The sequence below is a fragment of the Cornus florida genome, unplaced genomic scaffold (genome assembly GCF_030987335.1).
Source record: "Cornus florida cultivar Cherokee Brave unplaced genomic scaffold, ASM3098733v1 CherokeeBrave_3.0.0_Hap2_Chr07, whole genome shotgun sequence".
NCBI classification, from domain to species: domain Eukaryota; kingdom Viridiplantae; phylum Streptophyta; class Magnoliopsida; order Cornales; family Cornaceae; genus Cornus; species Cornus florida.
In genome coordinates this window covers 20,992,206-21,064,294 of record NW_026775577.1, presented here as the reverse complement: position 1 = coordinate 21,064,294, position 72,089 = coordinate 20,992,206, and the positions used below count along the sequence as shown (strand labels likewise).

General features: G+C 33.9%; 4 protein-coding genes and 1 long non-coding RNA gene across 6 annotated transcripts; 1 reads left to right on the top strand and 4 right to left on the bottom strand.

Annotated features, from left to right (window-relative positions):
• Positions 1 to 1,008: 1,008 nt before the first annotated feature.
• Positions 1,009 to 3,001, top strand: LOC132316390 (UPF0496 protein 1-like). Its single transcript, XM_059814871.1, has one exon. It carries the CDS (start codon positions 1,009 to 1,011, stop codon positions 2,107 to 2,109), a length of 1,101 nt encoding a protein of 366 aa, XP_059670854.1. The 3' UTR covers positions 2,110 to 3,001.
• Positions 3,002 to 32,332: 29,331 nt separating this feature from the next.
• LOC132266757 (uncharacterized) lies at positions 32,333 to 52,886 on the bottom strand. 2 transcript variants are annotated; one of them, XR_009468709.1, is made up of 2 exons: positions 52,577 to 52,886; positions 32,333 to 32,554 (listed from the first exon to the last, which is right to left on the bottom strand). XR_009468709.1 is itself a non-coding variant. In XM_059767743.1 (2 exons), the coding sequence occupies exons 1-2, from the start codon at positions 52,619 to 52,621 to the stop codon at positions 51,914 to 51,916; spliced, it is 384 nt and encodes a 127-aa protein (XP_059623726.1). In that variant the 5' UTR covers positions 52,622 to 52,886; the 3' UTR covers positions 51,497 to 51,913. The 2 variants fall into 2 exon arrangements, 1 of the variants encoding a protein (XP_059623726.1); XM_059767743.1 differs by lacking the exon at positions 32,333 to 32,554 and adding an exon at positions 51,497 to 52,252.
• Positions 45,576 to 46,831, bottom strand: LOC132267551 (uncharacterized). Its single transcript, XM_059768701.1, has 4 exons — positions 46,646 to 46,831; positions 46,416 to 46,534; positions 46,055 to 46,328; positions 45,576 to 45,967 (listed from the first exon to the last, which is right to left on the bottom strand). The coding sequence occupies exons 1-4, from the start codon at positions 46,761 to 46,763 to the stop codon at positions 45,855 to 45,857; spliced, it is 624 nt and encodes a 207-aa protein (XP_059624684.1). The 5' UTR covers positions 46,764 to 46,831; the 3' UTR covers positions 45,576 to 45,854.
• Positions 47,045 to 48,481, bottom strand: LOC132316389 (uncharacterized). The gene has a single exon (XM_059814870.1). It carries the CDS (start codon positions 48,470 to 48,472, stop codon positions 47,045 to 47,047), a length of 1,428 nt encoding a protein of 475 aa, XP_059670853.1. The 5' UTR covers positions 48,473 to 48,481.
• Positions 52,887 to 59,677: 6,791 nt separating the features above from the next.
• Positions 59,678 to 67,514, bottom strand: LOC132266756 (uncharacterized). Its single transcript, XR_009468708.1, has 4 exons — positions 67,417 to 67,514; positions 66,588 to 66,747; positions 62,877 to 62,944; positions 59,678 to 59,938 (listed from the first exon to the last, which is right to left on the bottom strand). It is a non-coding gene; the product is annotated as an uncharacterized LOC132266756 (long non-coding RNA).
• Positions 67,515 to 72,089: the final 4,575 nt, after the last annotated feature.

The following is a 72,089-nucleotide window of genomic DNA, read 5'->3' as shown; positions in this document are numbered from 1 at the left end:
TCAGCAGACACCTAAAGATCAGAATTTTAGTGAAAAACATAATAATAATAATTATTTTTTGTATGGCAATAGTTACTAGTTAGTTGGGAAGGAGGGAATTCAACCTAAGATCAATAAGATAAAGAAAATTTTAGGCTGATATTTTTACCACTCGAGCAACATTGCCACATAAAAAAATAAAATTAATTGAGAGGTGCTTATTGCTCTTGCATACTATTTTACCGCACAAAGTCAAAATTCATGACGTCAACAGAAAAATAGTTATGAACAAAAAAACCAACTTGTTATGAGCAACTTCTATATGATCCAGAATATCAATTTCACTACTTTTCTAGGTTCCTTAATGTTTCGCTTGTGTTGAACAACTTTTCTGTTAATGTCAAAAATCAAACTTGTTTATGTGTACTAATCACTATGATCAAGGAGGTATAGGCAACCCTATATTTTCAGCTGTTTCAAATTTTTTATACAGAGAAATTATCCAGAGGAGATTGAATGTTCAAGTTCAGTAATGAAAATACCATCACTTGATGTTACTAAAAATTCATTAACAGCACTAGTTATATGTTACTCTACCTTCCGGACATAGTCCTCTCAATGGCATTTCCGTGTGGGTCAGGTTGTGAGTTAGGTTCTTCTAAATTTAGTTAGAAGAGTACGAGTTTTCTTGTTTATGATCGAAGGTTGGATAACGACCCCAAAAATGGGCTCAATGAAGCTGCGCTTAGAGAAAAGCTTTTACTTTTCTAGTGTTCAACCGAAGACTCGCGTGGAAGTCTTTGGCTGTTGGTTTTGTATTAGAAGATGCGTGTAATGAGACGCACCCTACATTGCGTACGTGGATGTAAAAACTTTCGTGTACCATTTTTTTTAATATTTAAATCTGTGTTCACATAGATGATCCTCATACCATTATCTTATCTTCATATTTAACAAATCTCCAAGCTTTGAGATTTTGTTTTAGTGTTTTGCTAATTTCTATTTCATCTAATCCAAATTGCCACCACAATGGGCGGTAATTCTAGCAAAATAGAGAAACAGGAATATCTAGACGTCCAGTCAGTCGTAAGCTCCTATGAGGAGGATTGTGGACGCGACCCATTTCTTCAGCAATTCAATTCGAGGCTCCAACAAGACACCAATGAATTCATCAATACAGTCAAGGGTCGGTCACTCTGTATGGACTCGATAGGAAAGTTCTCAGACTACCTCTACAAAACCGATCAAGAAGCGGCCAATTTTATTCTCAAAACCAATAGCGACATATTGAAGAATGCAGAGCTGTACGATTATGTGAAGGACTACTTCGATAACAGTCAAAGGACTTTGAAACTATGTAATGCTCTCGAGGCTTGCCTCCGTCGTACCAGAGACAGCCAATTGAAGATTGTAGTCGCTATAGAGAAATTTGAGGAAGAAGAGAAGAAATTATCAGGGTTGGATGGGAAGGAGGAAAACGCTTCCAAGACGGCCGACTTATTGAAGGCTTTCAAAACTGCTGGTGACCCATATACAGAAGAGTTCTTCACGTTGTTTGACTCTGTTCAGAAAGAGCAAAAGACAGCGTTAATGAAATTGGAAACTAAGAAGAGTCAGCTTGATAAAAAGTTGATGAAAGCCAGTGATGGGAGGACTCTAACGAATGTAATTTTTGGTGTGACCTATGCTTCTTTTCTGGTATGTTGTGTTCTGGTGATGAGAATTGTTGCACCGCCTTTAGCGAAGAAGTTAGCTCCTAAAGCTGAGGAAAAGTGGGAGACCGTTCATAACTGGATCAAGTATGATGAGCTGAAAGCACAGATGGATTTAATAAGTTCATTGACGGGTTACACTCAGACAGGAATCTGGCAGCTGGACACCATTCGAGTACAAGTGGACAGTTTGAAAACTGAGATTCAGTCACTGTTGACTAATACTGATACAGCTCTTGGTGATGGTGAGAAGGTTGTGAAGCTGGCTATGGTTAAGATCAAGGAGGACCTGATCAATTTTTTGAAAAAAATTGACGAATTGAATAAGAGTACTGAGAAGCTCAAGAGTGTTACAATGAAGAAGAGGAATCAGATCACAGAGAAGATTGATGCATTGCCAGGGCAAGTGAAGAAATAACACCGGTACCTTGGTATGTATGCCTTACTGTACTTATGAGCATTGTGATATGGTCCAATTTACTTAATATTTACCGTTTATCAAGATTAATTTATAGGTTTACCATTCCCTTAAAATCCAAAAAAAAAAAAAATAAATAAATAAATAAAATAATTTATAGGATGAGTTTTATTGGTGTAATTTATAGGATGAGTTTTATTGTGAGCCAGGAGGCCTAGTGGCCGGATGTAGATTCTTGCCTTACAATTTTACATTAACATAACATTGAAATGCTAATATGAAAAAGCTAATATGGCGAGGGATGTTCATTCAAGCATGGGCTAGGGGGGCACATAATGCTAGCCCATTACTATTTTCTACTTTTTATACACATGGTTTTATTAAATTATAAAAAAAAAATGCACTCCTAAATTTTTTTATTTTTTTTTTTCCTAGTTGGTACTCATACACATTTGTCTCTTCTGAGACTTGAACCCCTAACTTCCCTTTGGAAAGTAAAAGATTGATACCACTAGGCCACTGGCCCATTGGTTAAATTTTTTTATTTCAAGGCTACCCCTGTGAGTCATGCTAGCATATTAATTTAATTTTATTTATTTTATTATTATTATTATTATTATTATTATTATTATTTTACATTTTATGCCTGTAGTTTATTAATGCTAATTTACGGTGAACCATGGGTCATGTCTCCCCACCTCATTTATCATGCTGATTTACTAATTTACCCTATATATTAGTATTAGAAACCTTAAGGCTTCATTTGGATTGAGTGATTTGAAAAGAAAAAGAAAAGAAAGGGTAGTGGAAATGGTGTTTGGATATCTTTAAGTGGAGACAAAAGAAATGATTGAAAGGGATTTGGAGAGAGAGAGCTATATATCCCTTTGAATCCCTTATGTGCTATCCTCCAAAAAAACATAAGAAGATAATTGGAGGGAAATGATAGTGAGTAAATAGTATTTTTATAATCCCGATATGACACAAACACAGCTGGAAGTAATGCCCCACATTGAATTGCAAATAATCATGGGAAATTAAAACCATATATGTAATAGTCAGTATCAGCCCCAAAGAAACCTCAATGTACGAGTACAAATATGAAAGGTAATGACCCAATAAAGATCATCTGGTTCCCATTGCCATAAGCCAATTATTCTTCCTTGATCTTATTTTATGTTCTTATTTTCATATATCTCATCTATGTGTTCTTGATTGAGTGTTCGAGCGTGGAAACCCTTCGGGTCAAATTGTTGCATTCGGGCTGAAATTTTACGCACCTACAATAATATTTTATAAAAAGGTTATGATAGTAATTTAATTCTTATCCTTTCTTTTCTTTTCTCTTCTCTATCTTTTCCAAACAATAATTCTTTCATTTCTTTTCTTTTCTCTCATAATTTACCCAAACATGAATAAAAGTTATTGCTATCATTTCTTTTCTTCTCCTCTCTTATAACTAATGCTATCATTTCTTTTCTTTTCTATCATGTTTATCCAAACGAATCCTAAAGGTGTAAATCCAAATTTTAATTCACATTTACTTTAAGATGCTAAAGATCCAAGACACTCCCACCCTCAGATTCCACCCCTCATGGCGTGCCTCTAACCATTGTCGCCTACTTTCGTCTACCTCACCAACCATTGTTGCGGTCCATTGGTGATATGACGTATCTATTTAATTTGGTCTAACTTTTATATCATTTTTCTTTCAGGTCTACGACTCATGGAATAATCATGGAAAACCTTTGAAACGACTAGCTTGAGATATTTGTTTTTATGAAATTATATGTCAAACTATTTATTTCCCTTATGATTTTGACATGCATTTGTACTTTGGTTTGGAGGAATGTAATTTGGTATCTTGGAAGAATGTATTTTGGTTTGCTTAGTTTGGTATATTGAATAATGTACTTTGGATAATTTATTTTGACATGGGATGTTGAAACTTTTTGAAATTATTAATTCTGTTAATTTGGTTTAAAGAATGTTTATTGATGTATACAAAAATCTTTCTACTAACTCTATTAGTTTGAAGATTGATATTGAATTAATAGGCATGAGTAATTCTATTAGTTTGAAGAATTGCATTTGAATTAACATTATATAAAATTGATTAATTTGGTCTGAGTGGAAAGTAGGGGAAAAAATTGAGCGGGTGATTAAAGTGTAGAGTTTGTGCGCAACATAATGGTTATGGAATATAATATGGATAATTTACCTAGAAGGATGGTGAATATATTTTAACTTGCTCCTTTATTCAATTTTTACTTATTTTAATTTTATGAAAATAAAACTAAAATCAAACCACAAAGCAAAAATAAAGTACAAAGAAAGTAAATAAGGTTTGAGAGATGACAGTAGGATTTTTAGCGAGGAAACCCCAATTGGTAGAATAGACCAATTGTTGCGGGAAAAACCTCATTGGACTATAGAGTCCAGAGAAAAATGATCCACCATATTTGAAGCAAAGTACACCGAACTTTGACTCAGGCTCACACCCTATTGTTCTACCAAAAACCAATTGTTGACAATATATCCCTGACTTTGCGACTCCTTGTCGAATAGCTCTCGACCTTAGGCTTCTTTTTTATCTCTATAAAAGAGTTGCAGGTAGATAAAACAACATTCTACGAATGCTTTGACCCCTTCAAAGTGTGATCGCTTCACCCATTTTCTTCAAGATCTGGATTTGATGAAGAATGAATGAATTCTGCTTTTCGGAATCTCTAAATCTTCAATTATGCTACAATTCCGATGAGATAGAGAATAACACTACTAAATTACTCTTCTGTTTATGTGTGTGCTCTCAAAAATAAAATCAGAAAAATCATATTGATTTTCTGAATAAAAATCTCTCAAAGATAGCTCTCTAATAGATCTGAATTTTGTATGTAAAAGCCGTGAATAAACCTAGATGATTATCTGGGTTTATATAGAGTTTAGAATGTCCTAATCCCTTTGAAAATATAGAAAAATCTGTGTATAGGACTTGGTACAATTCTACACCAAATAGGAAAGAAATTTGAAACAGGAAACTAAAATTGGAATGTTGTCAGGGCTTCTTGAATTGGTTTAGGGGTGCTTAACCGGTTTAAGATTGGCGGATTAATTTCGAGCCAACCTTGAAGGGTCTTAAACCGGTTTAAGGATGCTAAACAGGTTCAAATCTAGCAGACTTGAATTTCTGAGGCTCTGAAGGCTGAAAACACAATTTTGGTAAGTTTGAAAAATATACCAAGCGTTGAATGTGTCCTAACCTTTTTAGATTCCTTCCTAAAGTGTTGTTTTTACCTTTCTCGAATGATTTCAGTCATGGTATGTAATACTCCTATATTTTAAAATAATTATTTATAGGGATTAATTATTTTTATTTCATTTAAAAAAATGATTTGTTTAATTTAATTAGATTTAATTGATTTTATTTAATTTTTATATGATTTATTTTTATTTAATTGAGTGCTTAGATTAATTGTCTTATTTTAATTGAATTATATTTTGTGATTGATATGATGATTATTGTGTGTGTGCTTGATTATTGATTGAATTATTAGTGTGTTGATTTTATTGGTACGGTGTGATTTGGTTGTAATTTCTTGTTTTAATTATTTAATTTATTTAAATTAATTGGATTTGGGCTCAAGGGAAGTTGGACCAAAGGATGTGGTCTTGGGCTTGTATGAAGCCTTATTGGGTTAATTAATAAATGCCCATGGTTATGTGATTATTTAAATTATTATTTTTGTATAATTATAAATATATATTTAATTATATTTAAATATAATTATTTAATAAATGTTATGGAAGGATATATATATTTATTGAAATACATAGGTATATACGATTTAATTAACTAATGATTAATTATGGAATAGGATTAAGGTATATACTTATTATTATTTTTATTTGGTATTCATAATAGGAATAGGATTAAGGTAATTAATGTGTATAAATATACACATAGGGTTTTATTGTTGAAAGTTTTCACGTTAGAAAATAAGAGAGATATAAAGAGAGGAAGAGAAGGTTGACAAGAAGGATGCCGGACCTAAGAAAGAGGATTCTGGAATTGGAAAAGACTATCAAAGCTTGAAGATTTAATTTATTAGGTTAAATCACGGTTAGAACGAATTAATCAAAATCATTAAGCTAATTTATTTGATTAAATCATGGTTAAATCGAAGGAATTAAAAGCATGTTTTATTATATTTTATTTTATTTAAAATTTTGTATTTTAAATTGATAGATGTATGTGCTGTATTTATTTTTAAATCAACTATTATACTTGATCTATGACCCAAGAGGGTTATTTAGGATTTATAGAAATTCTGGAAATTTTTTGAAATTTTCTAGAATTTTCTAGTATTTTTCTATATATTTTTTAGGAATTTATTTGATTTATTTTCCTATTTTTGGAGTATATATATATGAGGCTGTTGTGTGAATCGGCGCATCCACCATGGGCGAAGATTCAGTGCAATGCAGTGTACAAAGCTTTCGGTGTGCTCAGGTTAGGACCATGGAATAATGGTCCTGATGAACAATGGAAGATCAGGTGGGGGCGTGTGCATGATCTGACCCATAAGTGGAGTTGATGGATAGTGGATTGATCAGGTGTGGTGCAGTGTATGGGCATCTAAACCTTTGACTTGTTCTGGTCAACATTGAAATGATTCGGTGTGGCACATCCTAACAGATCATGGAGTATCAGCCAGTCAGGAGATGCCACGTCAGCCAGAGGAATCATCAGTCGCCTGGGCAGCGCGTGAGAGTGCGTGAAGACACTTGGCTTCTTGTGGTGGTGCATGAAGAGTCTTTGGGCGCGTTTGGCGGCGAGTGGGGGCACATGCATGGGTGTTTGAGGTCCCAAGAAGTTGCTGTGGAGCCCGTTGATGTCCTAGAATTGATTTCAAGCTTGTTAATGTTGAAATCAATTAGTAAAGGAGACATTTTAGGTGTTTGAGGGCTGTAGGATGCTACTACGTTATTTATTTGCATTAATTTGCGTAAATATAATAAATTACTAATTTATTATGGAAGGATATATATATATATATATATATATAATTATTTATATATGTGTATATATAGTTTAGTATGGAGGGATGTGAATATTTATATATATATGTTGATATATATGTATATATATGATTTAAATAATCAAGGATTATTATGAAATGTATTATACATGTATATAATATATATATGTGTCTAGTTATATATCATTTAAGATTATTAAATATTATAAATTTTATTTTTTATAGCTTGACTTGACAAGCCATGGTTGAATTGCCATTGAATAAATAAATATATTTATAATGGCATGGCTGATTGGCCAAAGTATAATTAGTTGGTACATAGTTGAATTGTAGGTATGGATGAGTTGCCAAAGGTTTAAATAAATTACCTAATTATTTGTATGAATAAATTATATACATGGGAAGCATAGACGAGTTGCTAATTTAAAAATATAAATATATATACTTAAGGAGGCATGGTTGAGTTGCCAATATATAACTAAAAATATTTAAAATGGCATGATTGATTTGCCAAAGTATAATTGAATTTCTATGTGTTAGATGATTAAAATTTCATCTATGATTATTGTATGTGTAAGTTGGATTAGGATTAGATATTCTTATATAGAATAATCTAGTACTTGCAGGTTAATTATTATTTTATAATATTAATAAAATAATATTGGTGGAGATATGGACGATTTGTCAAAGCTTATATATTGGTTGTGTGATTTAAATAATTAAATCATTATTGGGTTTTAAATTAAATGTAACATTCTTTTAATTATATTATATTGTTTAAATAATTAAATAATTGTCTAGGATGGGATTAAGGTTAAAGGAGTTTTATTTTAAAAGAAAAGATATTGTGGATTGGTCTAGGAATGATTATTCATTTAATCATTGTTTAATGGTTGTGAATTTTAAATGAACCTATGAATGAATGTGATTAGTGTACGTATAATAAATAATTATTTATTTATATGTGTATCATTGTATATTAAAGATAAAAACTTTATAGGTTTGGTTTTGATCAGAGATGATCTCTTTATTGGTTTTCAGAGGCTTGGTAGAGAGAGCTTGCTCGTGGGTTTGACCCACTTATTTTTATCTTTCAGGTTATTAGAGATTCAAGTCTCAAGGTTGAGGATCTGCAGTTAAAAGACTTATCCATTGTTTCTTCCTATTTCAAAGTAGGATATTTATTCGTTATTAGATGATAGATTTATTTTATTGTTGACTAGATTATTGAATCATGTTATTAGGGATCCTTGAATTATAAGATTCCTGAGTTATAGTTTTGGAGAAGTATTAATGAAATTTTTATTTAATAATTTTCTTCAGCTTTTTATTTATTCTTCATTATTCATCTTTGTATTATGTGCTTATTTAAATACTTTAATTGTTTTGATATCCCCTGGTTTTGTGCGCGGATTTGATCAACCCATGTTCTAAAATTAGGGGGTATCATATGGTAACTTTGAACACCTTCTAATTCCGCAGTCGTTGTCAATCCCGATATAGTAACTTAAAATTACAACTCGACTAGGTCTTGTTTGACAACGAAATTAGCCAATATAGCTTAATCAAGAAAGATAAACAATCAACATATATCAATATGTGAATATCAATATATATATATATATATATCTCCCCCTCAATTCTAGAAACTCTCCCCCTAAAATATGCACACTTCTCCCCCTTTTTGTTACAAATTGACAAATAAAGATCAATAAAGAAGGAAAAGAAATAAGAAGAAAGAATTAATATGAAGAGAGATATAAAAAATATCATCCTTGTATAAGATGTAGCAAGAAATACAAAAACATAATAATATACAGTAGCAATGGAACCAATAACAAGTATCCAAGAAAACATATATTCCATCCACAAGATAAAATGAACCAATCATGTTCAAAATCACACACATGATATCTCCATCCAATTAACAATGAAAATTCCTAATCAAAACTAAAAGGAAAATCTTTTTGGATTTTTTTTTCATTTTTTCAATTTTTTTTTTTTTTAAATTTTCTGATATTTGAACAAAAATAATGAGATAACAATTTCTATGAATTTCAAGCATACATAAGATCCAAAAATTTCTGAAGAATTTAAGAGAATTTAAAAACACGAAATTTTTAGACACCACAAATTATTTAATCAAATCAATTCTCAAGTATGCAATCACAACATGAAATTCAACTTGCAATTTTTATGAAGATTTAAAAATTTGTCTAATAAGTTCATATATGTGTGTGTGCAATCCAACCTCATCAATTTTCAATATCACATTGACCAACTGTCTAAATCATATTGATCGAAAAGCATCAAGATAAAATTATTTTGAGTAAATTTTACTAAGCAAGATGGCTTTCACTCTAAAGAGTAGACAACAATTCTCTATTTCGACTTGTCTCCTCCTTTCTTTTTACTCAAATAGCTCCTCTTTAAAGTCTAGTAGGAGCTTTCGAATTAGTCTCAATAGGTATCATTTTTCTTAGCAAAGATTTTTAGCATTCTTTTGATTTTTCTTTTTCTTTTCATGCTGAAATTTCCATCAATTTTTTTTTTTTTTCAAACACATGGTTTTTTTTTTTTTTTTTTTTTTTTTTTTTTTTTTTTTTATAATATTAAAAAAACAATAACCTTTATAACTTTTATGAGCAATATGATCTAGTCAACTTCACAATGATTTTCAATTAAATTTTCTTAGAGTTGGACTAGTGCACATGAAAAATATAAACTCAAGAGACTCATCTCTAAAAAGAAATAAATAAAGAAAATTGTCTTTCAACATATAGATTACACATCAAGAATCTTTTCATCAAATAATCATATGTCCCCAATTTGCATTAAAAAATAATTAATTCAAGAGAAATAATTATCACTTATGTATTGACAAGAAAATCATAATCATCGATCACTCTCTCATGAAAACAAACAACAAAACAAATTAAACCCAAATCATAAACTACAAAATATGGTCCAATGATAGACATTAAAGCATAGTCCATGACCATAAAACCTTTTAAGGATTTACTATGGAGGTTTTGCAACCAATGGCCTATTGGAAACAAATTACATAGCATCAATAGTGTCACACCCCAAAACCATAGGGCGTGATAATAAAGGTTAAAAAATAATAATAATAATAATAATAATAATAATAATAATAATGGAACAGCGGTTCTCAACTTAAGAAAATTCTGCATAGCGATTACTTAAAAATTCGAGAAAATTCAATTATTGTCGAAATGAAGCACACTAAAATTATTTAGAAACTAGACTCATATTACAATGTGACCGAGCCACTCCCGGATGCTAGAAAAACACAAAGGAAAATAGTTTTTGGAAGGAAGAAGGCTCTCACAGCTTGTGCTGACTTGGAACCAAGTGCAAAACTTTGGCCTGCTTAGTCTTTTAGAAAGCCAATAAAAATTTTGGGGCCTTAACCTTTAGAAACTAGACATTTGAAATAATAAAACTAGAAATTTTCATAATTTATTGATGTCGGGAAGGCCGTCAAATTCTTTTCTCAATTCAGTTTCCAAACCGTGACCAGAAACCAAATAGCAGATGATATAAGATTTTTTAAAAAAATATCCACCAATCAAAAAATTATAAAACTTTTGTGAGAGACTTTATACACAAAGGGGAACATATGGTAAAAATTTCACAGCATTGAAGCACTACAATCTCTTATTAAAATTAATATCCAGGCAAAAGAACTAGAGGAAATTTTAAAACAGATATTTTTTTTTGGTTTAAATAAACAAAAACCCTCTAACAGAAATTCAGAGCTTACTCCATGAACAACTTATATAATACATAGGTGTAACAAAGTTCTAAAGATGCTAAGAATATAGACATTGCAAAAAGTCATCCATAGAAAGATAATTTCAGTCCAAATTTGTACGCCCAAAATAAAGTGTCACAGCTCTCATGCCCAGTCACTAAGTACATATGCTACCATTAGCAGGCTATACACAAAACATCTAGATATAGTACCCAGTCCTAAAGAACACATAGCAGATAGCTTGTTCTCATCTGCACTCTAGGACAACAACCACGACCTGAACATGGTTTCATAAGGCATCAAATATAAACAAAATAGTACTTAAGGCTAATATTTTACACAAAAACACCAAGCACAAGATGCTCCACAAAAGGATCCCATCTGTGGGAACTCAAGCTCGGGTCTAGCATAGCCGTCCTGAACACCAAGACTCGAAAAATAAAAAGAGTAAGACAACGCCCAGTAGGAAATTAAGCCTTTAACATATGTCTCCATAAGGTTTTAGGTACATGATCTGATTTACATGAGAATCTTTGGCCAAGTTTCTACCAAGACCAATTATAACATGATGGAATTAAAAAAAGTAGTTAAAAGAAAATCCCAGTTCCCAAACCATTTAAGAGTTAAAGTGAGTTAGTAAAGAGCTAGTCTTCATTTGGGTCTTTTGTCAAACAACTTTACTTCAATTAGAGTGATCCCAACTATCTCTCCCCCTTCGACTAGTAGGGATTCAACTCTAAATACCCATCTAAGATCTACCGCTGTGGGTTTATGGTCTTTCACCAACGGGTAGCTCATACCTAGGGGTGGCAATTTTTACCGTCCCACAGGGGCTCCGCCCCGTCCTGCCCCTTCAATAACGGATATGAGAACAATTTTTATACCGTTGGGGCGGGTAGGGATATATTTTTTGTACCCGTCGAGGGTCATGGGGCAAGAACGAGTTCTGATTCATATCCGCCCCGCCCCGCTAAACATATAACTATATATATATATATATTATATAATATTAATAACGGATATGATTTGGTTGTATTAAACCCTTATTTTTGTTGATTATGTTCTTTGAATTATGCTACGAGCATGCTATTTATTTCTTTATTTTTATTGGGATTCATATATGTTATGCCATTTCTAGGCTTTTTATATTAAAACATAATGGTGGCAATTTTTATCGCCCCGCCGGGGCTCCGCCCCATCCCGCCCCTTCAACAATGGATATGAGAACAATTTTTATACCGTTGGGGCGGGGATAGATATAAAAATTTAACCCATTGCGGGGCACAGGGCAGGCATGGAGTTGCCATTAATTAAACAGGGCGGGGATGGATTTAGGCAAACCCGCTCCAAACCCGCCCCGTTGCCATCCCTACTCATACCCAATTGCTCACCCCTTTCGCCCGGGACATCACCCTCCTAGTCCCAAAGTTAAGTAATAGAATAATTCAACCCAAACAATTGAAGACAACTCAATTACAACATTCCAGAATCTAATCAGAATTATTTTGGCGTAGAATTGATAATATACATCAGTCTATTAACATGCTAAGTTCTGATTGGAAAACATTTACTTGTGTAGAGTTCTGAAATAAAATCATAAGCAATATTTGTATGTAACCAAAACTCAGATCATGACCAAGCATATGTATAATATCTTAGCTAAAATCAAGCATTTGACTATAAGAAAATCATGTATTTGCAGCAAGAAAAACTATAATTTCATGGATAATTAAATTGGGAAACAGAACTTTAAAAATAACTTTCAAGGCTGCAAGAGTTAAAAGAATCCCTACGTGAGATTAGATGGTGTGAGGGTAAAATGCCTACATTTTTAGCCTTAGTCCGAACCCTTCTTCTTCTTCTTCTTCTTCACTTTCTGTTCTTCTTTCTCTCTGTCAGACAACCCACGGCCGGGAGTTTTCTTTTTGGTTTGGCATGCAACAACTATGAAGGAACTAGTTATAAGTGTAGTGCTAAATAATTAAACGTGTCTCCAAGTTTTTGCATATGAATAACACCTAGTTCTGGATCTCGTATATGCTGCCACTTGCAAACCCACTAAACCACCTTTTATTAATATCTCAATACTCCCTTATTTTCAAAAGTAATCACTCAATGGCCCTACCTATTTTATTTATTTCTTTATTATTATTAATTTTTGTTAACAACTAAATTCATCCCATGAGTAAAATAGAAAAATTAAATGAAACTCGTGACTATAAATTAAATACTAGATCAAAAAAAAAATTATATACTAGACAATTAAGGAATTATAAATTGCCAACGAACCGTGTAATATAGGTAAAAATCAAGTTAATGACTTCTGATGCATTTAAATAAATTCCAAAGATGTACTAATATTGAAAATGCAACACATGAAATAGGTAGAAAGAAATTAAATAAAAAATCATGTAATTCTGGTCCTAAACATAGGGAAGACTTAATAAAAATTTAAGGTTGTCACATTCTCCTCCCCTTAAGGAAATTTCGTCCGAAATTTAAAATTCAAACCTAAATCTTTGAAGAGATGCGGAAATCTTGTTCGTATATCAGGTTCTACCTCCCATGTTGCCTCCTCTACATCATGGTGTCCCCACAAAACTTTCACCAATGAAATGGTCTTGTTGTGTAAGACCTTCTCCTTCTGATCCAACACTTGAATGGGTTATTCAATGTAGGAGGCGTCCTTTAAAGGCAAGTTGTGCCATTCCACAACATGGGAGGGGTTCGGGTGATACTTTCGTAGCATAGAGACGTGGAAGACGTCATGCACATGAGAAAACTAAAGTGGCAAAGCCAAATGGTATGCTTCTTCACCTACCCTTTGAATGATTTCAAAGGGACCAATGTACCTTGGAGCCAATTTCCCTTTTTTTCCAAATCTGAAAATCCTTTTATGTGGCATAACTTTGAGAAAAACATAATCTCCCATTTCAAATTCAAGGGGTCTCCTTTTCCTATCAGCGTAGCTTTTGTATCAACTTTGAGCCGTGAGTAAACGATCTCTTATAAGCTTGATCTTTTCTGTGGTTTGCTGCACCAAATCTGGTCTAACTAGAATGGATTCTTCCTTCTCAACCCAACAAATTGGTGATCAACATGGCCTTCCATAAAGAGCCTCGTATGGAGCCATTCCAATGCTTGCTTGGTAACTATTATTGTAGGCGAATTCAGCTAGAGGTAGATGATCACTCCAGCTGCCTTTAAGGTCTAAGGCACACACCCTCAACATGTCTTCTAAAATGTAGATTACTCTTTCTGATTGTCCATCCATTTGTAGGGGAAATGCCGTGCTAAGATCCAGCTTTGTCCCTAATGCATATTGCAGTCCCTTCCAAAATCTTGAAGTGAAATGTGGGTCTCTATCAGATACAATTGACCATGGTATGCCGTGAAGACAAATAATTTTCTAAATATAAAGCTCACTCAAGATTTTATATGATTCGGCGGCACGAACTGGAAAAAAATGAGCTGATTTCGTAAGCCTATCCACAATAACCCAAATCGAATCATAACCATTTCGTGTTCTAGGCAATCCGGCCACAAAATCCATCGTGATGCAATCCCACTTCCACTTGGGAATGGGAAGGGGATGAAGTAGTCCACTTGGTCGTTGGTGTTCTGCCTTGACTTTTGAACAAGTAAGGCACTTAGCTACATGGTCCGCTACATCTCTCTTCATGCCCTTCCACCAAAAATGGAGCGTAAATCTTGATACATCTTTGTGCTCCGTGGATGGATAGTGAACTTGGAGCGATGAGCTTCATTCAAGACTTCTCCCTTGATTATAACATCATTAGGCACCATAAGTCTTTCCTGGAAACGTAAACTTCCATCCGCATACAAAGACCATTCTAGTATATCATTCCCATTAGAAATCTGCCCTTTTATATTCTCTAACTCAGTGTCATAATGTTGTGCTTCAATAGCTTGTTGAAGAAGTGAGGGTTGGGCTGCTATAGTGAAAGCATAAACTGCTCCGTTTCTTTCTTCCAGGTGCAGGTTGTAATCTTTAAGAACTTCCCATGCTTTCCATGCCTTAATTGAACAATTATAGCTTGTAGCTTAACGTTTATGACTTAAGGCATCAGCTACAACATTTTCCTTTCCCGGATGATAGTGTAGTGTGAAGTCATAATCTTCCATATATTCCATCCATCCACATTGACGTTGATTCAGCTCCTTTTGAGTGAACAAGTACTTTAAACTTTTGTGGTCGAAGTAGACTTCAAATTTTGTACCATACAAGTAGCATCTCCAATTTTTAAGTGCAAAAATGATGGCTACCAGTTCTAAGTCATGAGTCGGATAACGTGTCTTATGTGGCTTGAGTTGGTATGAGCCATATGCTATGACCCTTCCTTGTTGCATAAGAAAGCATCCAAGGCCATTAGAGGAAGCGTCACTATAGACAACATAACAATCTTCATTGTTTGGAATAATAAGTACAGGTGCCGACGTCAATTTTTGTTGCAAACTCCAGAATATAGCTTCACATTCATCGGTCTATTCAAACTTAACACCCTTCTTAGTCAAACATGTTAAAGGAGCAGCAATTCGACAAAAATTCTCCACAAAGCAGCAATAATATCCTGCCAATCCGAAAAAACTTTGTATTTCCAGGACATACCTGGGTCTCCCAGTTTAGAATAGATTCTACTTTAGATGGGTCAACAGAAATACCCTCTTTAGACACCATATGGCCTAAGAATTTCACCTCAGTCATCCAAAACGCACATTTCTCTCGCTTGGCATACAATTTATGTTCTTGAAGAAGTTGCAAGGCTGTCTAGTGTTGCTTGTGATGCTCTCGAGTTTTCAAGTAAATGAGAATGTCATCAACAAAAACAATTATGAGCTGATCAAGATATGGCTGAAAAATGCAGTTCATTAAACCCATGAACGCAGCTGGGGCATTGGTCAATCCAAATGGCATGACAAGAAACTCGTAGTGGCCATAACGAGTTCGAAATGTCGTCTTTGGTATGTTTTCTTCCTTTACTCGTAGTTGGTGGTAACCCGATCGGAGATCAATTTTGGAGAAGAATGTTGAGCCTTCAAGCTGATCAAATAATTCATTTATTCGTGGCAAAGGGTACTTGTTCCTTACTGTGACTTGGTTGAGTTTCTGATAATTAATGCACAAACGTAAAGAGCCGTCATGCTTTTTGGCGAAGAGCACTGGAGCAACCCATAGTAACACACTATGCTGGATAAATCCTTTGTCTAACAACTCTTGAAGTTGTTTCTTAAGTTCACGTAGCTCAGCCGGTGCCATACGATAAGGAGAGGTAGAGATTGGTATGGTGCCAGGATACAACTCAATAGAAAAATCAACTTCCCTTTTTGGCGGTAATCTCGGCAGCTCGGCTGGAAAAACATCTTCATAGTCACTCACTAACGGAGTAGGGACAACGTGTGAAAAAGAACTTGGTTTCCCATATATGGAAGTAAGAAAACCCACAAAATTACAGCTTTTCCCTTTTAATGTGAACAACTTGGAAGGGGAAATAGGAAACATGTAATGCATATCTCCTTGAAAGCAAAAAACACTCCCATCATCCACTTGAAATGTCACACTCTTGCGATAACAATCTACAATGGCTTGATGCAAAGACAACCAATCCATTCCAAGGATATTATCAAACTCCGACATGTCAAGTAAAACCAATCAATTTCCATGGAACAACTCGTATCGAAAGGATATAAGATTTACAAGCTTTAGTGATCATGGTAGACTCTCCCACGGGAAAAACTAAAGGAAGAGAAAAGTCTAAAGGAATAGATTATAGCCCCAATGATGCAGTAAATGATGTAGAGATAAAAGAATAAGATGATCCCGTATCAAAAAGAATGCGAGCCCATGTATGAAAAACCATAATCATACCTTCAACCACAGCATTGCTGACTTGTCCTTCAGTTTTAGTAGGCGTGATGCAAAACATACGGCCTTGAGGCCTTGGGCTCTAATCGAATTCCTTCCTCTTGTAAGGCAGGCGAGGCTGATTTATGGTTGCCACAGGTTTAGGATTGTGTTGTCCCGAACCTTGTTGTTGCCCTTGAGACTCATAAGATTGATTAGAAGTTCAGAACTAATTTTGATCACCTCTTGAACCTGATTGCAAGGATGGACAATTATGTTTGAAATGTCCCCACTTACCACAATGGAAGCAATCATTAGTACCTCGGTTGTAGTTGTTTTGTGTGCCATTTCCACTTGCAATTGGTTCACTCCTGCTCCTATTATTAGAAGGTCGACGATGCTGAGTTTGTTGGCCCTGATACTTCGCTTGCCTCTTCTGATTTTCATTATCTTCATATTCCACCCGTAGTGCGCTATCAACAATCTTGGTATACTCCCGTAAACCCAGGGCTACTACCTTCGCTCGTATGGAACACCTCAATCCCCTCTCAAACTTGCTAGCTTTCATCTCCTTAGTTGCTATCAAACATTGCCCGAAACGGTTCAATTCTGAGAATTTGATTTCGTATTGTGAAACTGTCATATCTCGCTGGGAGAGGTTGATGAACTCTTGTAGCTTGGACTCACGAACAACCTGCCAAAAGTATTGGGCATAAAAATGCTCCTCGAAAACTTGCCATGTCATAGTTCCCACGTCGTGCCTTGCTTTGATAGTGTCCCACCGATGATCAGCCTCATCAAAAAGTAGCGAAGATGCCATACACACCTTGAATTCTTTTGGTATACCAACCGTTTCAAATAACTTCTTGACTTTTTTTATCTATCTTTCAGCATCACACACGTCATGGCTAGTGTTCCCATGAAAATTTAGAGGATCTAGCTTTCGAAACTTTGAGAGGAATTCCATCTTTCTTTCTGCAACAGTTGGCTCCCTAGGTTGTTTGGGGACTGTAATTATTTGGGTTAGCCGTTCCATAACAGCTAGGAGTCTTCGAAGTGCTAGCAACACCCCGTCAAGTCCTCCTTTATTCATGAGCGAAGAGCTAGAGGCCTAGTGATTGGCTTTAGTGTCCTTAGCTATCAAACACAACTTAAGTAACTAGTTAGTTAAGCAAAATGGTGTACACATATTTATAGAACAAACATATGTGCAAGCATCAAAATATTCAATTAATCAAGTTGCAATTTCATTTAGCAAGCAAGCACATATATGGCAAAGTAAGGTTCATGTGTCATCTAACAAATTCAAATGCAATTTAATTTACATTTCACAGCATGTTGTCACAAAATGTCAATTACCCCTTAGGAACTACAGCCTAAGCTTTGATACCAAAAATTGTCACACCCCAAAACCATAGGGCGTGATAATAAGGTTAAAACAAAAAAAAAAAAAAAAAAAAAATGGAACAGCAGTTCTCAACTAAAGAAAATTATGTGCAACGATTACTTAAAAATTCGTAGAAAATTCAATTATTGTCAAAATGAAGCAAACTAAAATTATTTAGAAACTACTCAGATTACAATGTCACCGAGCCACTCCCGGATGCTAGAAAAACACCAAGGAAAACAGTTTTTGGAAGGAAGAAGGCTCTCACAGCTTGTGCTGACTTGGAACCAAGTGCAAAACTTTGGCCTGCTTAGTCTTTTAGAAAGCCAATAAAAATTTTGGGGCCTTAACCTTTAGAAACTATACATTTGAAATAATAAAACTAGAAATTTTCATAATTTATTGATGTCGGGAAGGCCGTCAAATTCTTTTCTCAAATTCAGTTTCCAAACCGTGACCAGAAACAAAACAGCAGATGATATAAGATTTTTAAAAAAAATATCCACCAATCAAAAAATTATAAAACTTTTATGAGAGACTTTACACACAAAGGGGAACATATGGTAAAAATTTCACAGCATTTAAGCACTACAATCTCTTATTAAAATTCATATCCAGGCAAAACAACTAGAGGAAATTTTAAAACAGATTTTTTTTTTTTTTTTTTTTTTTTTTTTTTTTTTTTTACATAAACAAAAACCCTCTAATAGAAATTCAAAGCTTACCCCATGAACAACTTATATAATATATAGGTGCAACAAAGTTCTAAAGATGCTAAGAATATGTACATTGCATAAAGTCATCCATAGAAAAATAATTTCAGTCCAAATTTGTACACCCAAAATAAGTGTCACAGCTGTGATGCCCAGTCACTAAGTACATATGCTACCATTAGCAGGTTATACACAAAACATCTAGATATAGTACCCAGTCCTAACGAACACATAGCAGAGAGCATGTTGTCATCTTTACTCTAGCACAGCAACCACGACCTTAACATGGTTTCATAAGGCATCAAACATGAACAAAATAATACTTAAGGCTAATATTTTACACAAAAACACCAAGCACAAGATGCTCCACAAAAGGATCCCATCTATTGGAACTCAAGCTCGGGTCTAGCATCGCCGTCCTGAGCACCAAGACCTGAAAAACAAAAAGGGTGAGACAATGCCCAGTAGGAAAGCCTTTAACAAATGCCTCTATGAGGTTTTAGGTACATGATCTGATTTACACGAGAATCGTTGGCCAAGTTTCTACCAAGACCAATTATAACAAGATGGAATTAAAAAAAGTAGCAAAAAGAAAATCCCAGATCCAAAACCATTTAAGAGTTAAAGTGAGTTAGTAAAGAGCCAGTCTTCATTTGGGCCTTTTGTCAAACAACTTTACTTCAATTAAAGTGATCCCAACTATCTCTCCCCCTTCGACTAGTAGGGATTCAACTCTGAATACCCATCTAGGGTCTACCGCAGCGGGTTTATGGTCTTTCACCAACGGGTAGCTCATACCCAATTGTTCACCCCTTTCGCCCGGGACATCACCCTCCTAGTTCCAAAGTTAAGTAATAGAATAATTCAACCCAAACAATTGAAGACAACTCAATTACAACATTCCAGAATCTAAGCAGAATTATTTTGGCGTAGAATTGATAATATACATCAGTCTATTAACATGCTAAGTTCTGATTGGAAAACATTTACTCGTGTAGAGTTCTGAAATAAAATCATAAGCAATACTTGTATGTAACCAAAACTCAGATCATAACCAAGCATATGTATAATATCTTAGCTAAAATCAAGCATTTGACTACAAGAAAATCATGTACTTGCAGCAAGAAAAACTATAATTTCATGGAACATTAAATTGGGAAACAGAACTTTAAAAATAACTGTCAAGGCTGCAAGAGTTAAAAGAATCCCTACCCAATTGAAGGTAACAACTGGAGGTGGTGAGATTAGATGGTGTAAGGGTAAAATGCCTACATTTTTAGCCTTAGTCCGAACCCTTCTTCTTCTTCTTCTTCTTCACTTTCTGTTCTTCTTTCTCTCTGTCAGACAACCCACGGCTGGGAGTTTTCTTTTTGGTTTGGCATGCGATAACTATGAGGGAACTAGTTACAAGTGTAGTGCTAAATAATTAAACGTGTCTCAGGGTTTTGGAAATAAATAACACCTAATTCTGGATCCCTTATATACTACCACATGCAAACCCACTAAACTACCTTCTATTAATATCTCAATATTCCCTCATTTTCAAAAGTATTCACTCACTGGCCCTACCCATTTTATTTATTTCTTTATTATTATTATTTTTTGTTAACAACTAAATTCATCCCATGAGTAAAATAGAAAAATTAAATGAAACTCATGACTATAAATTAAATACTAGATCAAAAAAAAAATTATATACTAGACAATTAAGGAATTATAAATTGCCAACGAACCGTGTAAAATAGGTAGGAATCAAGTTAATGACTTCTGATGCATTTAAATAAATTCCAAGCAATTAGGGATGTACTAATATTGAAAATGCAACACATGAAATAGGTAGAAAGAAATTAAATAAAAAATCATGTAATTCTGGTTCTAAACATAGGGAAGACTTAATTAAAATTTAAGGTTGTCACAAATAGGCACATATAACCTCAAATCCTCTTTCTTCACCCAAATAGCTTTCACCTTTAAATTTTGAAGATATTTTTTAGGAACATCAACAACATTCTTTTTCTTATGTGAATTCCTTTTAGCATGAGAATTTTTAGGTTTATTCCAATTATTTTGCTTTCTAGCATGAATCCTATTCTGCGCCTAAGAACCATAAACATGAAATTCAGAAAAAAGATTCTCTTGTTTTCCTATACCAAAATAGTAGACAATTGGACACCTTCTTAGCATTCATAGGCTCAACAAAAAGTTTAGGCTTAACAATAGGCACATTCAAGTTCATGGTTCCCCTCCCCCTTTTACTAGATGAAGCCTCATTAAAACCTAATACAGTTTTATCATCTACATGCTTACCAACACTAATTATCTTATCAAGCTTAATCTGTCTAGAAGTAAAAGCAATCAATTTTTTTGTGACTTTTTCAATTCAAGCTCAAGAAAATTAAATCTTGCAATAAAAGATTCTTTAGCAGAATTAGCTTGACTTACCTCGCTCTCGAGAATTTTTACTTAACTTGAAGATTCTGAATTTCAACTTTACTCTCCTCAAGCAATTTTTATTTTTGTTAGTTCTCTTTCTTCAAGGTATCATTTTCCTTTTTCATCAGCTCTAGTTCCTCAGACTGCTTCTGACTAGCCTTTAACATTGCCTCAAAAAATTTCAAAGTATCGTGTTCATTTGGTTCTCCATCAATTTTCTGATCATTCGAGTCATAAGAACCAACATTGCTCAATGTCCCAAATTTGGTTGAATATCCTACACAAAAAGAAGAATGATTAGCAGTATCATTATCAACATGAGCAAGAAAAGCACTAGAAGCATCTTTCTTATTTTTCTAATCTTTGAATTTAGAAAAATCTCCTTTACTAGAATTTTTATTCTTTTTATTTTTAAGGAGTCTTCCATATCTTTTAAATACACGAGAAAGTTCCTCATCAGAACTTCAATCATCAAAAACAAGATCCAATTCACCATTATTCATAAGATTTTCCATCATGAAAATTTGAAAACAAAAATAATTTTATGTTTCAAAAAAAACTTCCACAAGGATCAACTCAATGTGTAGAGGTTGGCTCTGATACCACTTGTTGAGTTTGTGCGCAGTGGAATGGTTGTGGAATATAATATGAATAATTTACCTAGAAGGATGGTGAATAGATTTTAACTTGCTCCTTTATCTAATTTTACTTATTTTAATTTTACCGAAATAAAACTAAAATCAAACCACAAAGCAAAAATAAAGTGCAAGGAAAGTAAATAAGGTTTGAGAGATGACAGCAGGATTTTTAGCAAGGAAACCCCAATTGGTATAATAGACCAATTGTTGCGGGAAAAACCTCGTTGGACTGTGCAGTTCAGAGAAAAATGATCCACTATGTTTGAAGCAAAGTACACTGAACTTTCATTCAGGCTCACACCTTGACTTTGCGACTCTCCCGTCCAACAACTCTCGACCTCAGGCTTACTTTTGATCTCTGTAGAAGAGTTGTAGGTAGATCAAACAACACTCCATGAATGCTTTGACCCCTTCAAAGTGTGATCACTTCACCCCTTTTCTTTAAGATCTGAATTTGATGAAAAACGAATGAATTCTGCTTTTCGGAATCTCTGAATCTTCAATTATGCTTCAATTCCGATGAGATAGAAAACAACATTACTAAATCACTCTTCTGTTTATGTGCGTGCTCTCAACAGAAAAATCAGATTGATTTTTTGAATAAAAATCTCTCAAAGATGGCGCTCTAATAGATCTGAATTTTGTACGCAAAAGCCGTGAATAAACCTAGATGATTATCAGGGTTTATATAGAGTTTAAAATGTCCTAATCCCTCTAAAAATGTAGAAAAATTCGTACATAGGACTTGGTACAATTCTAAACCAAATAGGAAAGAAATCTGAAAAAGGAAACTAAAATTGGAATGCTGTCAGGACTTCTTGAACTAGTTCAATGGTGCTGAATTAGTTCAATGGCTCTAAACCAGTTCAAGATTGGCAAATTGATTTTGAGCCAACCTTGAAGGGTCTTGAACTAGTTCAAGTCTAGCAGACTTGAATTTCTGAGGCTTTGAAGGCTGAAAACATAGTTTTGGTAAGTCTGAAAAATATACCAAGCGTAGAATGTATCTTAACCTTTTTAGATTCCTTCCTAAAGTGTTGTTTTTACCTTTCTCAAATGATCTCAGTCATGGTAACTTTAAACACCTTCCAATTCCGCAGTCGCTTTTAATCCCGATATAGTAACTTGAAATTACAACTCGACTAGGATTTTTTTTGACAACGAAATTAGCCAATATACAAAATATATATTTTTTACAATCTCCCCAAAATATATATATATCTCAAAAGCAAACGATGTTGCTTAAAGTTGGTTTATATACATGGTCTGATATATTAATTACTAATTGACACGCAACCAAAAATATTGAGAAATTAAAGTTGAAATATTTATTTGAAAGTTAACTTAATAATTGGCCAGAGACCAATGTTGGAGGACCATATAATAATTTTCAGATATGATGGAGGGTAAGATGTTGCTTATGGGACTAACTGGAACTTATGGGAAACATGATTTGCTCAACAATGGTGTGCGGGTCTTTTTTGTGGAGGTTACTTTCTCTGTGCCAAAATACTTGCAAGCACCTAGTATGTAGGGATGACAAATTCCCCATCCCCGCCGGGTCCTCGCCTGCCCCGCCCCGTTTATAGTGGGGATGGGGGCAAATTTTGAAAACCCGCCGGGGGCGGGGGAGGAGGCGGGGATGGGGTAAACCCGGCCTGCCCCGCCCCATTTATGTGTTAAATTACTAATATACCGTTACATTTAATAATTTAATTCTAAATTAAATTTAGTATATATATGAAAATTAGAAAAATTATGTTTTTTTAAAAAAATAATATATGTTAATCGGGGTTGGGGTTGGGACGGGGATAAGGGGGCGAGGGCGGGGGCGGGGGTGGGGGTGGTGGTGAAATTTTAAGAGGGGATGGGGGCGGGGATGGGGAATGAAAAAATCAGCGGGGATGGGGATGGGGAATGAAAAAATCAGCGGGGATGGGGATGGGGAATGAGATCCCCGCCCCGCCCCATTGCCATCCCTACTGGTATGTAAAAGTCAACTCCGAATAGTACCTGTTTCCCTCTTTTTATTTCTTATTTTTGCAAATGTCATTTTCATTTTTCTATTATATTTGTATGAGAATACATCATCCTGTTAACATGGATCTATCATCTAATTTAAAAATAAGTACGGTATCATCATAACGCCATTTCATACTTATATAAATTTAATTGACTCTGTTCAATTATCAATTATCAAAATATGTATCACAATTATGTATTATATATATGATTATCCTGTATTATTGATTTATTAATTTGTTGCGAGCATGGTAGGTTATCTTGACATAGGGCCATGATCCATGATAGTTCATCATTCAACTCTCATCACTTGACGTTTTCAAGCTTCATTGAAGCTTCTACGACTGAGTCTCACAACTACTCCCATAAAGAATTCACTATACAATTAATAATGCACATAGAGATATATGTTCCCAATTATGCTAGGTGCCAAATCCTACATATGTAATTGTCGCAAAATTTGTGGCGTGCAGGTGGTTGAGATCCAATGGTTAGAGTTTCTCATTCACATACAAATATATATTCATGTCTATATTGAATTTGCTAAGATATATGTGTTGTTTAATTTAAATCAATTGATTAGTATTTGAGTAGCTTTGCTAATATGTTGGAAAAATAGTTACTAAGTATGAACACAACCTTTTACCGAAAAAAAAAGTATGAACACAACCTACTTTACCCCAAAAAAAAAAAACAAAACAAAACAAAAAAGACAAAACAAAACAGTATGAACACAGCCAACTAGTTATGAGCAAATCCAGTGACACCCAAATATAGTCCTAAGAAGACATGATCCGAAGCCGATACTTAACATGTCCCCTTCTTCTAGGTCCATCACAAGGAAAACGAAAAACCAAGATTTGCTTTATCCGGTATCAAACGGGAGCTACGAGCAAATAGAACACCAATACCGTCTCACAAATCGTAAATGAATGTGATGTACCAAAAAAATCTGCAGTTCCTAATAGAATAGGTAACAGAGCCCACTTTGCCACCCACTGCCAGGTGACCGACCAACATGTATGAACTAGAAAGACTAAATTTGTATTAAAGTTCTTCCACATGTTAATTAGAAAGACTTTGTAATTACATTTTTGTATTAAAGTTATTCTATATTATTTATTAGAATCTGTAAATGTACTAATTTATATAGTTGTATTAAAGTTCTAGTGGAGTGGATTTTAGATATAATTTAGTTAGAAAAACAGTGTAACTCCATAATTACCATTTCACAACTTTGCTTAATGCTTCGCTTGTGTCAAACAATTTTTTTAATCAAATAGGCATTTGCAAGCATACATTGTCGGTTATTTCACAATTTTTTTTTTAATGTACGGTCATTATCAAAAGGAGGTTGAATGTTTGAGTCCAATTAAAAGTAATGTTGTAGGGGTTTGGTCGAACTTTTTTATAAATGCATATATCATTTACGTCCTTTCAGTTTTTGTGATATTAACATCCCTTAATGTTATTAAAAAATTTATTCACTGGTGAGAATGAACATTACCATGCTCCTTATTCCGTGACGGATTGACGTTTTCACCTTCAGAATGTTTGGTTATACAAGGGTCCAGTTGAAATTGAGTTCGATGATCCACAGGGAGTTGGAATTGAAATTTGGCTCAAAGGGACATGACAAAACAAGAAAAAGAAGGTTGAGGTATGGGTAAGACTATCTATGACTATGAGATAACACATTTCAATTGGTCCACCCATCTAAGATCTCACAAACTCACTGCACAAATGACCTTGTCCATACACTCCCATAAACCAATAACCACCATCACTAACCAGTAACAAACTCCTCTCTCCATCCTTCTCTATGGCCATGCAACCCAAGCAACCCTCTTCACCACAACTCTGTCTCTAGGTGGAAAAATTCATCAACTTAAAGAATAAACACAACACACTCAATGAAAATAATGAAAGCAAAACAAAGCAAAGATTGAGGTTTCAATGTATCTCTTTATTGGAGGTCTGTACTATTTATACAATTTTTAGTGGTAGAATTAGGGTATAACAAGCATTGCTTGCCACCCACGAATCGTCCACAATAAGTGGTTTCCTTATGCAATTCTTCCATACAAGACTCCTTCCATACAAGAGTCCTATATCTGCAATTGGGTAATTGATAACTTCAAATCAGCGGACCTTCTTCATGGCGAGCTGTGGGTTGGGCCAAAGACACAGGTTTGGACCATCTTGTGAGCTGGACTGAAAGAGTAAAGACAAATCCTTGGGCCTGCCGAGTTGGGCTTTCAGAGCTAGATGGCCCAAGAGAAATATTGTAGAATTGCACAGGGTGACGTGGTTGATTGTTATTGGTCCGGGAGATTTTTCCCCCCACATTTTACCATTCAAAAAATATATATATATATCCTGAGAAGAATCTTTTTTATAATTTTTCATATAATTTACACTCCCTCCGTCCCATAATTTTCATATGGGACGGAGGGAGTAGTCACATGGTTTGGATAGAAATTTTTATAGAATACTTCAACCAAAGTCTTCTATATCATTACAAAGGCAGTTTGAACTATTGATTTTTAATACTGCTGAAGTCTTTGCCTAAGCAGCATTTTTCATATTTAAATTGGGATGAACTTCATTCATATACACAACAATTTCCCTATTTTTTTCAACTGCCTAGACTCTTATCTAACTCTCTCATTACAGCTGAAAAATTGAGCACATGGCAATCATCGTCGTAACTACTCGATCCCTATCTTAATATCTAACCCAACCCAAAGCTTTCAAATTTCTCTTTCGTTAAATCCAAGATTGCCACCACAATCATATCTTATATATATATATCCCCAAACTTTCAAATTTTGTTTGAGGGTTTTCTAGTTTCTCTCTCATTGAATCCAAGTTTTTTTTTTTTTTTTTTTTAGTTGGTACTCACAGACACATGTCTTTTTTGAGACTTGAACCCTGACTTCTTTTTGGGAAGTAAGAGACTGATACCGCTCCAAGTTTACCACCACAATGGGTGTTCAATCTAGCAAAACAAAGGAACAACAATATCTAAACCTCGCGTCCAAAGTGAGCTCCTATGAGGCCGCATGTCAACAAGACTCACTTGTACGATTCCATGCAAACTCCAACAAAGCAGCAGCCAATTCATCGACACCTTCATAAAGGGCGCGAAGAATGGGTCGGCCCGGGATGGGCCACTCTCTCTGAATTCAATGAAAGAGCTTACTGGCTACTTCGTCAATACAACTCAAGGAGTGGTCGAACTCATTCTCCAATTCAAACTTGACATATTGAGGAATAATGACATGTACGATCTCGTGAATGACTACTTCGATAACAGTTTTCAGATTGTGTAAGTTTGTAATGCTCTCCAGAAGTGCCTCAAACATGCCTGATTAAGCCATTCGAAGATTCAAGTCGCTATAGAGCACTTTGAGGAAGAACAGAAAGAAAGGGTTGATGGGAATATGATAACTTACTCGAAGACACTAAAATTATTAAAGACTTTCAAGACGACAGGTAGCCTATTTACGGAAGACTTCTCTTCCATGCATGTTAACATCTACCTATGAAATCCAGAAGTCGATGTTAAAGAAATTGCGAGAAAAGAAGAAAAAGCTTGATAAGAAGTTGAAGTCAATGAATGCTTGGAGGATTGTATCGAATGTCATTTTTGGTGCAACTTGTGCTTCTGTTCTGATATGTTCTTTTGTGGCAGCCGCGATTGCTGCACCACCGTTTGTGGTTGTTATTAAAAAAAAAAGGATTGAATAGGAGTTTATGAGAACAAAGAGAAAAATAAATGACAAGAATATAAAATAGTGCACACACAAACGAGACAAGGATTTACGTGGTTTGGCTATGCTACGTCCACGGGAAGAAGACAGAACAATATTCCACTATGGAAATAAAAAGATACAAGGCAAAGTGGCTCACGCCCAAAACCCAATTACACCCAAGCTCTATCACTCTCCAACTGATATTATTACAAACTCACTCACTCAACTGATGAATGATTTTTGGATAATGAAATAGCATATAGGCATAGGCTATTTATAGCCAAACAAAAGTAACTTATGCTGATCAAGCACATGGGTTGACACCACAGCTTGGTGATCAAAAAATTGCACAAGTTCTTGATCAATCTACTTGGATGCTAAGTTGATGAACTCATGGATTGTGATACCCCTTGTGAACTCATGGATTGTGATACCCCTTGTTTCTAAAGCCACGGGTGATCAAGTCCGAGCATAGATCCAAGGGATACTAAACAATTAAGTATATAAATTAACAAGCATAGAATACAAGAAGAATTTAAAGAATAAAGATTAAATAAGCTGAAAGAAATCTAAATAATAACTCCTCGAAATATTAATAAAATAATCCAATATTTCCAAAACCTCCAATATTAATACAACTCGGGAATTCATCTAGTGGACCCCTAATAATATCCCGACTAAAAATAAATAACGAAAACAAAATTCAAAGCTAAAACATAAAGGGAAAGTCCAACGTAGTCGGAAGAGTGAATGATTGTCTTTGCTCGGCACGAACAAGCTCTGAGACTGGAACTGTCGAACACCTGAAAAATAATAGTGAGTCAGGCCCACGAGCAAGTTCTACTTTACTATAATTCAAACAGAGACCCGATATACATGTATATTCTCGACAAATCAACAATAACTATATAGTACATATATATATATACACACACACACACTAAGGGACTCTCACTGGACTACAAGGCGGTCTCAACTTGACTAGTAGGCAATATGCAAAACGCACCTGGAGTGGGCATGAGTACCTAGACCTAACAAGGTACACCACTAACCATCATAGCCAGTTATGTATCCCACTGCATATACGCTCCCTAACCATAGATCCAGAGACTCAAGCTTATATCGTGGTACCATAATTATATATATAAAAATCCATCCACAACCAAGGTAATGCCATTCAACTGTTTGTTGACCTGACACGAATTATAAGTAGGACTTAACATTATAGTTAATCCATTCCCTTATTCCAGAATAGATAGGACTTAGCATTTAGAGTTAATCCGTCCCTAATATGCCACCGTCCCATACTAGTGCATATAATTCACAAATCCAATAATTGATGATTTAAATAATAAATTTAAACTTTAATTAATCCATAATAAGAAAAATGAAAATATGTAAATTAACATGATTATATTATGCCACTGATATATGATTAAAAACTGTATAGTCATGCATAGAAATTGCTATTGTAGAGATAAGCAATTTAAATCATTCACGTCCTATAACAATATGCAAATTTGTTTAAGAATTTCATATTGTTCAAGTTATTAGCACTATGTGGTTTATTATGCACTCTGGAGTTTGAATATGACCTTAGAAATCATTTAAATCCCCTATTAAAGCTCCTAATTAAACTTGGAACCCCAAAACCTCAACACTGTGGCCAAAATTTCGCTAAAATCCAACACTCAGGAAGGGAGCCGGCTCCCCCACAAAGGGAGGCACCTCCCCCCATCATGGAGCCGGCTCCCCCCTCAAGGGAGCCGCCTCCCCACCTTGTAGAGCTAGCTCCCCTCAAGAGGGAGCCACCTATTTTCAATGGGAGCCCTTTAATAGGGAGCCGACTGTTCCCCTGTTATGCGTCGTCTGCTTCATCTCCAGCGACTTCCAATGATTTCGTTCATCTATGTTAAGGTCCCTAACAGTCTGAACTAAATCACAGATTATTCCAGAAAATTATTTAAATCCATTATGCATTGTTAACATCAATTAAAACAATTATTCATGTAAGAAAACTCAGGATCAAATAATTATAATTTTCATTATCATACATACTGTTTTAATATGATTTAACACATATACATGATCAATTTAAATGTCTAATTACTCTTGGAATTGTCTTAGGCATGTAAAGAACACAAGTCTAACGGAAAGAGTTAGAATATGAACTTGCCTTTGAGATTTTGAATTAAAATCTTCCGGCAATCCTTGACTATTTTCAACTCCTCTGTTGCCCTTGGTTCAACCCACAAGCAAGCTTCAATAACCTCTCCTTGGTTTAGCCCTTGTCCTTGGCCAAAACCCTAATTCGTTCTCTCAGCTCTTTCTCAAACCTCTCTGTTCTTTCTCCATGCCTCCACTGTTACGTGAATAAGGTTCTAAAACCCTTGGCAGACATAACCTTACATATATATAGTATAGGCTAACCCTAATCCCAAACCGATATTAAGTCGGCTAACCTAAGGGAAAAGAAAAGAAAATTAAAATATAATTACATATACATATAATGTCCTATACGTGAAAATCCATTATATACATAAAATTTTATAATTATATATATATATATATATATATATATATATATATATATATAAAACCTATTAACCTAAAATTACTTTTATTAGCATTAATGATAAATAATTAATAACAATAACGATATTCCATCCTTATATACATATATATTCAATTTATATACAACCATCATATATACAGGTAAATATTTGTACCCATAATCAACTCCCATTTAAGTACTCCATGCGACCTAATTATTGGTCCATTACTACTATCCAAGTCGAACTCCTTAAAATAAAATAAATATTTAATTTAAACAACTAATTACAACTAAATACTTAACACATAAAATAGATAACACACATCATTTAATTAACCAACTTATTCAAATAAAATAATTAGTTCAATTTCCACATAAGCATACAATTTAAATGAAAACAAATAATTCAATTAAACAATTAAACAAATAGCCAAGTAATCAAATAATGAATTTAAAAATGCAATAAAACCATAAAATAAATACCGAGACTATCCTTTTAAAATTAGGGGTATTACATGGGTGATGCATTCACACTTACTGAGTTGGCAAATTTTAGCCACAATATTCAACAAATCTCCACTTTGGCGAAAATTTAAATGAGCCATTATATCTCTGCAAAACAAACTATCTTCTCCACAAAATAAATTAATTAAGAATTTTAGTTAAGTTTGAGTCATCCTCAAACTTAACCCTCGGGCTCTCATTCTTCAACCCATGCATGTCTTGTGCAGCCACAAGCATACCTCCAATATTTGTGTCAAACTCTAAATGCTTACCAAAAGCAACCTCAGAAATTTCAAATTTGACATCTCCTTCACCAACCTTCTCTAACCGCCCACTAACCATCGGTTGGTAATGAAAAGTCATCTTCTCACCTTTGTGGAGAATATGACGTCCTTGACTTTTCCTCGCATCTCTATTGTGACCAACTACTTGCCTCCCAAGCATCTTAATGGCACTCGAATGGACTATCACATTACCACCACGATTTTTGCAAGTCAATATCACACTTATCCTCATGGGTCTGCCTCCCTATAAGGATTGCTGCAATTTCGGTTGCCATCTGAAAACAGATTTCAATCTCCCACCATGTTGTGTAGTCCCCTCACAACCCTTTTGAGAATTAGGATCATCACTCCTCTTTATAATTCTTCCTTCGCCAAGACCTAAATGTAGATTTTTACGAACTGTAGAAGATCCATTACAAGAAAAATGACTTATTACCACGGTGGAAAAGACTTTCTACCACGGTTTTAAACCGTGGTGGAAACATCCGTGGTAGTAAAGTAGAGACTTTCTACCACGGTTCCCCACCGTGGTAGAAAGTCTTTTTTTCTCGCACGATTACGCACCGTGGTAGAAAGGATATTTTCTACCACGGTTTCACATCGTGGTAGAAAGTCTTTCTTTCTACCACGGTGCATAACGATGGTAGAAAGTGTTATATAATTTTTTAAAAAAATAATAGTGAAGCCCTTATGAAGCCTTTTTTTTTTTTTTTTTTTTTTTACCTAATACTAGCCTTACAAGAACTCCGAAAGCAAACCCTAAATAAATAAAAAATAGCATCATAACCAAAAAAATTTACAACTGACCAATAACATCATATATATATATATAACCAATTCCAAATCATTGTTTTATACAAAAATTAACCATATACAAATTTCAAAGAAGTACATGATCCACACCTTATATATTTACTTAACCAAAATAAAATAAAAAATTCTTTATATCTTCTTGCAAGTTCTTCATAAGCCATACAAAAAATATAGCGGCAACAAAAAAAGTAACGGCAACCGCAACCCGCAATCCTAGCTTTGATCGACAATGATGTAATAGTTGAAATAAGAGAATTAATGTAAAGCAAGTTTTAAAGTTGCCAAAATTAAACCAAGCAAAGAAGGTGTGATACCCCCTAATTTCGGAACACGGGTTGATCAAATCCGCGCACAAAATTAAGGAAAATCAAAACAATTAAAGTATTTAAACAAGCACATATTACAAAATGAAATAAAGAATAAAATAAAACGCTGAAGAAACTAATAAATAGTAAATCCCTTAATAACTCCCAAACGGTTACAATTCGGGAATCTTGTAACTTGAAGACCCCTTAACCATAATCCATAATCCAGAAGTTTATTATTTAATACTAATAACAAAAGAAGAAATAATAATTTCCTATTTTTAAATAAACCAAAAGAGTGGATAAGTCCTCCAGCTGCGGATCATCAACCTTAAGACTTGAACTTCTAATAACCTGAAAAATAAATCGTGGGTTAAAACCTATGAGCAAGCTCTCTTTACCAAGCCTCTGAAAATCAATAAACAGATCATCTCTGCCAAAACGATCTCTAATAAAGCTTTAATTTTAGTATACGATACTACAAATATATATTAATACGTATATATACAATATAATAATCCTATATGTTATTAGGTTCCTTAAGTTGTCGAAACCATTCACCAATGATTAATTGTTAATCATACCTAGACCAATTCCCCATTTATAATGTTCTTATAAAGTAAACACCATTCATCTTAATTTCCTCCTAAACAGTAACTTAATCATTAAAGCAATAAATTGCAATTTAAGGAATAATCCAATAAATCCGAAACCTAGTAATACGGTTGATTGTTTAAATTACATATCCAAAATTTAAGCTTTGACAAATCATCCATGTCTTCACCAATATTATTTTATTAATATAAAGTAATGCACTAACATGTGCGTACTAGATTATTCTAATCATAATCCAACTTATACAAACAATAACCTTAGATGAAAGTTTAACCCTCTAAGCACATAACAGTGTAATTATGCACTAACAAATCAACCATGCCATTTATAAATATATCTATTTATATACTAGCAATTCAACCATGCTTTCTTAAGTATATTTACTTACACCATTAATTAGCAACTCAACCATGCTTTCCATATATGAAATTTATTCATATCTAATAAGGCAGTATATTTAAGCCTTTGGCAACTCATTCATGCCTCCAATTTAACCATGTACTAACTTTAAACTTAACAACAAGTTAATCCATACACAGAAATCATATGCATATCATTAATTTAAAAACCAACCTAATATGATTTAATCAACCATATTACTATACCAAATAAGAATAATAATCTTAAATGATATATATATATATATACACCTATATTATATAATATATATGTGTAAAACCATCCATAACAATATGTGATTATTTAAAATCATATATATACATATATATCAATAAACATATATATATATATCTATACACATCCCTTCATATTTATCCTTAACAATTAAATCATATATACACACACACACACACACATATATATATATATATATATTTCATTCCGTAATAAATTATTAATTATTTATATCACGCAATTAAATGCTACTCAATATAGTAGTAACACTCCACAGCTCTCAACGCCCAAGGAACATCTCTTATAGTGTTCGCTTTCAACCGTAACGAGTTTAAAATCAATTCTGAGGCATCACCAGACCTCACGGGAACTTTTCAGGACATCACACGCATTCCTACGCGCCCTCACGCGCTGCCTCACTCTCCTACACACACTGCACGCGCCCCCACGCTCTTAGGTTCACTGCCAGGCACGTCCACGCGTCCACATGCGCCTGTTACACTCTCGGCGCGTGTTGGCAACTTCTAATTGGTTGTTGTTTGGTGCTCTTGGTAAGCCGCAATACACTGGATCCTTTCCCTTTCATCAACTAAATCTAACCATTAGATGCCGCATGTGTATTGACTTATGATGTGCCGCATCATACTAGACCAATCCAATTAATTTAAGTTAATCCTACGGTCTAGATCAATGAGTGTACCTTTTTCCTACACACGCGACCACACTGGATAAAACCCCTATTGATGCACTGCGCCTCCGGTGAATGTAATAACCAATATATATATAAATATATTTATATATATGATAGTTTGCCCAGAAAAATATTAAAACAAATAATATAAATTTCTGAAAAATATAAAACCACTTTAGAAAATTCCAGAAAAATATATAAAATTCCCCAAAAATCCTATAAATCCTAATTAACCTTTTTGGGTTATAGATCAAGCATATAGTTGATTTTAATCCATTTAATAATTAATCATGCTAAGCATAATTAAATCAACCTTTAAAAAAAATACAAAAAATAAAATTTAATTATTATAACCTCACATACAAAACTAAATTTTCATAACAATACATATATACATTCCCATGTTTAAATCTATCACTTTACAAAGAATAAACATGTTCCATCTAATCTGATTAATAAATTATTTTTAATCAACAAGATAAAAATAATTTTGATACTCAAGGTGATAAGTTTATGAATTGATAGAAGTAGAGAAGAACTCGCCTTTCTTTTCCAAATTCGGTCTCCTCTTTCTTTGATCCGGCCTTTTCTTCGTTAGCCCTTCTTCTTCTCTCTCTAAACTCTCTTATTTTTCTAATATGGAAAAACTCCTAACCCTAAAGTCTTATGTATCTATTTATACACATAAAAAAAAAAAAAACTAAATCGTTTTCCTATTATGATTACCATATTAAAGAAATAATATTTATCTTTTAAATAATATATAACACACATATATTTTAATATAGATATGTATATTACCTTCCATATATAATCTTTAGTTAAATAAATTATATATATACCTATATATGTCAATATATATATATATTGACATATATACTCCTCCAAATGATTATTAATTAATTAAATTTATATACATATAATTATGTAGATATGACTATGGAAAGATAATTATTAAATATTTTCATAACCATGGGCTTTTAATAATTAACCCAACAAGGCTTCCTTCAAGCCCAATACCACATCCGTTGGTCCAACTTCCTTTAAACCCAATCCAAATAATTTAAATACATAAAATAATTAAATTAAATCTAATAATTACCAATAATTAACAATAAAGTTACACAAGCATAAAATCACACAAATAAAATAAACAATTCACTAATTAGCGTTCCACAAATCAAACACCATATAAATTTAACAAATAAAATTACAAAATATAATTTAATTAAAATAATACAATTTATCTACGCACTTAATTAAATAAAACAATCACAATTACCCGCGCACTTAATTAAATAAAACAAGTCATTTAAAAATAAAATAAAAATAATTAATTTTTTTAATTAATAATTCCTTTTAAAAATATCGGGGTATTACAGAAGGTATTATAATAAAGGTACTTTGAAAGATCTACTCTTCGTATTAACTCAAGCAAAGCAAGTATTAACATGGTCTTAACTCAAGAAAAGCAAGTTTAGTGTGTCAAGGAAATAATCCTAGGATTAAAGCTTAAGCATGGCTTATTTAATAGGTGATTGAAAGTACTCAAAGACAAAGTGAATTACCATCATATGATATGTTCAAATCTGGTTTTTTAGTTATAGCTTCAGGTTGTATGTTTTTAGTTAAAGCTTCAGGTTATATGTATTAGATATACATACATACATACAGATACTGGTTTTTTTATATATAGCCTCTCTCTCTCTTTATTCAATTATTCAACCAATGCAATCACTTTACAATGATCCTCTTCTAGCAATGACCATTTCCCTTTCCTTTTCCCTTTCCCTTTCCCTTTTCCTTTCCCTTTCTTCCACATAATGAAATTTCCTACTTCTAGCAATTTGAATGTACTCCCAAGCAAAGCTTACACAACCAACAACCATAAAGAGAACTCAAACTTGAACATGTGTGGTTCAAATCAACAAAAATAAACTAAGAAAAATCTCAATTTCATTTCTCTCAAAAACTCGACAACACTCGATAATGATTTCAAACATAACTAGTACTAGAAAAATAAATGAGAGAGCATGAATTTTTAGATAATTGGTTTATTCCTTTATGTTGTCATGAGCAACTATAAACAGGAAAATAACACTAACCAGAAATAAATTTGTGTTTAGAAGTAACAAAAAATTAAATAATTACAATTTAATTTATACAACGATTATGGAAATCAAGGAAACAACTAAAATTACTACCACGCTAAGGTTTCTTCTTTTTTTATTATTATTTTTTTAAATTGACCAAAATGGCAAAATCAAAGGCTTTATATGTATCTAGAATTTCATAAGAAATGCTTCCATATCTTTAGCTAATGCTGTTTTATAGGGAAAACGATAATTATGATATCAGGTTTCAAGTACCATCATTATAGTTTTTGGTTAATCATTTAGATAATTGGACGAAAAGGGACTTGTTAATGGTGTCATCACAACAAAAACTCACCAAATTGATGCTAATTATTACTAGTAAGAGAATATATATATTTTGAAACCTTGGCTAAAAACTCTAGAAATTAAAGTTTTTTGTCACTAGGCACAGGACAAGAGAGACTAGTGACTTTATTAAAGATTCAAACCCACTAAACTACTAAAGTGTTGATTTTGATGGACACTAATTAAAAAAAAAATAGTCACTTAAGGCAAGTGACCCCCTATACACCACAAAATTGGTCACTTAAAGGCACGTGACCCCCCTGAGCATGAGTATAAAAAGCATTAAAAATTTGCAATCATAATTTAACCAAATGCACGTATCCTATGTACCATTAGTTATTTCTTTCAAGTCCAAATGCACATAAAATGAGCACCTTTTTTTTTTTTTTTTTTTTTCTATAAGTATAGCAGAACAGTTGATGTTTCACCTCAATTTAACCAAATAAAGTTCAGAAAAATGAAAGGGATTCATCAATATTAGCCAATCATAAAAGTGTTGTAGGCTAGAATGACTCAGAAAATTTCCCTTAAAACTCCACAGAAGAGGACACAACCTACCTTGGAAGCTAAAGCAGAAAACTACAAAAGAAGTGAAGAGGAAGGTGTATCTATGAGAAGTGGACACAATCAAGAAGCACTACTCAAGGAAGCATGGTGAGAAGAAGTATGTTGGACCAAGAAAGAAGGTGAATTGGTCTTTCTAAACCTTTTACTTTTCAATCAACAATACCAATCAAACACACAATAAGCACATAACACAAGATATACAAGGAAACCCTTTCAAAAGGGAAAAACCTTGGTTCTTGGCCTCAGCCAATAAATGCCTCCACTAGTAGTATGAACCTTGTTACACACTCAGATATCTCACTCACTGCATACACCTTTGTACAAGAATAGATACTAGCTTTCACAACCAATCCACACTCACTAGCTCACCATCTTCACTTGCTGCATACAAATAGTTACTCACTCAGCTGCCCCACTTTCCAACCACCTTGTACTCACTAGGACACTGACTTTCACTCCCTCTATACACACACAAGATCAACAATGTGCACACAGGCACTCCCCTAGTCCACAACCCCTATGCTTGGACACAAAAGCTCTCATGAGCTAATCAACAATGAAGGAAGGTGTTAACACACCAAATACAAAATACTTAAGCAGCAACATAAGATAAGAATGAATACACAGCCTAAGCAACACAAGAAACCCTAGCTTCACTTTTCTACAATAGAGGGGTAGATCTGTCAACTCATAATGCAGCTTCACTTGATGATCAAACTAGGTTCCCACAGCCTTGAATAAGTCAAATACACTTGCTTGTATGGAATACACAAGTAGATAAGCAAGGTATAACAAAACAGCTCCCACAAGGCAAAAACCCTAAAATCAAGGGCAATGAAGTAATTTCACAATGCAGCTCCAAGAATGGCCTGCAATGGACTTCCACAGCTCTGTATAGCCAAAAAAAACACTTGCACAAATGTCTTCTTCAATAAACTCAGCAAGGTAGATCACATTTAGTGCACAATCAGAGAAACCCTAAAACCAAGGATAAAGAAGTAACTTCACTTTGTAGCTTCAGAACTGACCTACACTTGTCACCCACATCCTTGATATCTTCATACAACCCTACTCAGCAAGATTGACAATGATTGGAGCAAGATGTAACAATGTTACTTCACAAAAGACTTAAACCACAATCTTAAGGGTAGAATGGTCTCTTCACAATGTAGCTTCTGTTTAGGCCTGTGAATGGCTCCCACAGTTGTATATCACTAAAGTGCACTTGCTCAATTGATGAAAATAGATAAACAAGCAAGGTACCTCAATGCAATCACTTAAATAGCCTTTACCTCAACAAACCCTAGCTTTGTAGCTTTCAAGGGCAACTTTGTAATTTAAGCTTAGGAACACCTCAAAGTCCACTCCCCTAGTCTTCAATAGGCTAGATGCACTTGCTTAGGTATTAAAAACCAATTAACAAGCAAGGTATATTCAAATGCAAGGTTACAGCAACATCTTTAGTGTTAAAACACTGAATTTCAGTTTTACCAGACACAACCTTGAAACAGTTCAAATTCTCTTCAATAAAGGGTTCTCACAGCTTCAAATAGATGAAATATACTTGGTCTACTATGGGGATAAGATGTATATGCAGGGGCACAACAATGTAGTTCATAAGGCAGCAAAACAAAGGTCTGCAGCAGGTGTATTTGCTGCACTGAAACTTTATGGTTCTGAAGGGTAACGCTGTAATTTCGTGTCTGATTCTTCTTATTGCTGGTTCTTACAACTTTGATTAATCTTTATACACTTGCACAGGTCAATACTTCCTTAAGAATGGCATGTAAACATCAAATTACAGTTCCAGATTAGCTACTCATTAGTATTCTGCAGCAACACTGTTCTTAGGGACAGAATAGTAATTCTTCAGTGATACAGCCTAGTTCATGGTCCTCCCATCCATAAATAATCAATGTAAATATGCTCAAGTGAAAATCCCAGCTATAACTTCATAATCTTATTCACACAGTGTCCACTACAAACTTTTAAACATTAATAAACCTCACAAATGAGGTCTGTTAAGCCATAAACTTAACAGGTCAGATTCTTGACTGTGTCACCTCTTAATTAGCTTTATATTACCAAATTAAGTATCCTCAGAGGATAGATAATCAATAAGTAGCTCGAGTGTAACAAGATAATCTCAGTTTTAAAGTGCTTAAACCAGAAAATCAAGCTTAAAGGGGTTTTAATATGCCAAATGTAACTGCAGCAAGAATATAGTGAACCACATGTAGTCTGCAGATGTAAATCAATAAAATAAACTTGCCTTGACCTTGTTTAAGTAGCAATACCAGCTTAAGCCAAAGGCAGCACCTCAACCCTTGCTTTTACGCTAGAAAACAGCAACTGCCAGCCCTTCCTTCCATCTTCAACATGTTTACACTGATTAGTGTAAATCTCAGGTTCAATTCAGCTCACAAAATGACTTAAAACTCACTGTAAATTATTTTCATCTTATCACACTAGAGTTCCTTTTTCAGCTCACCTTTCAGGCCCTTTTTGGATATTACATTGAGGAGGCAGAATCCACAAGAAAGCTATAACAGCCTCTTTATAGTCCTCACATAAAACCCTAATGTAGATAAGATCCTTCCACCATTCTCCAATGAAATTACAGTGTATTACTTTCTCTCTGCAAGACCATTGTTCCACGTGGTATCAAGCTGTTCATAGTGCTAAATTTCCAATACTGCCCTTTAGACCACCACATGTCATTTACTGAGTTGCAGCACCTGTTAAGTCCTTAAATATAGGCTCTAATAAACAATGCACCATCTCAGACAAGTATAGGCTGACCTTACACGTATGTAGAATGACAGAATTGCCCCTTGAGTCCTTGTGGTTACCAAACAGCCGTAAGAAGATAGAACATTGAATAACTTGTTCTTTTGACATTGAAAGACCAAAACCAATAGAACAAACAAAGTACAAGTATAAGAAGTGTTCAAAGAGATACTAGAGAATACAGACTATAGCACTCTTTTTTCAAGATAATTAATCCACCCCATTTTTTCTTACATCAATCATATGCATATAATATGAATAACAACTAATACATAAAAAAAATTTAAGTTGCCAACTTGCATTAACTCCTTAAACAACATATCAACAACTTCTCCTCCATAACAATCAATCAAAACCTCCACATACGATGATCCCATACTCCCATGCTTTCAACATTTTAAAACAATAAATAAAAATGGCCTCCACACGGGCCGATGTACCAATAAGGTAATAAAGTTCAAGATACACCACAAAATTGGTCACTTAAAAGCATGTGACCCCCTTGAGTATGAGTATAAAAAGCATTAAAAATGTGCAATTATAAAAGAATTTTATCGAACATAAAGACCATATAACTTACAAATTTTGATGTACTTGATAAGCCATACTGTATTACCCCTAATTTTAAAAGGATAGTCCTGGTATTTTTAATAAATTATTTGAGTGCATTAATATTTGTTTAATTGTTTATTTAGGTTTATTAATTGAATTAATAGTTATTATTTGACTTATTTGAATTAAATTGATTATTTGACTTATTTGAATTATTTATAAATTACGACTTATTTGAATTAAATTGATTATTTGACTTATTTGAATTATTTATAAATTACTTGGAGTTTTTATTTTTATTTATTATTTGTCTTTAATTGGATTAAATGTGTATTATAAATTACTTAGCTTTTCTTTTAAAATTCATGATTGTGGCCGATTAGGATGCAATTAGGGTTTTATCTCTATATATACATGGACTAGGTTTTTATTCTTAGTCTTTGTATATAGAATAGTATGGTCTACTAGGGTTAGCAAAACCCTATTCACGTATTAGAGAAATAGAGAGAAATAGAGAGAGGTTGTGAGGAATACAGAGTGAAGGTTTCGGCTGTGGATTAAGGGTCAGGCCTAGGAGAAGGGAAGGATGAGCAGTAGAAGGTCGAGTTGACGGTAAACGAACATCATCGGAAAGCTTAGGGAGATAGCGACAAGGTTTTGAGTCCAAAACTATAAAGGCAAGTTCTTTTCTTTATCTCTTCTGTTGGCCTGTGTTCTGTGCACCTAGATATTCTCTAGGGTTTAATTGATCATTAACTGAAACTTACATGTTTATTATATGTTATATTGATGATCTGTATGCGTTGAATCAATTCTGTTACAATTCTTGCATGTCTATGTTTCAGTTTGTTCTTTAAGATGTTAAATCGGTAGTAGTTTTAATCACTATAATTAATTCCAAAGATTGTAAACAAATCATTGGTATGCTACTGGGTATAAATAAGACCCTTAGGTTCAGTATTAAAGAGGAACAGAAGGTTTGGAATTCGCCAGAAATGGAAAAAATGGAGACTAGGAGGAGTAGAGGCGGCTCCCTTTTCAAAGGACGCGGCTCCATTGAAAGGAGCCGGCTCCAATTTTTAAAGGAGCCGGCTCTTTTTTTTAAAAGAGCTGGCTCTTTTTTTTAATGGAGTCGGCTCCCTTGCTGGCAGTGTGCAAAATTTTGGGTTTTTGGATTATTGGTTATTGTTTTGATAAAAACAGTGTTATGGAGTTGTTTAATGTTGCTATAGATGATTTAAATTGACTGAGATGGATGTAAATAATTCATAGAATGTGTAATATACACTATTATAAGTATGATTTTAAATAATACCAAATTAAAAATAAGTTTGCATATTATTACATTAATGGAATGAACAGTGTAAAATTTTACAACTTTGCATGCTATTAACGATTGGAAGGAAATTAATTGCTTAGTCTTAATTCAACAATTTAATGAGTTATAGCATGTTTCTAATTCTTGTTTTAGATGCACCGTAGGGTCTTTTATTTAACAGATTGGACCTGTGCATGCTCTGGATTTTAAATTGCTGAAACATTAGTTCTTTTCTGCAATTACATGAATAAAGGATTGGAATTAATTGCTAAGATATTTTACACTATTATGCAATTTTGGACTTTGATTGCTGAACTGTTAATTAAGTTCTGTAGTTTATATGGATGTTGTGGATTGTATGCACCGGTATGGGATGGTGCCATACTAGGGATGGCTTAGCTCAAAATTTTAATACCTACCCTATTGGAATAAGGGAATGGATGGTAAAAATTGAATCCTACTTATATTTTTATCGGATCAACTGAGTAAGTTAAATGACCACCTGGGTTAATGGTCGTTTGTAGTTAAGTCATATTAGCTGAATAAGTTGAGTGACTAACTGGATTATGAATTGCATGTCAGATCAATGAACAATTGAGTGACATACTATGGTTTTGGATAGACTTTAGATATATGATTATGGTACCACGATATGAGCTTGAGTCTCATAGTCGATGGTTAGGGCACGAATATGCAGTGGATGCGTAGCTGGCTATCATAGGTTGAGGTGTACCCTATTAGGTCTAAGTACTCATGCCCACCTTCGGGTGCGTTCCCCTTTGTAGTCCAGTGAATGTCCCTTAGTGTGAATATATATATATATATGTATGGACTAGATAGATATTGTTGAGATATCTAGGGTGTATCTGCGTATCGGGTCACTGTATGGATTGCAGTTCGATTAGAACTTGTTTATGGGCCTGACCCACTCTTATATTTTTTCAGGTATCGGACGGTTCTAGTCTTAGGGCTTGTACAGCTGCGCAGAGACGGTCATTCATTCTACCGACGACGTAGGATTTCATTCCATGTTTTAGATTTGGATTTTAAATTTCAGTTGTTTATGTTCAGTTGGGATTTGGTTTAGGGATCCACTAGATGGATTCCTGAGTTGTACTCTTGGAAGTTTTGGAAGTTGGATTTTATTAATTTTTATCAGTTGAGGATTTTATATTAGTATTTGTTTATGTTCAGTTGGGATTTGGTTTAGGGATCCACTAGATGGATTCCTGAGTTGTACTCTTGGAAGTTTTGGAAGTTGGATTTTATTAATTTTTATCAGTTGAGGATTTTATATTAGTATTTCTTTCAGCTTTATTATTCTATTTCTTAGATCTATTTTGTATTCTGTGTTCGTTTTAAAATATTAATTGTTTGATATTCCCTCGGGTTTGGGCTTGGGCCTAATCAACCTGTGTCTCGGATCCGAGGGGTATCACACATGCAATCGACGCTCCCGTTGTTATCTTTTCCCAATCCCTTTGGAAGACTACATTTCAAGTACATGCAAATTAATTAAAGAAAATATAACACCAAAATATAACCTAAGTGGAGATAGTTAAATGAAAAAACTCAAAACCAATGATATGCCGATAAAGTGATGCCCTTCTTGCAAGGCCATGGTGACACAACTTGTAACAGCCAATGTTGAAATTACATGCTATGTGAGGGTTAATATTATGTGAACTAGCTCCCTTTCTTCTCCAAAAATATTGTAAATGTAAGGTTTACTAAGTTAGCTTAGTGTTGGCTTCAAGAGTTAGTATGTTTTTGTAGTCTACATAATGAACCACCTATTTTATTTCATGATGCTGCCAAATGCAAAGTAAATCACAATATCAGCACAAGTGCAAAACAGTAAATTAGTGAGGGCTATGACAACAATTTTGCCTGCAGAAGTAAATTATAAATAACAGCATCCTCTTTTGTTTCTATACCAACCATTTATATCTACGCACCCCTAGAATGCAAATTGCAATTGTTTTTAAGCTGAGAAGGCTGTAGTAATTAACAAAAGGCATCAGCTGGATATCTCCATATACTTGAGCTTCTCTCCACAGCTCGAGATTGACTTGTCTATTCGTATTCTACAGTACAGGTAGGAAAAAAAAATGAAATAAGAAATAGATAAAAAAGAAAAAGTAGCAGTCCAGCTGTTACCCAAAAAAATTTCAGGCAAAGTGACTATTGTCAATGAACACAACTAGAAGGGGTGCTTCAGAAGGATAATTCTATCACCAAGAAACCTTTCTCCCATTTCTTTCTTTTTTGTATGATAAGGAAATATAGTGGAGACATTGTGTAATAATAAATAAATATTATATATTCCGTTCATTGCTTGGAGTAATGCTAAAAAACATAGCTAAATGTCACGGGCCTAGAGATTTGGCGCAGCGGCACGGCCCGTGCGGCACCAAGGCGTTGCTTCAGCTCGCGCAAGCGCCCTGGTCAGCCACCACGACCTGCCCTCCCAAGGATACATGCTGACTGGTTTCGGCCTGCCATGGCCTCGTCAGGGGAACGGCTCCAGCTCCCGACCAGTTTGTGCAGGGATGGCCAACTCCCTTCTTCATAGTCAAGTCCAAGACTAGCGACAAGCACCTCGAACTGAACCGAGTCGACCTGCCTGAACTCTGAAGAGGTACCATCCTGTGGTCCTGCACGCCCCTTCCCTGGAACCATTCCCAGTCAATGAATGTTCTTAGCCAACCAGCATGCGTATCTTCTATGCTCATGGCGTCGTTAGGAATCGGATCGTGACATTCTCCCCCACCCAAATCCTGCGACGCCCTCGTCGCAGTGCGGCGCTGACTCCGCTGCGTCCAACATTCCAAAGCCTGTCTCCTCCAAGTGGTATGCTCGCCTGCCCACCATCGGTTCCTTGTACAACCCCTGGCTGCACTCGCCCAATGATAGGGTTTCGGGCTAAAGGGACGCCCACTTCTTCGGGACGCAACCTCACGTTATGCCGCCTCCGCGACACCCCGAGCAAACAAACGCCCTCCGGCTGGCTTGATACCCGCCCTTCACAACGGTTTGCACGCCTCTTGAACTTGCAAGAACTTTGGTGCGCGCAGCCCTCCGGCAATCCGATGCGCGCGGCCCTCCGGCTTAAAGGACGCATCTTCATGGGGAGATGGAGGCTCTCCTCCAACAGCATTGATTACCCACCGATGCTTTTTCAGTGCACCGTCTTCATTCTCAAGACCCCCGGATCGACAAGAGGGCACACCTCTGTGCTTTTCCCCAAGTCCTGCTCTGATACCATTTGTCACGGGCCTAGAGATTTGGCGCAGCGGCACGGCCCGTGCGGCACCAAGGCATTGCTTTAGCTCGCGCAAGCACCCTGGTCAGCCACCACGACCTGCCCTCCCAAGGATACATGCTGACTGGTTTCGGCCTGCCATAGCCTCGTCAGGGGAACAGCTCCAGCTCCCGACCAATTTGTGCAGGGATGGCCAACTCCCTTCTTCATAGTCAAGTCCAAGACTAGCGACAAGCACCTCGAACTGAACCGAGTCGACCTGCCTGAACTCTGAAGAGGTACCATCATGTGGTCCTGCACGCCCCTTCCCTGGAACCATTCCCAGTCAATGAATGTTCTTAGCCAACCAGCATGCGTATCTTCTATGCTCATGGCATCGTTAGGAATCGGATCGTGACATAAAGCTCTAGCTACCAAGCATTAGAACCAAGGTTGTTAAAATCGGGATTCTATGTAGAATCGTTTTGGGCTCCGTAGAATCGGAATCGTAGAATCGGATCGTGAATCGTAAGATTCTACCAAATTGTGAAAAAATACTTGAAACTAATTTCCTAAACAATAAGATATGTAAAATATAACCAAAATAAGGCCAAAACATACCATATTACATATCCATGACTTCAAATCTCAAATCCTAACAATATTCTAAAGTCCGAATATAAATAAAAGTAAAAGAAAATATTCCAAAGTCTGAATATAAATAAAAGAGGATGTAACACAAAATAAAATAGTCCATAAATCTCAAATCCTAACTCATCCCTCTCCAAAGTTAGAAACTAAAATTACATATCCATAAAGTCATCATTGAACCCTGCACCATCTTCCTCATTAGCTTCATCAATAGGATTTAATGGCTGCAAATCTTCATTATCATCAATTGCATAAATTTCCTCAACTACAAAGCATAAAGAAAGAACAAAAATTAATATAATGTAATAATTTATACAATATTATAATAAAAGTTTAAAATTTAAGTTCTTACGTGTCCTAGTCATCCTTTCTACTTCATCTTCTTCATCGGAATCATCTTTTTGAACTTTGTCATCAAGAACCCTCAACCATTTAGTTTTTGTTGGAAGAACAGGATCTTCTTTTTCGGTAATCCAATCATCATCGGAAGAGACATCTTCAAAAATAATTGGTTCTATGACAGCTTGTCTTTTCAAGTTCCTCTCCTTCAATTTTATGTTATACATAACAAATACCAAATCATTCATTTTCTTTTGTTGCAACCGGTTTCTCCTTTTTGAATGCACCTAAATATATTACCAATGAGGTTAAAACTTAAAATTAAACAACAACATTATTAAAATTTTAGAACTATGCATTATTCAGTAATTTACCATCTCAAAGGCACTCCAATTCCTTTCACATCCCGAAGAGCTACATGTTAAACTCAATATTCTAATTACAAACCGCTTCAACTCGGGGCACTCATCACCATATGAATCCCACCATTCAGCTATTATATTAAAAAAATTATAACATTAAAGTTAAAACTATTCAATTTTCAATTGACATTTGAATTACAAAATATAATAAATTATCAAATATCAATATTGCATTTTCTAACCTGGAGACTTCTTGTTCCTTGTCAATATTGCATTATCTAGGCCAAAGAGCCCTCTTGCAGCTTTGAATGTGTCCATTTGGCAATCAATTTTTACTCTCTCATTAGAATCAGGAACCATTCTTTGGAGACATTTATAAACTCCTATTTTCACATCTGCATCTAAATGGAAACTTGGACTATATTGGAATTGGGGATTCAAAAAATATGCTGCCGCATGCAAGGGTTGATGAAGTTGAGATGCCCATCTTGCATCAATGATCGTACAAATAGGTTCATACCTACAAAATCGTTAATTTAATGTAAGTCTAATAATTTTCAGTTTAACTATTTACAAACAATACTATATTCTAAACAATAAAAAACTCTATTACTCTTTTAGTTTTTAAATAAATTAAAACTTTACCACTTTTTGATTCCATTGAAGTTTTTCTTAATTTCCTCCTTGGCACGATCCATTGCTCCATAAATGAATCCCATAGCCGGTCTCTCATCAGAATCCACCAATCGGAGTACTTTAACAAGAGGTATTGCAGCTCTTAGACAATTGGCAACATTTGTCCAGAAGTTACGATTGTCTAAAGCCACACCTTCAACTCTTTTCCCTTTACGTGTCCTTGCAAACTTACTAGACTTCCACTTAGATGATGTAAAAAGATTCATCAATTCTCCTTTTAGTTCATTAAGACGCTGCAAAGTTAAGTAAGAAGTGGCAAATCGCGTCACTGCAGGTCTAATAAGCTCCTTGCCATTTGTGAATTCCTTCATCCAATGGTTCAGCATACACCTTGAATAAATGTATGAAACAATCATCCTTCCATCTTCAATTGTCCCACTATGCATCTCAATTTTTTTCTCAAAATCCTTCAACATCAAATCAATGCAATGAGCGGCACAAGGTGTCCAAAATAATTTTTTCCTCTTTTCCATCAACATCTCTCCAGCCAATTTGTAGTTAGAAGCATTATCAGTTACAACTTGTACAACATTTTCTTCTCCAACTTTTTCCACAATCTCATCTAACATTTCAAAAACCATTTGGCCAGTTTTTGAAATATCAGAAGTATCTCGGGATGACAAAAAGATAGTTCCCGATGGGCTATTGACAAGAAAATTACATATTGAACGTCTCCTCCTGTCAGACCACCCATCTGACATAATAGTACATCCAGTCTTCACCCATTCTCCTCTAAAATTCTCGAGTATATTCAATGCTTCACTAACTTCCTTCTTCAAGAATGTCTCTCTAATTTCATGATAAGAAGGAGGATTGAGCCCCCTCCCATACTCTCCAATCCTTTTAATCATAAGAGGAAATATGGGATTGTTCACACAATTGAATGGTATAGCACTGGTATAAAAAAATCGGGCTATGATTTGACATACTGCATCTCTCTCTTCCTTTTTAAATTTCTCATTCAATGTTGTTTGCCGTGACGAATTCTTTGTTACAAATCCATCCATTGCACCACCTTGCTTCCTCTTCTTTGATTGTTCTAAGGCTATACATTCACTATCATCATCATCGATATCAACATCATATAAGTTTTGTTTCTTCTTCTTTTGACTTTCCTCTGAATGAGCTTGAAGAATTTTTTGAAATTGTGTTCTCACTTCTTCGGGCACTTGTGGACACGGCTCAACATTTAAATGAGTGCCAGCCAAGTGATGTTTATGCCGATAAATACCCCCAGAATGGGAAGTGTTGCAATACCGACACTTCACTTTTTTTGAAGTCCCATCCTCAACCCCATGTTCCCATCCCGGATCTAATCTTTGTCCCAGAGCATTTTTTCTTGTAGTTTTACCAGAACTTCCAGCTGATGACATCTATTTCAATATTCATATAATTCAAGTTATTTAACCAATCAAAAGTTTTGCATTCATATAATTCATATAACTAGTTGGCAGGATTACAAATACGGATAAGAAAGCAGATCAGGTGTATTAAGCCTTAGGCCTGCTTATCCTGCAACAAATTAATTAAATTCACTACACATATATACTTCTTAATTTGAAGCTAGAACCTACTGTTTGTGTGTGTGTGTGTGTGTGTGTGTGTATATAATCATGGAGCCAACAGAAAGTTATGTATTAACTAAGATTAATCCTGAGGTACATATATATATATTAAATATAAAAAAGGGTATATACGATTGTGTGTGTGACTGTGTGCTTAGTTTAGTACCTTCTCCATAATTTCCTCTTTTGTGCACTTTTCTTCCCAACACCAAAAACAACACCTACTCAGTTCCTCACTTCGTTTCATGTTTCTACTGTAGAAAGAGCTTTATGGTGTGCAAGGCGTTCACTGTTTATGGTCCTTTTTGTATTTTTATAAAATTATTGACTAAGAGTATTTTGGTCAAGTTTGGTTTTAAACGTGCCAAAGGGACTTGATTGCACCAAATTGAAACTTGAGAGGTGTTTTTTGCATGGGAGGGATGTGATATGCACTATATGCATACTTAAAGGGTGTTTTTTGCACTTGACCCATTGTCATTATAATGCTGATTTTTTTGGAACATATAAAGCTTTAATGATTCATAGGAATCAGTCAATCAGTCACGACATAGAGTTTCTAATCAGTACTGCATGTTGTTAGATTAGATGGTCTTATTGTCCGCATTTAAATGTTTTAGTTTAATATCATATATTGTTGTAAGATACAGTAATTATTTTAAATTACTTTTTCTGTTTTAGTCTCTGAGTAATTTAAAATTCTTTTCGAATTGTCTTATATAAAATTTTCATAAGCACCTACATGTTACAAGTATGTTTAAAAGAATATACACATATGGGAACAAATTATCAATAAGGATTAAAATAAAAAAAATAAAAAAAAATAAAAAAATCAAGAATTATTATTAGTTGGATTCTGATTTTGAAGGTACCAACTACCAAACCATGTTCTAAATTCGAGGTACAAAGCCCTACTCGTGCCAAAGTTACATGTTGGAGAAACACTAGGATTGGACAACACTTCTCATTCACATCACAACTCAATTCAACTGTGTTTGTTCTATCTATATCCCCATATTCCCTCTCTCTCTACCTCATATCCTCTTTCTGTCTCTAGACTGTGCTCTTAGGTTTCTACCAATGGAACTTCATTCTCTCTTAGGTTTGAGTTTTGTAATAGTATTATTGTTCCATGAATTGCTTGTCTTTTTCTCTATTTTTTTTTTTCCTTAATCCATTATAAAAATATTATATTATGTACTTGTGAATCACTGAATAAATTATGTATATGCATATAAAAAACTGATTGTACAGCTGAATCACTGAATAAATTATCTAATTTCATGATAGCCTATAAGGTGAAGCAGAGCTCCAACAAAACCCTACTTGGCTCGCCTTTAACTCATTTACAGCCATACCTCCAATTAGAAGAAGCAGCCAGACATTTATAATTTTGCGAACTTGTTACATGGAATCCAGTCTGTAAGAACCGATCCTTATGAACAGGCAGACGCTAATTGAATAAAATAAAAAATAAAAAATTCAGTATCATACCTTCCAAGTAGTTAGCACCAAGATACAACTCCTTAAGCATAGTTAAGTAATGATAAGATGGAGAGCTAGCCATTATAAAAAAAAATTGATTTCACTGAATAAATTATGCATATGCATAGCTTTGCTTTTAGATCTGTTCTCCTCTCCATCTCTCTTAATTTACCTCAACATTCCTCTATTTTACTGCCCTAAATCTACCTCTATTTTTTTTTAATTCAAAGCAGGTTTCCAAACACTAGAAATAAAAAATAATAATAAGAATTCATCAAACCAGTCTATTCAAAATTATATATATATTCAAAACAGGATTTGAAGTTATTTATTATATCTTTGTGTGTATATATTTCCTATTATTTTTCAATTGGTTGAATTCTCGTCATGGATCCTGTTAATTAGTAGTTGGAGTTTCTTGATCAAGGAAGAAAATAAATATATAACATACCTGGCCGAACCTGTTGTATGGATCCGATGATTCTGATCTGCAAGCTATGAGCCTCTGCCCTCTGCACTGCCGCCTCCTCTCAGTCCTCGACTCCTCACTCCTCTCTGAGATGAGATAGGGTTTGTAACTTTGTTTTGTATTTTATGATTTATAAAATAAATAATTAAAATATATAATTTGGTAAATAAATTTTTATACAAAATTTGGGTCAGGCTTTGGCCCAAACAACTAAAAGAATAATGGCCCAAAGACCAAATAGTATAAAGGCCCGCCCAAAGGCCCCAAACACACATTTTTTGTAGAATCGGTAGAATCGTATAGAATCGTACGATTCTACGATTCTAACAACGATTCTAACGATTCTACCTACGATTCTATCAATTGGGCGATTCTGATCCGATTTGAGTCGATTTTAAGAGCTGAGTCGTAGAATCGTGCAATTCTACGACTCAGAATCGCGATTTTAACAACCATGATTAGAACACAGGTTCAAGTCTGAGGGTGCATATTTTCGTGCAAAAAATAGGCCTGTACATGAACTTTAATCATGGTCTTGAACTTAACTTATTCAACCATGATAATGCACATGAATTAAATAAACAAACTATGACTTTCAAATAAAATTATACTAGTCATTGACTCATTGGATGTTGGCTGACTAGATTTTAATGCCTTTATATATATATATATATAACTACGGCAAGACACATATTTTAAGGAGTTAAACTATAGCATCTAAATTAAATGGTTATTCCAATCAAAATGTGAACATAGCAAAAATAGTACTGTAGTAGTAGTAGTAATAATAATAATAATAATAATATTAATAATAATAATTTGTAATGAAACTTACAAATAAAATTATACTAGTCATTGGATTTCAACACATGCCTTCACTCTAGATTTATGCATATAACTTCTAACTAATATATATAAATTTATAACCCAAATTAACATAAAAACATACTACATCTGCAATAAGTCAAAATATAATGACACTTGCATGCATACTTAGATAAATGGCATTGCCTCCATGGTCTCGTTACAAACCACTAAAATGTAAAATGAGAAATTATGATATGTGATTTAATAGGAACTCCAAAGATAAATGGGTGGGTTTCTAAATCTTTTCCTTCCTCCAAAAATACATACAAACATCATAAAAGAATGTTGTCCATCAATACACGTGAATTCAAACTAAGCAAGAGCTATTACATAGCAAGTCATCGTCAAGAGGTCTCAAAAAAATCATCAAAGCCTAATCCTTAATTGAGCTAGTCCACATAATATTAACCCTCACATAGCATGTAATTTCAACGTTGTCTGTTACAAGTTGTGTCACCATGGCCTTGCAAGAAGGGCATCACTTTACCAGAGACTGGTTGTGTACAAGTTAGCAGTTGCAAAGAGAGGGCTTGAGAGTTGAGAGACAGCAGACCAGAGGTTGAAGCTTGCAAACGGCGAACTTGAACTAGAACAACGGGCGACGGAAGCTGAAGGATATGCGTTTTGATATTGTGAACAATCTGAAATGATATGCCGATATAGGTTCTGATTCTTGTAGATTTTGTAGTTTGCAGTTGCAGAGACAGAGAGAGGGCAAGTTCAGAGTTGAGAACTAGAATAGAGATGGAGCCGATTTCAAATTTCCACTGTAAACAGAGTATCATTTTTCATTTGTTTTCCAGGAAACATGAGAAGGGGAAACAGAAAGTACAAATCAAAATTTGAATCTTATGCCTTTTATTATTTTAGGATGTTAGAAAAACGAAAAGCCCGTCTCAATCAAGCTAAGTATAGTTTAATAAACCTTGAATTACCAAAGATACATACTTGGGTACCAAATGAATGAAACCCTAACATGCGAATTTTCAATTCATTTTCTTTTCCACATTTTCCCAGCAACCATACAAGCAACAACATTCAAGAATAAAAGAGAAACAACATTCAAAGATTGGACAAGTCACTAGTCTTACCTTCACGCTTATCCTCCTACGAAGAGAACTTTTCAATCTCTTCATCGACACTACGCCACAACTCCCACTTCTGGGTGGCCGATGTGGATTCGGTGGTGCGACCTCGCCGGGGATGCTTGAGGGTTTGTGGGTGATTCAAAATCATCATCGTCGTCGTTATTCAAAATCATATCTGATATGCCGATATGGGTTCTGATTCTTATAGATTTTGTACTTTGCAGTTGCAGAGACAGAGAGAGGGCCGAGTTGAGAATGAGAATAGAGATGGAGGCGATTGGGGAGACTGAAATGATTTGCCCTAAAATATAGTATGTGTGTGAACTGTACATGTGAGTAAATATATTTTTGTATATAAAATATATTTTTTTAAATTTTTTTTTTAAGAAACTAGCGGGAATAACACCCGCGGATAAGTGAAAGTAACTTCACTTTCTAACACGGTGCCTATATCGTGGTAGAATAAATTATTACCACGGTTTTCTATTAATCGTGGTAAAAAGAAGAGTGGAAACAGTGAAATAAATTCACTTTCTACCACGGTTTTAAAATAACCGTGATAGAAAGACCACCTAAATTACATTAAAAATAATTCACTTTCAACCACGGTTAATTTATATAAAAATAACCGTGGTAAAAGAATATACTTTCTACCACGGTTTTTCATTAACCGTGGTAGAAAGGGTCTTCTACCACGGTTTTATAATTATCGTGATAAAAAATATACTTTTTACCACGATTATTTTTAAACCGTGGTAGAAAGGGTCTTCTACCACGGTTTTTTTAAAACCGTGGTAAAAAACTATTTTTCTTGTAGTGATCATGTACTAGCTCCACCCGTTACTGTATTCCCTTGGAGAAGATATAAATTTTTCACCTTGGTGCCCTATATCACCACAAGAGAATCCATCACGACCATCATTGTTCCACCCTATGTTACAACCTTGTAACCTTTAGAGTCTAACACACCTACTAAAATAAGATTCATCTTTAGATCCGGTACATGTCACACATCTAACAATGTTCTCACCAACCCATTGTGCGTCTTGATCTTGACGGTTCTAATTCCCAAAATTTTGAAAGCTTTCCTGTCTGCAGTCAAAATCGAACCACTTTTCACCTCTTTATAGGAACACAAAGTTGTTATGAGAACATATTCGTCACTTTCCGAATCATTCGGTATAGCAGTTGCCACAGAAGCTACTTCTTGAACCTTTTCTTTGCCATTCCCATTCTTTGCCTTTAGTTTGGGACAGTGTTTGATGATGTGCCCTATCTCGTGGCAGTAGTAACATTCCATAATTTTATGAGATCTAGATTTGCCCCTACTACCAGAACTCTTTGTCTCACTTTTGCCTCTTACAAATAGACCCTCGGCCTATTAATCGTCACTATTCCCAGACACCTTTTTCCTCAACTCCTAAGAGTTCAATGAGGATTTAATATCCTCCATACTAATAGTGTCTTTTCCATAAAGCAATGTAGTAACAAAATGCTCATAGGAAGGAGGCAAATAACACAACAAAATAAAGGCTTGATCCTCATCATCAATTTTAATATCAGTATTTTTCAAATCCATGATAATAGAATTGAAATTATCAATATGTTTCTCAAGAGGCATACCTTCCATCATACGAAGGGTGTAGAGTCTCTATTTTAGGTAAAGTCTATTGGTGAGAGATTTCGTCATATACAAACTCTCCAATTTCAGCCACAACTTTGTCGCTGTGTCTTCGTCAATAACTTCACCCAGCACATCATCAGCTAGATTCAAAATAATCGCACTACGCGCCTTTTCATCGACCTCATCCTTGTCTTCATTGAACATAGTTGTTGGCAACTTGTCCTTTCCGAACAACACCTTCTTCAGACCTTGCTGAGTCAGCAGGCCTGCATCTTAATGCGCCAAAGACTGAAACTAATCTTGCCATCAAATTTCTCAATCTCGTATCTTGTCGACATCTCAAAAAACTCCCCAAAAAATATTTCTTGGTGAATAGTACCATATTTGTAAACAGTACTCGAATAGTATCTGTGAACAGTATCATACACGTTAACAGTATCTGTACACAATACACGAACCCGAGCTCTGATACAAGTTTGTTATGAAAAAAAAGATCGAAAATGAGTTTATGAGATCAAAGAGAAAAATAATTGACAAGAATATAAAATAACGCGCACACAAACGAAATAAGGATTTATGTGGTTTGGTTATGCCTACGTCCACGGGGAGAAGACAGAATAATATTCCATTATGGAAATAAAGAGATACAAGGCAAAGTGGCTCACAACCAAAACCCAATTACACCCAAGCTCTCTCACTCTCCAACTGATATTATTACAAACTCACTCACTCAACTAATGAATGATTTTCGGATGATAAAATAGCATATGGGCATAGACTATTTATAACCAAACAAAAGCAACTTAGGGCCCGTTTGGAATGCGTTATATTTTGTAGTGTTTTGTAATGTGGTGTTCTGAAATGAGAACAAAACATGTTTGGCGATGAAAATTTGCGGTGAGAATTTTGGAACAAAAACATGGTAGAACATATTTGGTAGCATTTTTTACCTTCTGAAAATATCCCTAATTTTAAAGATATGGGTTTTGATTTTTTGAACAATCTAAAATGATATGGCCATATGGGTTTTGATATATAAGCTGAAATATATAGGTTTTGAACTTTTGATTCTTGTAGATTTTGTAGTTTCCAGTTGTAGAGAGAGAGAGGGGGGGGGGGGGCAAATACGATTTAGTTTGCAAAACAAGAATTACAAGCTTGATTAGTTGACTTAGAAAAAAAAAATTAAAACAAAACCCATACACACAAGTTAGCAGTTGCAGAGAGAGAGGGTGGCAAGCTTGAGAGTTGAGAGACAGCGGCTAAAGCTTGCGAACGGCGAACTAGAATTGGAATAGCGGGCGATGGAAACTGAAAGATATGGGTTTTGATATTTTGAACAATCTGAAATGATATGTCGATATGGGTTTTGTAGTTTACAGTTGCAGAGAGAGAGGGGGAAACTTTAGAATTGAGAACGAGAATAGAGATTGGGGCTAATATTTTGAACTTTTGATTCTTGTAGACTTTGTAGTTTGCAGTTGCAGAGAGAGAGAGAGGGCAAGTTCAGAGTTGAGAACGAGAATAGAGATGGAGGCAGATTTTGAACTTCTGATTCTTGTCGATTTTGTAGTTTGCAGTTGCAGAGAGAGAGAGGGCAAGTTCAGAGTTGTTTTTTTAAAAATTAGGGCAAGTTCAGAGTTGAGAATGAGAATAGAGATGGATACGATTGATGATTTGCCCTAAAAAAAAATTTGTCCCGCTACAGTGCAAATTGGGTCGGTCAAGTTGTGGAACAAGCCAGAACACCTTTTTTTTGTTTTAACTTTTGGGCCATATTTTAAAAGTGTTCTAGTACTATTAAAAACAAAACAAGGCGGCCCAAACATATTTTGTTCTCAAAATAGGTTATTGTAGCGGGCCTGAAACTTTACAAAACAAAATAGAACACTTCCCAAACAGGCCCTTATGCTTGCTGATTAAGCATATGGGCAGATACCACAGCTTGGTGATTAAGAAAATGCACAGGTTCTTGATCAATCTACTTGGCTGCCAAGTTAATAAAGTTATGGGTGATGCAATCACACTTGATGAGTTGGAAAATTTTAGCCACATATTCAACAGCGGTGGTATTAGGGACTCTCACAGCTGCGGGGTTAGCGCCAATAGGTGGATGGATGAATTCCCTTTGGATGAATTATGAGAATGAGGTGAAAGGAAAGATAGATATAATGAATTCAATAAACTTTTGGATTCTCATTGGTAAAGCTGACTTGGAAAACATTCGAGTAGTTGTTGATAAATTGAATAATGAGTTTGTGTCACTATTGGAAAATGTTGTTTTTGCTCCTACAAAAGACGCTCACTACAAGAAAAAAGGGCTTCTACGGGGGGCCAAAACCGCCGTGAAAAGTTATTCACGGCGCATTGTTGACCCTCGTGTATGAGGGTTCCGTAAATACTTAAATTTATTTACAACATGGATATTTTCCCATTAATAATTAATTTACGAGGCACCGACGCATGCCGTAGAAAAGTTTTCTGTGGCGAATTGTAACTACCCGTAAATAATCTCACGAGGCACCAATGCATGCAGTAGAAAAGTTTTCTTCGGTGAATTGTAACTACCCGTAAATAATCTCACGAGGCATCGACGCATGTCGTAGAAAAGTTTCTACAGCGAATTTTAACTATCCGTAAATAATCTCATGAGGCACCAACGCAAGTCGTAGAAAAGTTTCTGCGGCGAATTTTAACTACCTGTAAATAATATAAACCATTCTAACGAGGTGCCATGTATGCCGTAAAAAAGTTATTTACGAGTATTTTCACTAATATATGACCTTTTATTTACGGGGTTTTAAGCACCCCGTAAATAAAATCTAAATATATATATATATATAAAAATAAAGTACCCTTAATTAATGTCAGTTAATCAATTATCCACAACCTGTAATTCACATCATTTTTAGCTATAATTCAATTCAAAAAATATATCCCATTAAACATATCAAAAGAGTTAAAATATTTTTACAATTCATCATTTATTATTGTGCCAAAACAATTCAAAATTTATCAATGTTCCAAAGTAGGAAGTAACTCCATTTGTAAAAAAAAATCATCAATTTCCTAACACTTCTGTTGAAAAATTGATAAACCTTCTAGCACTCGAGTTTCAGTCTACACTTGTCAAAAAACCACCTCACTGTACAAAATCCAAGGAAGTAACTGCATCACACAAGTCTCAAATTCATAATGCTGATAAAAAAGGGAAAGAACAAGATTATCATTTATAAATCAAACACAAATATTTTGCTAAGAATTTCTTCCTCAGATCTGCCAAAAATATTTCAAGCAGATAATTTTCCTTAATTGAATACTAGATTTTTGCACGGATGTATGAGAACAGATAATATCATAATCTCTTTATATCCATGAGATAAAAAGAATACATATTTTAGCTGACTCGAACCATAAATTTAGGATTGTATTACACTCAGTGGTTAAGTGTGGCATTTTTGAATTACCTGACTAATTACACTCAGTGTACAAGTTTTGTGTATTAATAATATATTCATTATTTTATTTTATTATAAATTACCCACAAGACAAATAATCAAGCTTCACCTAACTAGGTTGATAATGGTCTATGTTGTCTAAAAACACTAACCACATGCAGACCCTCAAGAAATCAAGTGCAGTAAATTGTGTTGATTTGCTCTCAGCTGCAAATCCTGCCATGATTGGATTGTATTTTCAATAGAGAATCACATAGCAGAACAGTCCAAAAATAAGCATATGATCCATTGATTTTGACAAAAACCTGTCCCTTCATGAAACTATCACTTTCTATTAAACATATACTAATTAGATAATATAATTTTTTTAACAAGACAGTCTTAAAGGAATCTTGAATACCTTTCACTCCCATACTTTATTCCTTTAATTTATACATTAATCCCTTGTCTTTGTAATGTACTTCTAGTAATATTTTTAGTATTTTCTTAAGGGTTAGCCCTCTTTAAAGGCTGGGAACAAAACACCAACGTGTGGAGATTGGTTGTATTAATTAAATAAAATCACATTTAACTCTTTCATTAACACGTACCATTAAGCAATAGGCTAATACAGTGTGCTATAGAAACAGCCCTTAGTTATCAAAGCTCTCAAAAGGGTTTATCTAAGTCTTTTTCTTCTTATGTCATTTTCTGGCTAATTAATTATATATACTAGTTGATGAAATACACAAATAAATAGGAGCTGAATTTATTTCAAAGTCAAGTTATGGTTCTGGTTCCTTCAGCATGAGTATGAAGCTCCCCGGCAATGAATCCACAAAAGTTGCAACAATTTTCAAGGTAACAAAATACATATATATCACATATTTATAATAATAATAATTATTATTATTATTATTATTATTTTAATTATTTTTTTATATATAACTAGTTCGATTCCACCACTAGGTAAGAAGAATTATAAGAATATATATACTTTTTTTCTTTTTCCGGGCAGATCGAATCGTTCACAACCTACACTCTAGAAAATTGGGTTGAACTAGAATTCCTATATATGTACTTAGTCCAAACAAATGTGTATGCAATTGATACATTGGATAGAAAGCAAATTATCCGTCTATGGTTTGATCCCACTACAAGCTTCCATGACTACCCCATCCTCTGGAACCCTCATCAAATAGTGTAAGCAAACCACAATAGCACAGATGCTAAATTACATATATATATTTACTCAACTTTCGCGCAAACTATCTTTGATTCATTCAATCCCATTCTGCTACTTGCCATATGCATTCTAACATGGCTATCTGTTTGGATTGATTCCTTAAATCATTATATGCTACAGGTTTAGAAAACTCTGTTCTAAAGAAGAAACATCAGCATCGATCCCAAGATGTTTGTCTCTATATATTTTAAAAGTATTACAATTATTACTTCACATATTGAAATTGAAAAGTTATTACTTCACCGATAAAAATTCACTACAAGAAAAAAGGGCTTCTACGAGGGGCCAAAAACGCCGTGAAAAGTTATTCACGGCGCATTGTTGGCCCTCGTGTATGAGGGTTCCGTAAATACTTAAATTTATTTACAACATGGATATTTTCCAGTTAATAATTAACCTACGAGGCACCGATGCATGCCATAGAAAAATTTTCTACGGCGAATTTTAACTTCCCGTAAATAATCTACGACGCACCAAGGCATGCCGTAGAAAAGTTTTCTACGGCAAATTTTAACTACCTGACAATAATATAAACCATTCTCACGAGGTGCCATGTATGCCGTAGAAAAGTTATTTACAAGGATTTTCACTAATATACGGCCTTTTATTTACAGGGTTTAAAGCTCCCCGTAAATAAAAAATATATATATTTTTTAATAAATAAAGCACCTTTAATGCTCGTTAATCAATCATACATAACCTGTAATTTAATTAATGCCAATCATCCACAATCTGTAATTCAAATCACTTTCATTTATAATTGAATTCAAAAAACATATCTCATTAAACATATCTCATTAAACATATCAAAAGAGTTAAAACATTTTTACAATTCTTCATTTATCAATGTGCCCAAACAATTCAACATTTATCAATGTTCCAAAACATAAAGTAAATCCATTTGTGAAGAAAATCATCAATTTCCTAGCACTTCTGTTGAAAAATTGATAAACCTTCTAACACTTGAGTTTTAGTCTGCACTTGTCAAAAAATCACCTCACTGTACAAAATCCAAGGAAGTAGCTGCAAAATTCACGGTACAAAATCCAAGGAAGTAGCTGCATCACACAAGTCTCAAATTCAGAATAAAACAAAGAAATTGAATCAACAAGCAATAATCCATAAACCATTACAGTGTTTAAGTAAGCTATTAAGGGTATTGCACAATGGCAATGTTCAGCACAGTTTGAATGCATTCATGGGACGCACCAGTAGGGCATTAAAACCTTAGGTATTTACCAATAGCACTTAACCATGTTTGGGTCCTCAGGATTCAACATATTCAAATACACAAAATAAAGTGTATAATGTGTAGATGCACAATTAGAGGGGATAAAAGAAGATCCGACATGTTTAAAAGCAAGCAGACATTTTTATATATTTGTATAATTTAAGTACTGCAGTAGATCATCTGTATGTCTAGTAGAGAGAAGCAGCAATACCCTATCTCTCTGTCTAGAAACTTATCAAGGAATTGGTATCGCTAACCAAGTTGAAATTTTCTGGTACAGAATTGGTGCGTCATGTGAGGCTAACAAAGCACCAAAGGCCTACTGAGAAAAAGAGGCAGTAAATATATCTGTTGTATTTTTGAAGTCAAAGAAAGACACCTAGGCACAAAAAGATGATGCTTATTCCATAAAATAATCAGCATAAGCAAGTAGAAACCTAATCAAAAGATCTAATTCAGGTACAATGCCAAAATAAGAAAAGGTAAAGATAAAACTTCAAGCAGCATCAGAAGTTCAGAACTCAAAGAAGAGAAGTTTAAAGGGTGGAAAATGCACAAGAGAAAGGGAAATCTTAATAATTATTGCAAATTTTATACACATGCTTGCAAGTAAAAGTTGGAGAAAACTTACTTTCCAAAAGAAAAGAAAAGAAAAAAAAGGTTGAAGAAAACTTGTGGGTTCCATCAAGGGTATTTTCAAGAATGATTAGGTGCCTTCACACCGTATCATCATACTTGCTTGACAGAAAAAAAATTATTTAAAAATAAAGAACAAATTAATTAGCCTTTATTTAATATTTCCTCTTGATTATCTTGAGATGGGGGTTTAAGGGATGGGCTAATACAACCAGAACAAGATATTTTACTGTCACTTTTAATTCTGCCATTGCCCACTCATCCACTCTCTTCTAGGGTCTTGGGGATTCCTCACCCTACCTCAGGTTACTTTTTATAAAAACATAAATTATTCAAGAGAAATTTGTCATGTACGAAAATGTTGAAGACGGAAATAAATCATAACAAAAATAATAAACACAAAGCTTCATAAAAGAAGAGGGTTCTTTTTTCTTTTTCCATCTACATTCAGAAAAAGTAAAAAGAAAAAAAGACAAACAAAGAGCATGAAGTGAAAATATAGCCCAATTACACACTTCCATTGTAACGAGACAGATGTTTCATTACTCTTTATTCTTTTATACTTTGTTTGGTACGAATGATGGAAAAATGGGTGGAAGGGAGGAAATGAATGAGACATATCTAGGAAAGGAAAGGTGGTGTCTCCCATTCCTTTCTTTCTTTCCTAAAGAATAAGGATAAATGAACAAAAGAAAATTCAGCCAAAACAAAAGGTACTTCATGAAACATCTTCAGTGTCTTTTCAGATTCTGAATTGTTTCTCAGGAAACATATCAAATCATTATATCATGAAATAAATGCAAACCACGCTATCAATTAATTATTTTAAACTACAGACCAGCAGAGCAAATATTGAGTCACATACACTTAACAGAATTTTCGAAAGGCTGCCTTTTGGATTTTATTATAACATAGGGAATGATTTCAATATATTTCATTTTGTACCCAAATACAATTTATCCAAGGCAAACTTAGTTACAGTTAGTTTCATATTAGATTTTTCATAGTGCTCTTTTTTATTCGTTTCCCAATCTAGTGCATAACTGTGCAATCAAAATTTTATACGTTGATAGGTCATTCTGATCCATGAAGACCAGATTTAGGTTCCTCGTGAATGGTGTGGGACTCAGCATGTGAGAGAGGATAAATGGACACCACCATTGAACAAAAAAAAGAAAAAAGAAAAAAAAATATAAAATAAAATTATTACTCAAAATTTGTCGCCCTAGCCGACTAGTTTGAGTCGTTTCATGTGTTCACTTCAGCCAGAACAGTACATAGTCAATTTGGATCATTTCTGACCATGAACCAATAATAGATCATCCTCCATGCCAATGTCATCAATGCAGCCAATTCTCAAAGGAGGATGGACTCAAACAAAACCTTAGACTTTACAATACAATTTGGGCCTAAAAGATATCCTAGAAACCCTAAAGATGGTCTATGATATCCTAATTTTTTAACTCTTTGTTGTCAAAAGACAATTTTTCCCCTATGCATATTAGCAAGTTGCCACTGCAACAAAATAAATAAATAAATAAATAAAGAGCCCTACTGTTTCCAGCTGCATTTATGTAAACTTGTGAAAGTAGAATCCAAAATACTGACCATATGGATAAGAGAGTGTTTGGCTCGTGACATCCCCTTTTTGGATAATACTGTTTGGATACATATTAATTATTGTATGCAAAAATATCTTCACTCTTGACTTTGTACAACTCTGTATAATCTCTAGTGTCAAGGTCTATTGTGATTTGTGAAACTCACCTCAATGGGACCTGTCTAATAGTAAATATAATGTTGTTGTGGTGGTTAAGACTTGATACCTAAAAAATTAAAGGTAATGCAAAATAGCCAATGCTTTACAGTAATCAAATAGCAAAATATATAGTAAAATTGTAAAAGTGATTAATTAATCGGAAAGCAGCCAAAATGGTCACTTAAGGCACGTGACCCCCTATACACCGTAATATGCGATGAATGAAAACCAAACTCCATCCGCAACAATTTTCCGACCTCCATTTATGCACAATAATAATAAAAAAATGGCCACTTAAGGCACGTGACCCCCTAAAACAATCAACTTTTTGCCATGGTGATAATAAAAATGAAGAAGCATAGTATTTGACCTTTGTTGTAGACTGGAATCATAGAAATATTGATTCTTCTGCTCTTAATAAACCAGTGATAATCAATCCTGTCAAAAAAAATATTTAAAAAATGTAATGCCAATAAATACATAAAAAATTAGATCGTATGACTAATTTAAAAATAATAATAATAAGTTAGTGAATGACTAATTATTATTTAAAGTTGGTACAGTTTCAACTAGTAAAATAGCAAAGCTTATATTCATGGCAGAGTTACAGGACAATCACCCAATAGAAATAGGAGTGAAAAGCACAACACTAAAGGGGAGCAAGATTCACAACCTAGCGACAACCTAGGAAACCAATCTCTTTGTAACTAATAATGGGAAATAATGCTGACCTACTACAAAAAAAATAAAGTGACGATATAAACCTAACAAATTAAGTCCAAAATAGGAGTATGTTATTCCCTATGAAACACCAAGGTCCAAAATATTCTTGTTCCACATGGCATCTTGTTGACATGCTTTATCCTTGAAATTTTGCAGCTAATATTATATCAAAATAATTATAATCGTATGGCCTTTTAACAATAGATATTGCCACATACAATATGATTTCCTAAATCGAATTAAAGTTGGGAATCGAAGAAGATGTGCCTATATTTAGTTTGTTTTAGGGATTGTTCAACCCATTATTTTCATTGTCTTTCTACAACTATCATCTACAAAAAATTAATTTTATCAAAGTGGTTTAGAGAAATCACATTAGTTTGAGGATAATAAAGTGCATTCAAAATTTGTAAACCTTCCGAGAGTCTAAATGGCTAGTGAGTAGGTTGATTCTTCATTACAAAAAAATAAAAATATTAAATAAATAAATAAATCACATTAAGCAAAACATGTAACTTAAAAAAGTTTAATGAGTTTGTTGGCCAATCATTTTCAAGCATAAGAATCAATTTCTTTAAACAATGAAGAAATTAAAAGTGCAATAAAAAAAACAACAGGAATTCTTAAATTGTTGACTAGAATAAAAGCATAGAATCTTTGGCAAAATGGATCCCACATAAAAGTTATCTAAAAATTGAAACTTAGTACTTGAAAAAGTTAATCACAAAATTTAGAATTAATCATCATGCATATGGCAGACAATAGGCAGAAAAAAATATTTAAATTCTCTTTACTTAAAGTGTTCAATTCTGTATTACCAAGAATTAAAGAATTATACTTCAATAAAACATCCATACATAGCATACACAAATGAATTACATACCAAAAATTTAAGTTCATTTATTGAATAAAGTTTTCATTGAATTGTCACTCAAAACTCACCCCTCAAGAAAAAAGTTTTATAGTTCCTTGAATCAATGGAGAGAAATGGTTTTGAAATCAATGCTTTAACCACCTTATAAGATCCTTAATTGACGAACATTCACTTCAAACTTCAAAGCCAAGCCAAAATACTTAAAAACAAGAATACTTCTAAGAAACCAAATAAGCATTTCCAGTAACTTTCCAAAATTTTGTTCCAAAGGTAACTATTTTTGGGATAAATCTACTTTTACAAGAAGCCAATCTCTCAATCAATTTTAAGAACCCAATAAACTGCTAAACACCTTCACTATAGCTCCCCTCATATTTATTATGCAATTTTTATGCAAAATTCAACATATGTTTTTTTGCTACCATTTATGAATATATCATCCAACAAAAATATATTGAAAAATGGGATAAGAAAGATACAATACAATACAAAAATTAAAAACAAAACAAAACAATATTCAATCCGCACATAAATAGAAGCATAACTTTGAGCTCAAAACATAAAATCTGACTTCAAAATAATTTTCTTCATAAACCTAACCAATTCAAATTGAACTATGCATTAATCATCTTATAATGTCATTTCTAACCCTTATAGGAGCATTGGCCTTCTTTAACAAAAAAAAAAAAAAAAAAACCAACTTAACACATAATCATCTTATATAAGGTCAAGGCACAATATTATAATTCAATTTCTTCTTTCCTGTACTCTACACTTTACTTGCTAGCATAGAAAAGTTCAATATATAATTAATATGAGGATCCAAGGTCTGCAAACTATTCTGAAGATAGTTAATGGCACTCTCGAACAGATATATTTGGAGGAAAAAGGAATTGGTTGGTTTTAAGTTTGGTTGGCCTAAGGGGCGACACAAAGGCCCCAAAAGAGAGGCTGGGGTCACTAAAACCCCAACAAGTCGAGTCATGCAAAGAAAGCACTTTGAAAACACCTTGATATTGATAGCGAGATCAATTATGACGAAATTCATAGAGTTGACGCTTTGTTTTAGATGGCAAATTGAAAGACTAACCCCAATTTCGTAATACACTGTCAAAGACTAACCCTAATTTCATAATACACTATCAAACTACCTTGAAGTTGTATCCTTATAGAAACCTAAGTAACTAAAAAACACACCAAGTAATTTGGTAATCTCTCTCAATAATGATACAGTAATATATTCACATATAGCTTGCTTATCAACTAAATAAATCATACTAATATTTTGATGATAATAAGTAGTTATCATGTTCTTTACTTGATTCAAATGTTTTCAAGAGTTTGCTAAAATCATTATCCATTAACTTGCTATCTAATTAAATTGATCAAATCCCTAGTTGATTTGGATATAACAATTCAGAAGAAAAAAAATTTGTAATGTAGCTTATGTTCAAAACTAGGGAATAAAGATCAGAATTTCAATCGCACAAAATTTATAGCACTAATACCCCAAACAAAGTTATATCAAAGCAATAATTTATAGGAGCTCAAGAAAATAAAAAACCATTATCAAAACTATAGAAAGAGAACACCAAACAAAAACACTACAATAGTCCCATAGTGATAATCAGAATTCATAAATAAAAAATAAATAAATAAATACAACAATCAAATTGTAATACTAAATTAACAATCCAAACTCATTATTAAAAAATTAAAAGGAAATATTCAACACAACTTAGTCACAAAAATCAAAATTCAACTCTATATCAATGTAAATATTCAAGGCAAATAACCTCACGAGATCCTAAGAAGAGTGTCCTGCTAGCATGTGAAAGAAGATCACAATTAACATAAAACGGATGGAGAATCAAACGAAAACAATAATAACTAAGCATTGCCGATCATACAATAAATATAATATTAAAAAAAAAAAAACAAAACAAAAATCAAGCAGTAGGGTCGAATGATATCCTGGCTGGAGTTTTCACTGGAGCTATGTGTGTGTTTTTTTTGGGAGTCAATTACCCCTTTCTTGATTTCAGGATGAGGAATCAATTTTAGTAGCAGGGATTGATTGATCATTGCTACAGAAGACCTGTGCAAATTAATAGAAAAAACCATGAACTTTTGTTTTGTTAAATCCTGCTCTTGATTTCCATGTGTTTGTACATTCCGATGGCAAGTGCTTTGAGCCTTTGACAGTATTATTAACTAAAATCCTAGCTAAGCCAACTTCAAATAACATCAATAATGGTGGCATGTATCTTCATATAAAAATAAAATAAAAATAAAAAATAAAAAAAAAACCGTTAATTATTCCTCAGTAAAAATAGAATGAGAAAATCCTTAATTATTCCTTCTAGCAACTTACACTAGATATAAGCATTTATCAGTAAAAATAGAATGAGAAAATTAAATATTCAAATACTCCAAATTTGAGAAATTTTAATCAGTAAACTAAATTAGTTGAGGAAATGCTACCTGTATGTGATTGAGAATACAAAACCAGACAAATCAACAACCTCAAGTTCTCAGTCAAAGCATCTCTCCAGCCTTTCCATGATCTCCATTCGGACCATCTTTATTGTCTCTGGATTCTGAAATCAACCAACCCATTTTAGAATTTAGACCCTCCCATCCACTGCAAATTACATCAAATCCGGAGATACACATTTAAAAAATGCAAAATGAAATTATGAAACATCCTATCTAATTGCTGAATGTTGAGTACTAATGCTCTAGAATAAAGAAAAAAAAAAAAAAAGAAATTTAACAATGGTAATTGACCCTTAATTAAGCAGCCAGCATAGCTAGAGCCATCATATATAATTTGGAGTTGCAAAGCAAATTTAAACTACTCCGTATAACCAGCATAGCAAGAGCTATCAGAAGACCTGTGCAAATTAATAGAAAAAATCCATTAACTTTTGTTTTGTTAAAGCCTGCAAGTGCTTTGACAGTATTATTAATTGAAATTCTAGCTGACCCAACTTCAAATAACATCAATGATGGTGGTATATATCTTCATATAAAAATAAATTAAACTTTTGTTTTAAAAAAAAACCCTTAATTTGGCACTTTTAAGTCTAAGCATAATTTAGAGATCGAAAAAGTTAATTATTACCTCAAGTCCTCAAACCACTAGAAGGGATCTTTAATTTTCGTAGGATTGAATGTGAAAATGTAAAAAATTACGAGGAAAAGGGGCATGGTTGCTGCTGTTGTGAGACTGGAGTGCGCTTAAGGAGAGGAAAACAAAAAGATCGATTAATGCAAAAGGAGAGAGAAGAGAGAGAGAGGGTGAACATACCTTGTCACGGAGTCACCTGAGCCTGAGGCGATAGGTTGAAAACCCTAACCTCGTTGAAGCTTTTTTTGGGAAGAAATTGATAGAAGTTGGGTTTTTCCTTTTTTCTGTCCGGTATATGTATTTAAGCAGATTATATATATTAATTGTGCCCGCCACCTATTTTACTTTGGCAATTTGGCGGGCTAGTGAAAATGGGTTGGGGGGAAAACTTTTATTGCTTATTTACGGGGAAAAAAAAGGCGTCTTAGATGTGTTGCTTATTTACGGGAAAAAAAAGGCGCCTTAGATGTAAAATTTATCTACGACGCCTTTAATACACCATAAAAGAACTTGAGTGTGCCTATTCAAGCTTATTTACCAGGGAAAAAAAAAAAAAGGCCTTAAATGTGAAATTTTAGTGTCTTCATCAACGAGGAACATTTATCCCGTAAAAGGTGTACAAATATACCGTAAATATATTTAAATATTCACGGGCTCTTTAATACGCCGTAAAAATATTTTTCTACGACGATTCTATAAAATCCTCGTGAAAGCATGTCCTATTACGAGGATTCTTTTAAAAACTCCGTAAATGATGGTAATCACAACGCAAAATAAGGAAGCCCCGTAAATACTATGTTGTAAAAGCCCACTTTTCTTGTAGTGATTGCAAAGCACATAAATGACAAGCAAAAAAAAGTTGGCTTGTAGTGCCAAAGAATAGCCGGTTTCAAATATCTAGCTGAAAATGAAAAATTCTATTTGGATTTTCAATTTTTAAAATCCAAAACCCAAAGAATGGGTGTTTGGTTGGTTTTTCTGGATGTGGTTTGCTAGATAGTTCTGCCCATTTCTCTTCTACTCCTGATACTAATATGATGGCTAGTATGGATGTTACTAAACCACAAAGACAAGGAAGGGCATGGTAAGCAACAAAATGCTTTGGGGGGTAATGAGGAACCATTGTTGGCAACGGATGCATTTATTATAAAAAAAAAACATTATAAAAGCTACGACAAGAGAGAAAAAAAAAAATTCTAAAGGGATTGAATTATGTATTCATCATAAAAAAGTATTTAATAGAGATTTTAATTTATAAAAAATACAAGCAGATAGTGCAAACTTAGGGATCTATCAAGGACATTCAGTGTGTGACATCTCCTCAAAAAGCATTTAATAGAGATTTTAATTTATCAACAATATAAGCAAATAACGCTAACCTGGGAACTATGAAAGGACATTCAGTGTATAAAATACTTCATATTTAGTTAGTGGGATACTTCTTCATTCATTTAAGAGTAAGTTTACACAAATTCAGCAAAAGCATAATATGATAAATAATATAACAAGTTTTGCACCATGAAGTATTTACATCAATATTTTGAAGAAATAGGAGTACGAACCTTTCCAACATCATTCCTTCCCAAGTCAACTAGCATAATCAGCTCTGCACATTGCTTTTCATCATTCAAAAGCTGCTTTTCCAACATATAATCTTCCTTGGGCGTCTTCCCTCTCCTAATCGTCCCAACAAGGGGTCGATTGGTGACCTTCGTCTGTCAATAAGAGTGGAATATGCACATCCATGCTGTTAATTAAAAATTAAACTGCTGTAGAGATGCTTATGAAAAATGCAATCATTCTGCAGCGAGTACAGGCAGAAATTGGAATTTTTTTGCTATCAATGATAAAATACAAGAATAGTTGAGAGCACCAATTGCTCTATTACTCCTTTTAAAAATGGATTTATTACCTTTTTCATGCGAGTAAGAATTTCTGGACTTGAAGCAACTAAAATACATCCTCTAGCATGATCACAAGGAAAGTTCCAAAAAGAGTTGGAATTAAAAATTAAAATGAATGCCTCAGCAAAAAGTTTCAGGGAAGAGTAGACACACTAGTAAATAAGTCATATATGGACTTGGATTAAACAATTCTCAATGCCCTATAGATTTCAAATGGGTCTGCAAAAGTTTGTTGTTCAAATCGTTTACTTAATACAATCCGAAAAATATCCCCAGCCAGGATATGTTCTTTAGCTTGAAGCACTGCTTCCTTGTATGCTTCACTTGTCATGGTTGACTCCTTCAATGAAGGACCACACAAGGTACTGTATAATTTAATTAAACCTGCAGCCAGCCTTGGGCTGAAATTTAAAGTCAAATTGAGCATACTACTAATGAATATATAAACAGCATAATGAATGGAGTGGATCATTAAATTCTTCAACTTGACTCCTTTGTTGGAGTTGATAGCCTAATTTTCAACAATCATTTGGACTTCTCCTCCCTAGTTAATTTACATCCTTTTTTCCAAACTCAATCATTCACCTCTCAGTTACAGCTCTTGCCAGATCCTTAATTGGACTCTGATATGATTAGTTGGGTGCCATCTGCTTCAAATAACTTCTCATCGTCTCACACATTAGACTATCTCTCCCCACCCTCCATTATCTTCTCATGGCGTAACCTCTTAGTTTGGTGTAGATGAATGAAATAAGGTTGGAATGAAATGAATCAAGGAATGGAATGATCATTCCCATTACCATGTTTGGTTCCATTACCTTATTTGATTGTAAATGAGTTAAAAAAGGAAAATTATTCAACCAAATACAGAATATTTATATATATATACATATATATTATTCTCCATTCCCAATCTTCCAAACACGATTCAAATTCTGAACAGAAAATCACCGGTTCATCTTCTTCATTGCCGATTCATCCTCACCTGTTCAGCATCGGCATCCTTGCTCACTGGTAATTTCGCCCATGCTTGTCGGAGCCGGCCTGGCTTCCTCCTTATTCGTTATCGGTTGTTTACTCCTTGCTCTTAGATTGTTGTGGGCTTGTAATTTGTTAGGAACACCACTTCAATCTTATTTTTTAATATTTTTTTTAGTCAATATTTTTTTTTAGGTGGGGATGGAACGGTTGTTCATTTTGTCTGATGATGGAGAATGATAATTCTAACTCTAAAATTGTACACCAAACACGAAAAAAAAAAAAAAAAAAAAAAAAAAAAAAAAAAAAAAAAAAAAAAAAAAAAACCATTCCATTCCACTTTCTTTTATTTCATTATACCATACCAAACTAGCCCTTATGGTTTAAACATCACATCCCAAAGCATGCCTTCATTTCTTGGCTTGGTCTAAGAGGAAGACTCATAACATAAATTTGTTGCAGATATTCCTTTTACTTCTATACCTACAGTAGCTCGCTACAGTAGAAAACACATAAAAACAAAAAAAATTTACTCAGGTCGTTTTGGGCCAGTTTACAATAAGTTTAAGAAAACATGAATTCCATTACAAGACCATTTGCTTTGCTACAGTAACCAGCCCAAAACAACAAAAAAAAAATTACAAAGTAAAAAAAGAATACCAAACATGATCTAATTATACAATGGAGTAAATGATAGTATTAGGCTTAATTAAGCCATTGATGACATGAAGTGGGAACTCTAATGACCTCTATACACTTTAAATTAAAAAAATAAAAATAATTTTTTTTTTTCTTTTCAAATTTGTGAGATTAATTATACATTTACTTTCACCATTCTACTATTCTTAGTTTTTATAACATCAATTAGTGCAAATAATAATAATAATAATTGAAAAAGAAAAAACCTCAATTAAACCCATACTATTGTATACACACACACACACACACATATATATTTTTATTGGTAAATCACTATCATATTTTTATCCCTATTATTATTAAATATATAAATATTATTACTATTTTATCAAATTAAAATAATTTTTGTCATTTTCAATTTAATATGGTAGTCAAAGAAACCTTGTTTGAGGATAAATAAATAAATAAAACTTTGTTTGTTATTTTAAATTTGCTGATAGTTGAAGTCAATATCAAAAGTTTGTCATCACAAAATATCCAATTTGCACAAAAAAAAAAAAAAAAAAAAAAAAAAAAAAAAAAAAAAAAATGCATTGGAAAGGGTTGACCCAATCCTAACCCGCCCATTTGAGATCTTACCTAAGTATGACTTGTCATTGATGGATTGAAAACGAATTATTAACTCATTCACATTCAACTCATTTAAAATCCGTTTAAACCAACCCAATTGCCATCCCTAACTTTACCCTAAGTAATTGCCCAAGAAAATCAATGCACAAAAATGCATTATTCTTTATTTAAAGGACTATTTTATATGGGCCGAAGGATGCAAGTAATTGCCTACAAAAATCAATGAACAAAATTGCATTCAAACACACACACACACACACACACATATATATATAGACTCAAATGTAAATTATAATTCTTCGTGTTAAGCATTAATCACAAATAAACATGAATCCTAAAATCTCAGAACTTCATTATATTCACATTGCTATAATGTATAAATAAAGTAGTTAGATATAAATACATCGATCTGTAATTGCAAATCTTATTGAGAAACATCGAGATCTTTTTTGCGGAACGAACAACGTGATAAACTGCAAGTACAAACAATAGCAAAGCGTGTGTAAATTGATTTCTCTTTCTTGGCCTTTTGCACACATAAACATTATACATGTTTTTTTTCATTAGCATCCCTAACTGATAGGAATATGCACTTTTATATAAAGACGGAGAGAGGACCAATTTTCCTTTTAGTAACTTTAATTCCACTTTCCATCAAAGTAAAAAATAAATAGGAAAACATTTTTCCAGTAATTAATTACC

What these genes read in the sequence shown, in the direction of transcription:
- LOC132316390 (XM_059814871.1), top strand. Translation starts at nt 1,009, where the DNA reads ATGGGCGGTAATTCTAGCAAAATAGAGAAACAGGAATATCTAGACGTC.
- LOC132267551 (XM_059768701.1), bottom strand. Translation starts at nt 46,763, where the DNA reads ATGGTTCCTGATTCTAATGAGAGAGTAAAAATTGATTGCCAAATGGAC. An exon ending in AAGGAACAAGAAGTCTCCAG is followed by an intron (nt 46,535 to 46,645) that starts GTTAGAAAATGC and finishes TTAATATAATAG; the next exon opens with CTGAATGGTGGGATTCATAT. An exon ending in AGAAAGGATGACTAGGACAC is followed by an intron (nt 45,968 to 46,054) that starts GTAAGAACTTAA and finishes TATGCTTTGTAG; the next exon opens with TTGAGGAAATTTATGCAATT.
- LOC132316389 (XM_059814870.1), bottom strand. Translation starts at nt 48,472, where the DNA reads ATGTCATCAGCTGGAAGTTCTGGTAAAACTACAAGAAAAAATGCTCTG.
- LOC132266757 (XM_059767743.1), bottom strand. Translation starts at nt 52,621, where the DNA reads ATGAAGAGATTGAAAAGTTCTCTTCGTAGGAGGATAAGCGTGAAG. An exon ending in GTAGGAGGATAAGCGTGAAG is followed by an intron (nt 52,253 to 52,576) that starts GTAAGACTAGTG and finishes CTCTGTTTACAG; the next exon opens with TGGAAATTTGAAATCGGCTC.